This window comes from Protopterus annectens, chromosome 10.part0, assembly GCF_019279795.1.
Source record: "Protopterus annectens isolate FY-2018-M chromosome 10.part0, PAN1.0, whole genome shotgun sequence".
Lineage (NCBI taxonomy): Eukaryota > Metazoa > Chordata > Ceratodontiformes > Protopteridae > Protopterus > Protopterus annectens.
In genome coordinates, this window is record NC_056744.1 from 1,058,013,892 (window position 1) to 1,058,085,980 (window position 72,089).

Sequence of the window (72,089 nt, forward strand, 5' to 3'; positions counted from 1 at the left end):
TGAATAACAGGAATCCAAACTAAACTGCAGTTTCTCAGGGAGAATCAGAGAACTATTGATAGATGAATCTGACCTGCTTGACTCAAGCTGGACAACTAGAACTATAAACAGCAAGTTGTATGTTTTTAAAGACTTTTGAAGTGATATTGCCTGAAGTAGAATAACGATTGGTTTTAATTTCAGAATTAAATATTAGATACCTCAGTGCAACAAAGTGCACTGTTATTTAAAAGCAGTCTTCAGTGATTGCAAAATCACTATAATCATCTAATTATTTAGTCGCTGTGTATAATAATTGCAGACTTCAGTAAGCATGATTCCCCTTGCAACTATCCCATTGACAACACACCCAAAAATCAATCCTGTAGTTAGGGATCTGGGAACCTATGTTGACAATGAACTGTTTTTTAATCATTATGTATCTACTGCTGTACAGAAGTCCTTTTTCAATACACACCTTATATCTAAAATTCTTCTGTTCAGACCTAGGGATGTAATTGTTCCACTGTACTGTACTCAGCAATTATTAGGCTGATTATTGAGCTCAATGCCCCTTTCTGTATGTACCTGTCCAAACACTTGGCACAACTGGGATGACCACAATGCTTTCTAACTAAAAAAATCAAGAGTATGAATAATAAAAACTATGCAGACTATCTCAAAGCCTTGTATCTCTTCTCAGCAGCATACAGGCTACTAAGAGGTGACCTCTGCCTTGAATATAGAGCTTCAACAGACCCTATTTTGTCAGCTGTATTGCACAATCACAAGTCCAGTATTATCATAAATATCCACTCAAGGGGTGTCAATCTGGTTTGCAAAATAAATAGGGCATGTTGGCGGAATAAGTTTGTATCACAGAGAGTACCACTTGTATTGAACTGTCTTCCACTCCACATAAAGCAAAGTACTTATCTCCAACTCTGTTCAGCTGTAATTTGAATAAATGGCTGAGTAGCCACAAATTCACCCCCAGTTTAGCACCCCTGTCCCTCATGGATAGGGGAAATGTGTAAATGTCCCAACTTATTCTTGTTTGGCCTATCTCAGAGTGATTTGTATGCAAATTACAAGGGCAAAAAACTACAATGGGAATGTAATGCTAGGCGTCTTAAGATCCCCACTGCACCAGGCAAAATAATAAGCCATTAATGAATTAATGGTTAAAATTCTAATATGCAATCAAAAATGTGCAGCTCTTATGTTTGTAGTAAAAGATCAAGGCCGCATTTTCTTATGGATGCATTGATTTTGGAGTTAGTGTATGTAAATGGTGTGAATTACCCCACATCAAGGGATACAGATATCCCAACATAAATGATTTTGGATTCCAACTGTTGTAAGAAAATGTGCTCTTTTCTGATCACACTAAGGAATGTCAAACACATTAAAGTTGCACTTTTGGTATGAAGTCCATCTATTTATATATATGTGCATTTACAAAGGAGTCTGTGTCTATTCATCTCATTCAACACTGGTCACACAAGAAGCAATAATAAAAAAAGCAGCAATCACATAACCCATCACAACCACAAAATATCCAGTCAATACCCACTGAAACACCTGCACACGCAGCACTGACTGTTACAAACCTAGGCACACTTTCTTCTATTCCATGCATGCAAATCTCAACAAGATAACATCACAGAATGTACTCATGTTCACATTTACATGGTATTATTTTGCACAGGGACAAATCTCCCAATACACTCTCTATCAGGAAGCTTCCTAATATACATATACTAACGCCATTGTCACACAAAGCAGACTAAAGAGCATATGCCTTTATAGAAAAGCACTGTTACTGCACCAGTGAGTTTCTCTGGCATTATATATCGTTCTACAATAGTTGTACTCAATCAGTCAACTAATTTATTTCCTGTTTAATTGACTACCTGGGGCACTGGAAGTGAGAGTCAACTACTGCATTGTTTGACCATTTGCAATTAACCCATATATTAATATCTATATCTATCTAAATATCTGTATATATCTTTAGATATTTGCCTATATAGCTAAATAGATACACACACACACACACACACACACACACACACACACACACACACACACACACACACACACACACACACACACACATAAATATAAATACACATATGCATGCACACACTTTTCATCTGGGTTAGCCTGACTGAGCAAAACCCATTTACAGAGGGTCCCTGAAAGGCAAGCTCCATAAATAAGTATGTACTTTTAAATTGTGAATTAACAAAAACAGAGAATAAATGAAATAATGCATTCTTATAGTGTGACAGATAATACAGCAGATACATATAGTGTGTTGTAGTGTTGACTAGGTTCATTCATGCAGGCTGTCCTTTCTGTTATGAGATAGAGTAAAAAATAGAAATATGGGGAACTTCTGTGCAGATTTTCTACTCAGTATTTGTTAATGTGCTAATACATCTCAGAAACATAGTTGTAAACAGTAGCCCACTAAAAGTACACTACCAACACTATATACAGTACACAGAAGTATCTTTTTAAGAAATTCAAGAAAAGAAAAGGCAGTGAGTACACAAAAAAGGATATGGGAATAGTAGGAATTCAATGAACAAAATGTGGTAGGAGAGATTAACCAAATCAATCACAGAAAAGCTTTCTGTGGTATTTAATGGCAGTTTATACAACATCACCTTCAAAGCAAGTAAGGTAAGACTTCTAGTAATTCCTGACACTCTACCAAATGGAGCTCTGTCCTATATGGAATGAGTTATATGTGGTAGCTTGCTCCACAGGATGGGTTATAGTTATGATGTATTGATACAAAAAAAGCTGAAGTAAAAACTGTTTTATGACAGAATGCAAAGATGTAACTCCCAGAATAATTCCATATATTAATTCTTTTAAACGTACTTCTTCAATTTTATCCAAAAAACTTCCATGATGTATACAGGGCTGAAACACTGATAAAAAGCAAACTGGAAGGAAAAAGTAGATTGCCCGTTAAACTATTTATCTGATACAGTCAAGGAACTAAAAATCTGTTGAACATTTACTTCTCTGTGTAAAGTTTGTGCAACCATCACCAGTGTATACTTTCTGATAATATAAAGCCATAACACAATGAAAAAAATTAATGATGCAATGTATTAGTGCAGATTATTTTATCCAGATTTGTACTGCCAGAAGTAATAAACTCAGCTATTGACTGCATAGCACTTTTAGAGATAGAACAGACTGCACATGATAGTACATGTTTTCTTTATGTTACATTTGGTTTAACCTTGGAAGAAACTGTAATATCTAACTAATGCCTATTCTGCAGTGTGCTGGTTAAGAAACTTGCAGACTTAATAACTAAATAGAGCAGTACAAACAAACAGCAGTTCCCAAAGGAATGACTGTCTGTAATGAAAGTAATCCTACTTCTTGGTATATAATATAACTATTGAACTGACATCAAAATATTTCAAGGCCAAGTGAAATGCATGAACTTAAACATAACTAAAAGAGCAAAAGCATACATCTATAACTAAACTAATCACAAGGTGAAACTATGGCTAAAAAAGAACCCGCAAACAATTCTTCTTAGCACTTGCGTTCTCTTTAATGTTTCAACAAGAACTTCAGCAGAAAAGTTTGTAAAACACACCACTTAAAGAGACATTCAGATAATCATATGATAAACACAACCAATGCAAACAGTCTAAAAATGGGAAGTGCCCCAAAATCATAATACTATTGGTTACTAGTCTTTCATGCTCTAAAGTGCATGCAGTTAAGTTTGGCTAAGCAATATTACTTGTTAGCAATTGAATTGTAACTAAAATACTATAAAAAATCTCATCTTCAAATCCTTTGTCTTAGTAAAAAGCACTTGATATTAATGATTCATTTAAATCACCCCAAAACTGTTGTAACAGGAAAAGCAAATTGGTTTATAGCTTGAACTTTGCTCCTAGATGTTAGGGCTGTTTTCAGTATTAATTTTATTCTTCTAAAACATTACTTACTAAGTTTTATTCAAATTTGTTCATGTTATATTATCAGTTATTTGTTATTATAATTTCTCAAATATTTATACACTTCCTCCTGCTTAAATTCCTTTATATCACATTCCTGTCCCAGACTGATATTTTCTTGGTGCTGCAACTTTCCTGCTTTTTGCACATTTAGCAAGTCCAAATGACATCCTTCTATCATCTAAGGAAGTTTTGACCAGTTGCAGTTGTGCTTTTAGTTCCTCATTTGATAAACTATCTTCTTCTCTTTCAGCTGTTCTCATTAGGGGTCGCCACAGTGGATCATCTGTTTCAATTTCTCTGCATCTTGCTCAGTCACACAAACCATCTGCATGTCCTCTCTCACCACATCCATAAACCTTATTTTAGGCCTTCCTCTTTTCCTCTTGCCTGGCAGCTCCATCCTTAGCATCCTTTCCCCAATATACCGAGCATCCCGCCTCAGCACATGTCCAAACCAACGCAATCTCACCTCTCTGTCTTTGTCTCCAAACCGTCCAACCTGAGCTGACCCTGTAATATACTGATTCCTAATCCTGTCCATCCTCGTCACACCCAGTGCAAATGTTAACATCTTTAACTCGGCCACCTCCAGCTCTGACTCCTGTCTTTTCATCAATGCCACCATCTCCAACCCATGTAACATAGCTGGTCTCACTACCCTCTTGTAGACCTTCCCTTTCATTCTTACTGGTACCAGCCTGTGACAAATCACTCCTGACACTCTTCTCTACCCACTCCACCCTGCCTGTACTCTCTTCTTCACCTCTCTTCCACACTCACCATTACTCTGAACTGTTGATCCCAAGTATTTAAACTCATCCACCTTCGCCACCTCTACTCCCTGCATCCTCACCATTCCTCTATCCTCCTTCTCATTCACACACATATGTATTCTGTCTTAGTCCTGCTGACATTCATTCCTCTTCTCTCTAGAGCATATCTCCATCTCTCCAGGGTCTCCTCCACCTGTTCCCAACTCTCACTACAGATCACAATGTCATCTGCAAACATCATAGTCCACTGGGACTCCTGTCTGATCTCATCTGTCAACCTGTCCATCACCACTGCAAATAAGAAAGGGTTCAGAGCTGATCCTTGATGTAACCCCACCTCCACCTTAAACGCATCCATCACTCCCACAGCAGACCTCACCGCTGTCAAACTACCCTCGTACATATACTGTACCCCTCTTATATACTTCTCTGCCTCTCCCGACTTCCTTATACAATACCACAACACCTCTCTAGGCACCCTGTCATATGCTTTCTCTAAGTCCACAAAGACACAATGCAACTCCTTCTGACCGTCCCTATATCTTTCCATCAACACTCTCAGAGCAAACATCACATCTGTAGTGCTCTTTCCTGGCATGAAACCATACTGCTGATCACTAATCATCACCTCTCTTCTTAACCTAGCTTCTACTACTCTTTCCCATAACTACATGCTGTGACTGATCAATTGTATCCCTCTGTAGTTACTACAGTTCTGCACATCTCCCTTATTCTTAAATATCGGTACCAAAACACTTTTTCTCCACTCCTTAGGCATCCTCTTACTTTCCAAGATTTCATTAAACAATCTGGTGAAAAACTCCAGTGCCATTTCTCCTAAGTGCCTCCTTGCTTCCACTGGTATGTTATCTGGACCAATAGCCTTTCCATTCTTCATCCTCTTCATAGCTATCCTTACTTCCTCCTTGCTAATCTGTTGCACTTCCTGATTCACTATCCTCACATAATCCAACCTTTTCTCTCATTCTCTTCATTCATCAGCCCCTCAAAATACTCTTTCCATCTGCTCAACACACTCTCCTCACTTGTGAGTATGTTTCCCTCATTATCCTTTATCATCCTTACCTGCTGCACATCTTTCCTAGCTCAGTCCTCTGTCTAGCCAATCTGTACAGGTCCTTTTCTCCCTCCTTAGTGTCCAACCTTTCATACAACTCTCCATATGCCTTATCCTTAGCCTTCGCCACCTCTCTCTTTGCCATGCACCTCATCTCCTTATACCCCTGTCTCCTTTCTTCATCTCTCTGACAATTCGACTTCTTCTTCACCAGCCTCTTACTCTGTATACTCTCCTGTACTTTCTCATTCCACCACCAGGTCTCCTTGTCCTCCTTCCTCTGTCCGGATGTCACACAAAGCACCTTTCTAGCTGTCTCCCTTACCAGTTCTGCTGTAGTTACCCAGCTATTCGGTAACTCTTCACTGCCCCCCAGTGCCTGTCTTAACTCTTCCCTGAACTCCACCTCACAATCACCCTTTTTCATCTTCCACCATTTGATCCTTGACACTGCCCTCACACTCCTCCTCCTCTTCTTGATCACCAATGTCATCCTACAGACCACCATTCTATGCTGCCTGACTACACTTTCCCCGTCCCCACTTTACAGTCTCCAATCTCCTTCAGACTGGCCCTTCTGCATAGGATATAGTCCGCCTGTGTTCATCTTCCTCCACTCTTGTATGTCACCCTATGCTCCTCCCTCTTGTTAAAATACATATTCACCACAGCCATGTCCATCCTTTTCGCAAAATCCACTACCATCTGACCTTTTGCATTCCTCTCCTTAACATCATACCTACCCATCACTTCCTTATCCCCTCTGTTCCCTTCACCAACATGCCCATTGAATTCCGCTCCAATCACCAGTCTCTCCCCTTGGGTACAGTCACCACCACTTCATCCAACTCACTCCAAAATTTTTCTTTCTCATTCATTGCACACCAAACTTGCAGAGCGTATGCACTAACAACATTCATCATTACACCATAAATTTCCAGCTTCATAAACCTTGATCTATCCGACACTCTCTTCACCTCCAAAACACTCTTGGCATACTGTTCCTTTAGGATAACCCCTACCCCACTTCTCCTCCCATCCACACCATGATAGAACAATTTCAACTCATCTCCTATACACCTGGCCTTACTCCACTTCCATCTGGTCTCTTGCACACACAATGTATCAACCTTCCTTTTCTCCATCATATCATCTACCTCTCTCCCTATAACAATCATACTGCCAACATTCAAAGTTCCTACCCTCACTGCTACACTCCTAATCTCCTCTCTTCCTACCTTCGGGCATGCCTTCCCCCTCTTCTTCTACTTCTTCTTTGGCCAACAGTAACCCAATTTCTGCCAGCACCCTGTTGGCTAACAGTACTGGTGGTGGTTGTTGTTAACCAGGGCTAATCTGGTATGGAAATCTGTACTGTCCACATATGTCATTTGGCAAAAGTTTTACACTGAATGCCCTTCCTGACATAACCCTCCCCATTGATTTGGGCTTGAGACCGGCACAAAGAAATGCACTGGCTTGTGCATCCCCAATGGCTATACAGTATTAAATCATCCAAAGCCAAACAAAAATATTGGAAAAATATTTTACAGTCGTTCAATTGCATACTCGTGGAACAAACTTCCATTGTCCCTTCATTCCACTACCAAAAGTGACAAATTCAAAAAGCAACTAAAAATTAATTTCCAACATGCATAGGTATGTACTGTCAGGAAATTACCTAATGAATTTTTCTTCTTCTCTCAATTAACATATCTGCCTGGTATCTACCTAAACCCGCGGTCAAGTGACGTTCGAAAGACATGCATAGGGCATGCCTTTGTTGAAGGTTGGGCATTGAGCTGACACCTCGGCACCATAAAAATCTACTGCCAATCATTAGCGGACCGGAGTTCCACTGTGGCAACCCCTAACCGGGAAAAGCCGAAAGAAGAAGATCTACCTAAACTGTCTACATATATTACTCTCTCTGCAGTTAGCACCTATGCTATTAAATGCATCTTTGTTGTACTATGCCATGATGTTACTCTGAATTTTTTTTTATTTTAGACATTGCTACATTCCTTGTAAATAAATTAATGCTAACAAAATTTCTCAAACATACTGTTACTGCATTCTCAAAATATAGTTTTGCCTTGTATATATTTGTATTGTATATTTCTCTCTCTGTTTTTGTTACGTATCTTACAACTTGAATTGTTAGTTTTTTCTTATTTATTAATTACTTTCCTGGAGCTTTTCTCCTTGGGTCTCCACTAAAAAAGGGCTCTCTGGGCCCAGTCGGACTAACCTGGTTAACAAATGTAAAAATAAAATAAATAAAATATATAAAAAAATCCGCAACAAGAATATGAGGAGTCTTTACACTTTGTTGTTTTCTGGGAATCAAATTGTAACATGACCTAATCTGTTAAGTAGACAGCTTAATGGGTTAAGGGCAAGCCAGATGAGCAGAGTGAAAAAGATATATCCCCCTTTGAATTGTTATCCCTGGGATAATAATTTGTCCTTTATCATGGCATAGCTGAAGAGTAGTTTGCCACTGTTTCATGGTCACTCTAATGTAATCAATCAATGTAGAGTGTTATCTTATATATTTGTAAGCACTCCTTTATCCATGAATGTTGGATACTGTCAAATGCTTTTTTTGTAGTCCATCCATGCCATACTTAGATTCTTCCCCTTTTTACAATTCTTGTTGTAAAATGACAAATGATCCTTCATTCCATATGACTTTCTTTTATTACCCTTTTGAGCTACTGCCATGATTTAGTGTTTTAAATGACTATAAACTCTTGTCGGCATCAGTTCCAGTGTATAGTTTATACATCATCCAAAGACAAGTTATTGGTCTATAGTTTTTAGGACAGCTTGTAAGTTCGCCCTTAAGGAAGAGTATCATTTTTTTCCTCTTGTTAACCAGGTTGATGTCTGTTCAGGATGTGCTTATATATAGTTCTTTCTCAGGAAAAGATGTTAATACTATTAGCCAGAAGTTAGGTACTGCATCTGGGCCTGGGGTTTTCCAATTAGGAGCTTTTCTTAATTTTGTTTCAATTTTTCTGGCCTTTGCTTCATCCCATTTCATATCCTATACATTGAACTTACTGTTTCTTTTACTTCTTCTATCCATTCAGCATCTCCGTTATGTTCCACAGGGTCTTTATAGATATTTCTCCAAAATGTGCCTATTATTATTTTATTATTTTTTTTTTTTTGGGGTGTGGTATTTCTGTTCCTTTTGCCTTGTTTCCCAAATTTCTATAAAACTTTTTTGGGTCTTCATGAATTGACCATTTTTTACTTTTCCTGCATATTTAACTGCATATCTTCTAAAAGTTCTTCTGCCTGTGTTGATATTTTTAGTTTATTATTTCTGATTGTGCACGATAGATCCTCATCTGTTCTGATACCGTACAATGTTTTTATCATGTCTATCTTTCTAAGTATTTTTGCTGATCTATTCCCTCTTCTGCATTCATCTGATAGTGATACTTCTTGTCTTAATTGCTTTACAGTTTTCTCTATTTGATACTTTCATGATGGCATCTGATTTATTCCCTTCCTTTAACTTCTTGCCCTGTGTTTTTGTGATAAGACTTCAGCTGTTATCAATTTATCTGCACAGTAATATATCATATTTACTTCTGTTATATCACATGAATTTCTGTGAAATGTCTTAATAACTGTGCTTATTTGTCTGCGCAAACCTATAATATTTTGGGTCTTTTTGACTTTCTGTATTCTATTTCTTTCATTGATCTTAACATGTCTGTCCATCTGTATTAAATCAAGCGACTCTTCTCTTGAATCGTTTTCTTCTAAACTAAGGGCACATTCTTTGTTCATTTCTTGTGGGCATTCTACAGAAAGTTCCAAAACATCTCCCTATGATATATTCTCTTCAGCTTCGTCCTGTGTCATTCACTGTTCTTTCATATGAGAACTCACTGGCCTACAACTACACAACATTGACTGTATCAAGGTTGCCACTATTTCCTACTCCTTCCCTTGTTGTGCAACTCTAACTGGGCTTCAGTTCTAGTTTCCTACTGAAGGCTGCAAAGTATCTTCATATGGCAGCTAATCAGATATTTTCCATTCCACCGGTTTCTCCTTAATTTGGGGACTCATTGTTTTATCATGCTGTGATGTTGCCAGAGTTGGATTTTCTACACTAAATTCTTTACTTTGCAAGTTATCCATAACTTCACTTTCTATTTCTTTAAATTTTCCATTACTAATCCTCTTTTCTACCTTCCCCATTTATTTCTTATTTTTTATTGCAAAATGTTCCATATCTGGATGCCTTTTCCTGTATTTCTCTTCAAGTATCTTTGGTCCAGCTTTTTTGTATTGATTAGTTTTGCTTTCTCCTTTGCATAACTATTACACCATATTAAATCTCTTTTTCTTTCCTTTGTCCATATTTCTAATTCAGATGTTTCCTGCTCCTCCTGTTTCCCTTTACTTTGGGGATTCATTGTTCCATCGTGCTGTGACATAACCCTTGTTAGACTTTCTACACTAAATCCTTCACTTCACAGGTATTCTATAACTTCAGCTTCTATTTGTTTAACTTCTACTTTATTAATCTTTTGTTCTACATTCTCCCTTTCCAATCTTATTTTTTGTATTGTGAAATTTTATACATCTGGGCGTCTTTGTATTTCTCTTCAAATATCTTTGGAGCTGTTTTTTTTTTTTTTGGGAGGGGGGAGTTGCATTTGATTAGTTTGGCTTTCTCCTTTGCCTAAATGTTGCACCATATCGGATATCACTTTCTTTCACATATCCATGTTTTTTTATACCGTTTAAAAATCTCTAGATGTTCTTTATATTCTCACACTTCCTCGGTTGCTTTTTTTTCCAAACAGCCCAAGGTTTCTTGGTCTGTATTATGTTTTTCATGAGTTTGTTGTATTAATGAATACAAATTTGCATTTGAAGCTTTTGAAAGTTTTTCTTGTACAATGATTTTTCTTTCCTCTATTTTTTCTTTTAATCTATTTGTATATCTTCTATCTGAAAATCTGAGCTTCTTGCATAATAGTAACAATACATAATTTCTTTCTTATCCTCAGTAGCCCATTCTATCTTCTTTATTACTCTTTTTTGGCCCATCAGTTTTGCCACAGAAAGGTGTAGTTATGGATGAGTCACTCTGTGGTTTACCCCTGTGAATGGTTTGCTGTATCCATAACTGTGTGCAGTGTCCAAGTGTTTAGATGCCAGAGAATTAAGAAGTGTGGTAGCTCAGAAAAACTGGATAAGGAAGTTCTGTTTTCAAAATGATATCCAATATCTATGAATTATTAGCAGTTATAAATTATGCGTATATATATATATATATATATCTATTTATCTATATATATATATATATATATATATATATATATATATATATGTGTGTGTGTGTGTGTGTGTGATATATTATATTTTATATATATATATATATATATATATATATATACACACACACACACACACACACACACACACACACACACACACACACACACACACACACACACACACACACACACACACACACACACACACACACACACACACACACACACACACACACACATCCACATCCACATACATGCTGTGTGTATGTGAATATAGCATTGCCACTTTAAGATGAATGCCAATTAAGAAGCATTGTCATTGGAAGAGATGTTATATCCCATAATCATAAGTGTGTACTAGGCTAATGGCCCTGGAGCCTTTACAAGCCTAGACCATAGGATTACCTTGGCATTGCACCACCCGACCTTAGTTTCCAGTGCCTCTGTCGAGTAGAGCCACTGAAGTGATCCCGGGGTGAATTTTTTATTTCCCATTAACTCATCAAGATTCCTCTTGAAAAGGGCCAGTGAGGTGCTCTGTTTGACATGTATGGGAAGTCTATTCCATAGCATGGGCAGTCTCTGGGTTATGAACCTGTCCCTCCAGTATGTTCTATTGATTGTGGTAATTAGGTTGAGGTCTCTGGAGTGTGTGGTGCGGAGGGATTGGGATTTCTTTAGATGAAGCATTTCTAACAGAGGTGGGTCAGACATGGCTTTGTAAGTCAAGCAGAGATCGCCTCTAAGTAGGCGATATGAGACAGAGAAAAGTTGGAGTTGTTTGCGTCTGTCCATATAGGACAAGTGTTTAAGGCCTAGGATCCTCTTTGTGAGGTACTTTTGTGGCCTCTCCAGTTGTTGCAGGTGTCTAGTGAGGTACATGCCAAATGGGGTGTTGTACTCAATGACTGGGCTAATGAGGGAAGAGTAGAGGGAGACAATCACCTCTTTCTTCCTGGATGTAAAACCCCTAGTAATGAGATGTGCCACATAGAAGGACTTTCTGACCACAGTGGCAGTGCAGTGGTCAAAAGAGAGGTTGCTGTCAACCTGTGTTCCCAGATCTCTTATAACACCTTCTATGTTCAGTGGACTACCATCGATGTGGTAATTCATAGGAACTGGGTTTTTCCAAAGGGGTTGACAACACATTTTTTGGCATTGAGCTTAAGGCCATGGTTCTGACACCAGTCGTTGGTCTCAGTGAGGCCTTTCTATAGGATGTCAAGATCACTTGGAGTGTTAATAATGGCTCCCAACTTGCAATCGTCTACGAACTTTGTCAGCTAGAGTCCCTTCAAGTTGACCTGGACTTCTGAGAAGTAGATACCAAATAGGAGAGGGCCCAGGACTAATCCCTGTGACTCCACTCATGACTGGTTGTCAGTCTGACTTGGAGTCAGCTACTTTTACACTGTAGGTTCTATCTGTGAGCCAGTTTTCAACCCACCTAGTGATATAGGAGTCGATGCCTACCTTAGTGAGTTTTTCTATGATTCCTGAGTGGGGAATGTTATCAAAGGCCTTGGTCAGATCAAGGTAGACTGTATGAACCACCTTGCTTTCATCCACAGCTCTGGTGACTGACTCAAAGAAGTCAACCAAGTTGAGCAGACATGATCTACCCTTCACAAAACCAAACTGTGTGGGATCCAGAGGTTGGAGATTCCCTATATCCTTGTTTATTAGGTCCATGATGATGTGTTCCATAGCTTTGCATATCAGACTTGTCAGGCTAATGGGGCAATAGTTCCCAGGGTCTCTAGTTGCTCCTCCTTTGTAGAGAGGGATGACTATAGCAGTGCACCATTTGGTAGGGACAAAGCCTGAGGTGAGGCTATGATTGAACAGAGCACATAGGTGAGGTGCCAGTGCACTTTGTAGTTCATGTAGAACACAGCCAGGGATATTGCCAGGTCCCATAGAAGCTGTATTCTTGGCCTTGGACAGTGCTGTTTTAATCTGTGTAGCAGTAATATTGGGTGCCTGGCAATCTACTGCTATTGTGATTGGTCCTTTGGGGGGGTAAAGTTGGCACTGAATCTGTCGGCCAGTAACTGTCTTTCGGCTTTTCCCAGTTAGGGGTCGCCACAGCGGAACTCCGGTCTGCTAATGATTGGCAGTAGATTTTTACATGCTGGCTTGCTGGGCCTAACGCACAACCTTCAACGAAGGAACGCTCATTCACGCATGTCGAAACACAGAAGATGCTCTAACTGAGAATCGAATGTGCAACGTCTAACTGTGAGGCGACAATGCTACCGCAGCACAATCTGTCGGCCAGTATATTGGCAATATCTGTTGGCTCGGTATAGGAGGTACCATTGTGCAGTAGCTCAGAGCAAATCTGGGTATTGCCATGGAGATTCTTTACATAACTATAGAAGGCCTTGTGGTTGTCTTTACTATCTGCTGCAGTTCTGATTTCATAGCTAGCTTTAGAGGATTTGATGAGGGATCTCAACTTTTTGTTGAGGCTGATAAGGGAGTTTTTCCAGTCTTGGGACTTCACCTTATTCTGCATCAGTTTCCTCCATCTGTTGTAGAGTTTGTTTATGGCAGGGGACCACCAGATTGGCTTCCTTTTTTTAGAGGAGAGCATCTTGGTTCTGTTGGGTATGGTGAGATCCATGCATTTGTGTACATGTTTGTACAGTGCATTGGTGTATGATTCGGCAGTCATGCAACTATTTTCCATTTGCATAGGTTCTGTGAAGTTAGCCACCTCTGTTTTTAGGAGCCCAAAGTTAGCTCTGGAGACATTTTTCATGGTGGTTGCCTTTGCAGGGGGTGCAGAGGGAGGGATGTGGGTTTCCAAGGTGATTAGTTTGTGGTCAGATCTAACCAGGGAGGATTTGACTATTGATGTAGAGCAACGGTTGTCCATGTTAGCAATGACCAGGTCAAGGATGTTGCTGCCTCTAGTGGGGGTAAGAACGAGCTGGTCCAGGGCATCAGAATTAATGAATCCCAGGAAACAGGCAAGTGTATTGGTACATAATTAGATTTCCCAGTTAAAGGAGGGGTAGTTGAAGTTGCACAGTATGAGAGTGTTAGGTTGGACCCTAATATTCTCTAGGGTGCTTAGGAACATGGAGTGAGTGTCTTGGGACATGGTTGGGAACTTATAACAGGCTATGACCTGAATCTCTGTCTTACCTAATGTTAACTGCACCTGAAGTATCTCTGATGCATTATGTTGGGCTACCAGTCTGGAGGTGTGCACATCCTTTATGAATATGGAAACACCACCGCCTTTGGATCTTCAGTCCAAGTTCTGGGGTCGAAAGGTGTAGAATGAGTTATAACCTGGTAGTGGAGGGGTGCTTTCTGCTGCCTTGAACCAGGTCTCTGTTACAGCACAAATGTCAATGTTCTCCATTTTAAGGAGTGCTTCGAGTGAATAAATTTGAGATTTAGACTACTAACATTGAGCAGCATGATCCTCAGATTGCATTTGTTTGTAGCTGTTACGGTGGTAATTTGGTCTTTGGAATACCACCTAAAAAAGGCACTATAGGGGTGGCAAGAACCTTGGCCAGTATTTGGAAGCCCAGGGGTGACAGATGTAGGCCATCTCTGGCAAAGCATCGAGGTCTGTCAATCATGCCATCCCAGTCAGACAGATACTGGATCCCCTTAGAATGACACCAGAAACTTAGCCAATTGTTGAAATCAATCATTGTGCCACTTGCCAGTGTATTCATGATGACTGAAGTGTTGACATCATTCCACATGTGACACTGTTTTGTACACAATAAAATATACCATTTTTGATAAAGATTCTGGTGCATCCTGATGTTATTAACAGTGCCAGTTGCCTTCCTTGGGTAAAGCAGAGGTACACAACATTGCAAATACTTTTAACCATGAAGTTTCAAAAGTCCCAAAGAGTGCCTCTTTTTTCACATAAAAGTAATGGAGGACTGGTTTTCCTCCATATCCTAATGACATATAGTAGCTGAATTGGTGACTCTAAATTGTGTGTTGGTATGTGTTGTATAAGTGTGTCTCTAGTAGAGCAGAAAGATCTGGCAATCTGTTTCCATTATTACATCCATAAAAATCTCTTTGAATGGTGGTGGTTGTCCTGGAGATTTCTATAGGAGTCAAATGCAATGTATGATAAAATGAAGGACTCGGTGTAAATGTGCATTTACCACAAAAAAAGTCTGCACTGAGGTGTGTGCAGCGTGTTATGGGTTGGAGACAAGAGACTAACTTAGATACAAGATAAGAATTACAGATTGATCATCTAAAGAGTGTTTTACTACAACTACCTCCAGGTACATCATTGGTGTATACACTCTTTGTCAATACATTAAAATTGTGCAGGCATTATTAAAATGTACACTGCAGCAAGTTGTAATGTCTATAGGGCAATGGTATTTACTGTGGCCCTCATCTGACTACATATTGTAACATGTTGTACTGTATGTGGAGTATTAGCATTCTCAGAGGCCCTCATGTACACTGTTATCCAGTACATATCCTTCTGGTCCAAAAGTAGAATAATTGTCATCACAGTCATATTGAAAAGGTATAGTAATCCTTCTGTCATGCTCATGGACCAATCAGTTTTCTTCTATCATCTTAGGACAGTGAAGTGGTGTAGTGGTAGCATTGTCACCTCACAGCAAGAAGTTCTCTGGTTTGATTCTCAGCTGGAGTGCTTCTGTGTGAAGTCTGCATGTCCTCTCTGTGTGGGTTTCCTCTGGGTGCTCTGGTTTCCTCCCACATTTCAAAGACCTGTATCTGGAGCATTTCTGCCCGGGCCTCTGCTGAAAACTGGCTTCATTCCAAGTCGAACTTTCCCAGTAAACCAATGTTAAATAAGTAAATAATAGTTATTATGAAAGACAAGCAGTTACACTGCAGAGAATTTAAGGACCACAGATCAGTCAGCTCATACTATTTTTTATTTATTTAATTGCTTGATTTTATTTATGTGATTTCATTAATATACCATTTTAGCACACATGGTTCATCTATGGAGGCCTCCTACATTATCTCTGAACCTCTTAGAGTAAGAAATCTGGACAAAGCCATACATAAAAGTGGGACAAAAGCCCAAAAAATAGGAGCAATTTTTAAATATTGCTCTTACAAACTTAGAATGTTGATAGAATAACAAGTTTTGTATTAGGATGAATTTTCTGAAGGACATGAAGTCTGAAACTCAAATGTCTATCATTGTTTGCTAACTTCAGTCTGTAATGATCTATCACTAATTTGCCAGAAAACTGCAAGTATACGAAAAATGGACCAAAAATATGAGGCCAAAATCTGGACATTCTGTGAAAATCTGCACAGTTGAGAGGTATGGGTCAGTAGCAACAGGGAAGGTTAATATGATTCTTCAGTGGGGACACACTGTACAGAGTCCACTGGAGAATGACTTATGTCTAATTCTGGGAAAATTTACTGTTAAGCAGACAACAATCGAAAGGAATGGGGCAATCATATAAGGTAATTCCATGACATGGCAAGACGTGGTAGAAAGTGAATCCTTAAGTTAATTTGTCTGGGAGAAGTTTGCCACTGACAGAGCACATACTAATTATTTATTATATCATTATATACAACAAAATGAGCAAGATTAAACTGCAAGCACCAGGGATTTGGCTTGACTAACACCTTGATGTCTACCCCGAGGTATGAATTTCTATACAATCTGTTTGAGTGAAGCTAATTCCTGCAAGATAGGCTTACCTTGTTTATAAGCGATCATTTATACAACACTCAGTGAGAACAAAGAACCCAGCCCCCAAAGAACAGATTTTGATGTATGCACCAGAGTTAATGGAAGCAACATGTGTAAATACTTTAAATGTTTAATGTACAAAAAGTATGATCACAAACTACATAAATACATTGATAATTTTATTGAATGACTTCTAATAGAAGCAGTGGCAGTATAACAACTTTGCTATATTATGGGAATTTGGAAATATGAATGTTGTGGTCATTAGAGAGATACAGTTTGCAAATAGTTATGTATACGATATTAGCAGGTTTGATTCACAACTTTTGAGAGAGAGAGAAACAAGATATCTTTGCACATAGGATTTGTTTTTCAGGGGTTATTTTGTTACCTAGAGTGCTACTTAACTATATAGAGTGCAACTTGATCTGTCTCTTCTGATAAGATGCAAGAGGCCTGCTACACATGTAAATAGTGTTTCACTCTCTGCTGGAAATTTAAAATCAGAGAAGAAGCAAGGAAGAAATTTAAATGTCTTTTTTATGTGTCTGTACTTAAAATATATCCATTTAGAGATGTATTTTGCATTGTCTCTTACTGTTTATGCATTTTATTTTCAGTTTTGAGTAAATCTGTATTTTCATTTTTCTGCTTTAAGTAATCTGTTTGGCCTAGTCTTTTGTGGCATCCTGGATTTAAGGGGGTGGTCTATTCTAAGTGACAGGTAGATGAAATAATGCAGGTCTTGGTTAACCATTAGCACTTGGCTTCAGATGTGACTTTTTTTTACTGGTCATTTTGTTTCACAGAGTGATATTTACCTACACTGAAGTGTAGCTTGGCCTTGTCTTCTGATAAGACTCTTGAGGTCTGCATCATATGTAATCAGTGTTTTTCCCACCCACCCAGTTTCTGTTGTTGTTCTAAACATTTGCGCTCCCAGCCTCTATTGTTAATTTGAAAGTTCTTTCCAGGCTGATATCATCTAATCATTCAACTGGGTACTGGAAGATCAACTGGGAAAGCCCTGTCCATACACTCTTAAAGCTTGAGTTAGCTTCTGTTTCATATCATCCCACTCAGTTAGCACAAACTGAAATATTCAGACCCTTTTTTCCATCTTACTTTAAAAAATTGTAACATGTAGGACTAGACTACCAATCAGTGGAGAGCCTCGGAACTGCTCCAAAGAAATCATTGTGGGAATAATGCTTCTGTTTTGCATCTGTAAGAGAAAGAGCAGAGGACCATTATTTCCTGACCTTTCTGGTAATTACCAATCACTGTAAAGTCTAAACATTGCTTCTATGGAGCCAGCGTGGGACTGATGTTCCTTGCTTTGTTTCTGCTGAGAGAAGGAGCAGAAAGGCACTGAGTCTTCTTCTCAGATTAAGCAGAATGTATTAGACTTCACTGAGTAGTCTGTTGCAGTTTTGGTGAGAACCTCTTTGGTACCTCTGTGCAGCTTAGCTTTCTATTATGAGCACCTGCTGTGGTCTCTACCCATGGTTTCTATTAAGGGAAGACAATAGCAAGTGTTTATGCAGTAATCAAATTCAAGCAAGGTTAGCTGTTTATCAGGTGCCAGGATTCACGTTATTATGCATGCACTCAGGTCCTTGCTCTACAAATACACATGTGACGCAGTCATTGTACCCATGGGAGTAAACAACTTGAGACATACCTCCCTGGACTATATGAAGAGATACATGATGGAGTTCTCAGAATATATGACATAGACAGGTATGAACTTAGCCTTGAACAGCATTTTACTATCCCCACAAATGATGCTGCAGTATGAATGAAAGATTATGGATCCATCAATTGGCCTAGCTTCTAGTGTCATTCAAGGGGGGGTGGTCCAATATATATAGCCTAGGAGGAGATCTTTTGCCAGGAATGGCTCACAACCATCTCTCCAGGGCTTTCATACACTGGCTAAAACTTTGTTCACCCATATAATGCCTTTTTAAGCAATGACAGTCTTCAAAACGTCCAACTTAATAAAACAGAATCCAGATAACATAAAGGTGTTGCTGCTCAATGTTAAGAGCCTCGACAAAAAATTCCATTCCCTAGAGGCACTGCTTACCATGGAATGCATCAATATATGATCATCATGGAGACATGACTCAAGACCATTTCTGAGCATCCCATCAATGCAGGCTTTCGACCCCTACTAAACATTAAGGCCCCATTACACTAAATAATGGCACCAATGGAGGTGGTCTTTCTGTATTCATAAATCAAAAAGTTAGTTCAAAGTTTGTGGCACAGGATGATGAGCTGGAGCTCTACCATGTCCAACCTACCTTTAACAACGTTCCTTATTGTATTATTGCTAACTATAGGACACTTGTCTCTGCTTCCCTTGGCCCATACTTCCTGACTAGAATGGAGTTTTTATGCATTACACAAACACCCTCTCCTAGGTGACTTCAACTCCCCATCCATAAACTGGGAGAATTATGCACCCCCAAACATGTATGCCCAGAGATTTCTGGATTTCATGAATACAAATTATCTGGTCCAGTTAGTTTATACCCCAACTAGAGGAGACAAAATCCTGGATTTGGTCCTCACCAATATGGGACAATTCTGTTTCCTACTGTGAAATCCCCACTCTGTGCCAGTAATCAAGGAGCCTGAATCCTTACCACTGGCACTGGAGAGGTATGTTCACTTGGAACACAACTGGATACACCCAGTATTTCCAGATGCAGCTCTCTGCATCAAGCACAATTTTCGTTAGGAGCACAGAGGGAACACACTCAGTCTGGGGTCCGGATTTCTCTATCTGTCTCCTTCCAGGTCCCCAGTAAGACTCCCCACTATCACAGGTATAGACCTGAAACCTCTGCCGAGTGTATAAGCCAAGGTCTTAGCACCCTGTCTGTTAAACCAGTGCTTCATCTCCCTGCTCCAAACAGCTGCCACACGCACAGTTTGAGATTTGTTTTCTACACACACACACACACACACACACACACACACACACACACACACACACACACACCTGGGAAAAGCTGGCACAGATTTACTAGCTATGCTGCCTTCTGCCTAGACTATAAGGTAATTACACCACTACCAGATACTCCAAAGCAAGCTACTCTAAGGCTCTTGCAAGGGTATCCATTTATACTGAATGAAATTAATATTTATATAAATGGTAGTTTGACCAACAGCAAGGCTTTCAGGGATAGTCAGAGTGTTGACACTGAATATATGTATATATAAGTACTCTCAGAGATTAAAATATTCTTTAAAGACCCAGCTATGATGAAAAGATTTCAAAAATATTTAATAATAAATAATAAAAGAACATGAAAATACTAAATATATATTTATAGCAAACACCAGAGCTTCAATCACAAGAAATATTAAAATAACACAGACAAATAGATTCACACAGATAGAGAAAAACAGTACTTAACCAATCTCATTATAATTTCCTGATTGATCTAAAGAATTACCATTCCCTGGTTCACTTACTAGAGAAAGGCAAGATAAAGTAGGTGAGGGGTCTTTCTCTGTCAAGTTCCAAAAGCAGACTGCAATAAGACTTCAGTCTTATCTTGTGTGAACATTGTTTTTACCCTAGATTACAGAATGACATCACATACATTTGGTCATATGACTTCTGGTTCCCATGCTACCCCTAGTGCTAGAATCTGACAGGATGTAGCACATATGTGTCAATAATACACACACATACAGTTTTTTTCAGATCTGTTGCAGCCTCTAGAAGTCATAAAACAATTCCAAACATCCACACTTCCAGAGTACCAGTTATTTCACCCCAAAAACAAAATAGAAAGCTTCCTAGTACAGATTTTTGTCTCTGGCTGCATTGAGAACTGTAAGATACAATCTTTATGGCCTAAGCCAGGAAATTTAATTTCAAACTATTTTCAAAGTTAGGAGGATTGAAATTAATGTCTTCTCTTCCAATATCCTCTGTTAAAACATATACATTTAAGCAGTTACAATAATACATGTATATTTCTTTTTCTGTCCAGCAGGACACAGTGTTGGTACAATTTTAACACAAGCAGCTTTACAAATGCATTTTTCAACACAAGCATCTGTGCAAATCAGTTTGATATACAAATGACAAATAATTCTTTACAAAATTCCAGCTAGCTGTGCTGGCATATGTTATGCATCCACTGCCCTACTTCTCCTGGCATAGCTGGCAATACCTCATATCATTACACCTACCAGTTATAACTTCCTCCCTAGTCAAATCAGACCATAAATAATTCATGTTCATGATAAGACTGAATCTGGAAGCACTTTCAAATACCTCAGTATTCAGGGATTATAAGATAGCTAATCTACTAAAACTGAGTGATGTATTGGCTAAATTCAGCGTCCCATGTAATTTGATGAGCCCACTACATATGTGGAGTCCTTTAGTGCCACATTTTATGTATATGTGAATAGCTGCAAAGATGCACCTGTCCCTCTCTAAAGTAAATACAATGCCAAATTCAAAATAACCCCCCTCCCATGGTGGAACTCAAATACAAACAGGCTCTGCAATAAAAGAAACAAATTCACTGCATGTAATAATAAATTAACTCTCAAGATGTCAAAAAACACTTCTGCTAAACTTAACAAGGAACCCCAGACACCGATCAAATAAACCAAAGCTTTATATGAGGAAAAGTAACCAAGCAAAAGACAACTATAAAGTATTCTTTAACTATGTTAGAAACTTCAGAAACAATGCCCAACACAGCTCAGAGCTAATAGTAAATATCACATACACAGACCATGAGGATATGGTTGATTAACAAGCATCACATTATTAAATGCAATATAATTATAGGGCCCAATAGAAACGTGGAGTATAACAGAAAGGTATAGACAACATGTACACTGTCACCCAGCTGGCTTAAATACAAATTTAAACTTCCTCAATGAATAGGCAAACAATAAAACTAAGCATTAATGAAAGTAAGCCTAAGGCTTTCAGTTTTGGAAGACATAAGTACCACTCTGCATATACCATCAATAATAAATTAATAGAAGAACTAGAGGTGTTTAAAGGTCTTGTCACTGTGGATTCAAGTTTTTTTTTTTTTGCAATACAAATTGATGAGTTGTGAAGAAATTGATGCAAAGCAAAGAGTTTTATGTTGCATAATTTTATGCTGTGCATCCCCAAGTTAATTCTCAATGTTTTTTACAAGTCTAGCAAGTACAATCTTGTAGTCAGTAAATGGAGTTTAGTGGTAGTCTTCGGTCACATTGCAGGAAGTGCAGGTTATTACAAACAGAATGGTTTTGGAAGGCAAGCACTAAGAAAACTGATTACACAAATATGTTATGTTATTTTCAGAGGCTTAAAAAGGGAAATCAATTTTCCTAAGCTGCAAAAGGCTATGTGTGCTGGTGTTTATAAGGACTGTTATGACAACTATATCTCCTCTTTCTTAGTGTTTAATAATATTTATTTATTTATTATTTAACATTTGTTTGCCAGGATAGTCCAACTGGGGATTCACTTCAGAAGCTCGAAATACTGAAATCTTGAATTTCAGTATCTCGAGCCCAAGAAGAATCCACAAAACAACGAAAACTAAAAACTGCAAAATTCAAAACCTCGAATACCGGAGGTTTTGAATTTCGCAGTTTTACTACATACACACACATACCATCCACCACACAAATACACAATCACTCTACTACATGAAAGCAGGGGGGCAAGACTCCCTGCACCCCCCACCCCCCTACTTAAATATTTTCACTACGAGGTCGCACTACATACAAATACACACAAAACACCACCATACAAGCTACTTTCTCTTCGCACACACACATCACAGCAACAAAACACACTGACACACACCACAGCCCCTACCCAAACCCCTTAACACACACACACACACACACACACACACACACACACACACACACACTTACCTGAATACATGATCACAGCGGAACTTTAAAAGCGCAAAATTCAAAACCTCCGGTATTCGATGTTTTGAATTTCATGCTTTCTAAACTTTCGCTATTATGTGGATTCAACTTCTTGGGCTCAAGATACTGAAATTCGAGATTTCAGTATTTTGAGCTTCTGAAGTGAATCCACGACTAGACAACAAGTGTTTGTTTTCAGCGGAGTCCTGCGGAGAAAAGCTCCGCAGAGTTACAGAGAGTAAAAAGTAGCTAACAAAAGTACAGGGTAAAATGCAATTGAAATACAATACAATACAACTGAACATCATAGTAATTAACAAATTTACTAGATATTTACATATGCACAAAATCGCTTAGGTAGACCATAGTGTTAGCAGAACAGTGTACATCAGGGACAGCAAATGAATGATAGCCTAGGATTAGGTGGGTTCAGGGAGGGTCATTACAGTTACATAAATGTTTTCCCTAAAGGTGCGATTTAAGGAATTTTTTTTTGAATGTGGCAGTGTGGTTTAGTAGCCTGAGGTCTGGTGGTAGGATGTTCCATGTTTTTGCAACTTCATTAGGGAATAGAACATTCCCTGAGCTGTTTTTACATGGAATGACTTCAATTAGGGCTTTGTTACTGGATCATAGTTCCCTGTTGGTGCTATAGAAGTTTAGGAGGCCTACTAGGCATGGGTTTTATCTGTGTGGTATTGTATTTGATGGGCTAAGTTGAGCTGGTGGTAATGAAGTAAGTTTGGAAATTCTAGGCAGTGTAGTTTCTGTAAGGATTGACAGTGGTGATATTGTGATTTAGCATTGGTTTCAAAGCTAGCTATTCTGCTGTAACATCTTGAAAGTTTGTTCAGATCTGTTTTATTTAGATTTGTTAACACTGGGGTTGCATAGAGTAGTGTTGATAAGAGATGAGTTCTGGTTATGGCAGCTCTGGATTCAGAGGTTAAGAACTTTTTGCTACGATAGAGGCATCCTAACTTTTTGTGGACTTTGGAGATGGTTAGGGATATGTCTTTATATGTATGCTAGTAACCTTAGATGTGAGATCACTTTTCATAATAATTCCAAATGAGGAGTTATGATGATAAAGAACTTTCTATCACATTATAGTAGCTACGACCATTCTCATATTGAGCTGATTAGTTATTTACTTGAGATGATTTTGGAACATAATGTTTTCACTTTAGATGAACAAATTGTTCATCAGTGTTCTGGCATAGCTATGGGCACTCTGTGTGCCAACAGCTACGCCATCGCAGTTCTAGCATGGTGGGAGACACAATTTGTTATGAAATCAGAATGGTGGGACATATATATTCCCTTCTTTAGAACATTTGTGGATGACCTCTTTTTGATATGGTATGGTACTGAGCAAGGCTTGCATGATTTCTTGGAATATTTACATAGCATACATTTTTGGAGTTTACTATGAAGTCAACCCTGTGTGAGATTGTCTTCCTTGATGTAAGGGTGTTTAAGACTCAGGACAATAAGCTTTCAACTAGTCTGTTTAGAAAGGAATGTTATTGTTCTGCTTATGTACATCGGAATAGTATGCACCCCTCACATATATTTCAAAATGTTATTTAGGGGCAAGCCATGGAGGCATCACAACTCCACATTGATGAAACTGATTTTAAAAATAGTATGCATTTCCTACGCAATGATTTCACAAAGAGGGGGTACAAAACTGAAGAAATAGAGAAGGGTATTAAGGAAGCCACTATGCTAAGAAATGATAGGGCTAAGTCTTTCTTTGCTACACCAATAAAAGATAATGTTAGAACTACTAGGGTTATCAGTACAGTGAGAGTACCCCTCACTTTCAGTAGTGATACAAATGCATTTAGGAACATCATTTCTAAAAATTGGCATATTTTACTTACGGAGCTCTCTATATCTGAGACAGTTGGGGGTGTCCTACTTTTTATTACAAGAATAAGAAGAACCTGAAAAGGCTACGTTGTTACCCTAAAAGACACCAGAACAAGCATTTTGATTTAGGTACCCATAGATGCGGAAAATGTAATTTTTGTTATTTTCTTAGCATTGATGGAATATTTTTTCATCCTGATATGGGGCGGGAGTTCCATTTCTCTGCTTCAGCTGACTGCAATACCATCAATGTGGTGTACCTCACTTTTTGTGAGGTATACTCTTCATTTTATGTTGGTAAAACAAACCGCAAGTTCAAAGAAAGAATCAGAGACCACATTTATTGTATACATAAGGGTAGCATAGTTAATGCCTTAGCAAAGCATGTTAATACATTTGGAGCTAACCACACTTTTAAGTTTATAGCTATAGATATGATGGAGACTGACTAGAATGGGGGTTGTAGAAAATGAGACTGAGCTAAGGGAGATTACATGGATAATCTCACTACAGTTTCATAAAGGCCATGGATTAAATGAACATATCCCGTTAAGCCCCGTTTTAAAATTTAGGGGTCTGAGGAAAAAGTACTTTCTGTAAACCTATATGATTTTATTTTTTATATTTTTCATTTTTTATATATTTTTAAAAGTATTTTTTTTTTGTTTCATGCTTCATAGAACTCAAGTCTCTATATCTTTAAATATGTGATTCCTATGATCAGTTAGTTGTGTAACAGGAAGTGATATAATTCTATTTAAATGTGGATGTTGTATGTTCTCACTTTTGATCTGAAGAAGATATTTTATATAGTGAAAGCCCTCACCAGTTTTACCATTAAATAAGTTCATTTTTGCTTGGTGATGGTTTTACTCTGTCATGTTTCTGTGTGTGTGTGTGTGCGTGTGTGTGTGTGTGTGTGTGTGTGTGTGTGTGTGTGTGTGTGTGTGTGTGTGTGTGTGTGTATGTGTGTGTGTGTGTGTGTGTGCGCTTTTTTATCATTTATTTTTATACTGATGTTTAACCATGAATCCTTTTATTATGTATTCTTTAAATAAAATTGCCATTTGACAGCCAACATATTCATTAAAAAACGATAATTGTTGATATACTTCAATCTTTTTTTTTGCTCTTCATTACACCTTTCCTACATGTTGCAGTCTGTATAACAATAAATAATGTCACATTATTTTCTTATATGTGTTTCCCACTGTAATTCAAAGTTGAACATATATTTCAAGCTCCATTTTTCTACTTTCTTTTTACCATTTGTCCCATTTTTCTTGCTTCAAAAAAAACTCCACTTTTCATCTCTTTCTCTCTCTCTCTAACAACCATCTATCTTCTATCCATTTTATGCTCTTTTGCAAGAATAAAAAAAATAAAAGCGTGCCCATATTCATCATCCATAAACCCCCTCATTTATATTTTTATAAACTACAATTTATCTAACTAGATTAGGCTTCAGCTCCATATTGTTCCAGATCAATCTTATAAAAGTCATGTCTCTTCCTAGGGCATGTGTGTGTGTGTGTGTGTGTGTGTGTGTGTGTGTGTGTGTGTGTGTGTGTGTGTGTGTGTGTGTGTGTGTGTGTGTGTGTGTGTGTGTGTGTGTGTGTGTGTGTGTGTGTGTGTGTGTGTGTGTGTGTGCAAAAATAATTCAGTTTTGGCATATCAAAACTCTTTTTTAACAAGTCTTAACAAGTCTTCAGTTTGTTATACAGATAAACCACGATAATGTAATAAACTGAATTATTTGTCCAAGTCTTGCAAATATATTTTAATTCTCAATTTTTGCATACCTATATTTGTAACAAGCTAGTACACTAATTCAAAGGCCCTTCTCAGCGACTTACTTTCCACCAAAATAAATATTGTAAATTTTCATATTTTTTTTTTCCAAATTCAATACTCGCTACAACATTTTCCAACCTTTATCCATACACAACCCTTCTTCCTCATCTCTGCTTAAAAAAACTTACCTTTTCCTCAGAATTCTGATGCATCTTATAAACTTTGTCTGCATCCTTTCATATGTCATATATTGCACAAGCATCATCTGTATGTGCATACATACATACATACATACTACACCCTATCACTTTGTTTCCTTACTCTATTTAAAAACCTCCAAAATTATTACACATTAAATATGATTAACCACTCATTGTTCTCCTATGTATGCACACCTTTTTTTAAAACTAAAACACTTGTCAATGTACACTTTCAATGAAACTCTCATCTTCACCTCTTACTACACATTCCTAACCTATCTAATAATATAATCAACCATTCCACCCTCTATTAATTGTGCATACATTATAGTAAGGTCCATATTACAAAAAGCCTGCTTTTGATCTACAATTAACAAAATCCCTTTTTAAAACTCTTCATCTACATTATCAAAAACTTTACTTATTTCAAAGTATAGGAAATATCTCAGTCCATTCCTTCACATGCCTGTCTTCTGCTACATTTACTGTGATGATGTGAGGTATTGCCAGCAATGCCAGGAGAAGTAGGGTAGTTGATATGTAACATATGCCAGCATAGCTAGCTGGAGTTTTGTAAAGAACTATATGTCTTTTGTGTATCAAACTGATTTGTAGAGATGCCTGTGTTGAAAATATATTTGTAAAGCTGCTTGTGTTAAAAATATACCAACAGTGGGTCCAGCTGGACAGAAAAGAAATACACCTATATCTTAGACTGTATTGTAACTGTTGAAATGAGTATACTGTTACAGAGGATACTGAAAGAAAACAGGTTAATTTCAGTCCAGCTAACTTTGAAAAATAGTCTGAAATTAAATCACCTGGTTTAGGCCATAAAGATTGTATCTTACAGTTCTGATTGCAGCCAGAGATGAAATGTCTGTGAAAAAAAGGACTAGGAATCCTAATGTATTGTCCTTAGGGATAAAGTAGTTCTACCCAGGAAGATTGGAAGTTTTGAATTGGTTTTATACCTTCCAGATGCTATAACACACCTCAACAAAGCTCTATCTGTGTGTATGGTAACACATATGTGCTAAATTCTAGTTTAGTTTATAGCAAAGGGAGTAGTGTGGGAACCAGAGTCAGATGACCAGATGTATGTGATGTCATTCTGTAATCCAGCATTGAAATGATGTTTAATACTAGATGAGACAGAAATCTCAGGGCAGTCTGTTTTTGAAACCTGACAAAGAAGGAAGGACCACTCACGCACTTCACCTTGCCTTGTTTTAGTAGGTAACCAGGGAATGCTAATTCTTTAGATCAGTCAGGAAAATATAGTGAGATTAGTTAAATACTGTTTTTCCATATCTGTGTAAATCTATCCATCTGTGTTATTTTTAATATTTCCTGTGATTGAAACTGTGGTGTTTATTGTAAATATATGTTTAGTGGTTTCATGTTCTTTTATTATTTATTATTAAATATATTTAAACTTTTCATTGTAGGTGGTCTTTTAAAGAATATTTTAACCTCTGAGAGTACTTATATTCAGTTGATGACACTGTGGCCACTCCTAAAAGCCTTGCTGCATTGGTTAAACACTACCAATTGTATTAGTAATAATTTTACTCAGTATAATTCAGTACCCTAGTAAGAGGCTTAGAGTAGCTGGCTTTGAAGTGCTCTGGTGGCAGTACCTACCTTATAGTCTGGGAAGAAGGAGGCATAGCTGGTAATCTTGTGCCAACCTTTCCCAGGTGTGTGTGTGTGTGTGTGTGTGTGTGTGTGTGTGTGTGTGTGTGTGTGTGTGTGTGTGTGTGTGTGTGTGTGTGTGTGTGTGTGTGTGTGTGTGTGTGTGTGTGTGTGTGTGTGTGTGTGTGTGAAAATCAAATCTCAAAGCGTGTATGTATCAGATACTTGGAGCAGGGAAACAGAGCACTGGTTTCATAGAGAGGGTGGTGACGATCTTGGCTTGGAACACATGTCTGAGGACTCAACTCTACAGCTGTGTCAGTGAGGGAGTCTTATTGGGGACCTGGAGAAAGAGAGGGAAATGCAGTGGCCAGACTGAGTGTGATCGCTGTGTGTTGTTAAGGGAAATTGTGCTTGGTGCAGAGAGCTGCATCTGGAAATACTGTGTGTAAATGAATGTCCATCACCAGTGTCAGTGGTGACGATTCAGGCTCCTTGATTACTGGTCCAGGGCATGGATGTCACAGTACATACACTGCTTTCCCCATGCACTACTTTATAATTGTCATTAATATCTTACAGTTCACATTTAACAAGTAAAGAGTCTTCAGTTTCTTAATATTTATACATCTCCCTTCTTCTACCTATGTGAGATAATTTCTTCTTCAACAAAATACAATTTCTTTTCCTAAAAAGCATCACTTCCACAACCTAGTAAAAGTGTCACTGCCTCTTTTTATTTCAAATCTCTAACTGTTACATATATATATATATATATATATATATATATATATATATATATATGTGTATACTATCCCCAGTAACTAGAAACCACCTATTTTCACATTCTGTCATTTCTTTATACCTTTCACTACTTCCACACTTGTAACCATTTTCATGCTGTCTTCTCCTTCTCTCTCTCCCTCTACTAATCCATGAACCATATATGACCCAACAAATTCTTTCAAATGATTTAGAACTAATTTTATTACTTCTCTGTCATTATATTCCACCTGTTTTACTTTAATATACACACACATTTAATTTCAGTAATTTCTCTCATTTTTACCTTTTCAGTAGGATATTTATTTCCTCATCTCTTTATCATACAAACAACATACTTTTAACCCCTCTTTATGTTTTTTATTATAATTGTATACACTGTGGTCAACTTTAGAACTCTAATTCATTTACTGTCATGTGTCATCTTTTGCCTTGCAAGAAATGCATACATCTATACACACATACATACATTTCAAGCACGGGCAATAATACCCTTCTAGCCTGCCAACAAAGTCTGTAAAATTTTCCTCTTTCATAAATGCACTGCATTCCACATTACACTCATTCTACCTTCCTTCAGCAAATGAAATTTTATATCTTGCCTCAGAAGTTGCCACCATTCTATTTTCTTTCTCCTCAGATGCCTACATGGGAAGATCTCCTGGTGCTCAGATGAAAGGCATTTTTTTTTCGTGTGAGAGAAGGCACAAAGTTTACTGAAATGTGTCCCCAGGGAGACAATAAAGCAAACATGTAGATTAGGAAACTGTAGACATTAATATAGAATGTGTAGTTACAGTTTTACAATGGATAGGCATGCAGCAACAGAGCTGGATGATATCTTAACAGGAGAACATTAACTATCTAAGATATGATGGAAATGAGATCCAAGTCTAAGAAGCAAGAGAAAGTGTAAAATGCAGAATTGTTCATCTTAAACCCAAAGCTGCATTATTTATCTAGTAACAGCCATATATTATTAGAGTTCATAGAAAAAAATCATCAAAAAGTATGACTGATGTAGTTTATTACACTGAATTTACCACAATTGTCCCACATGACATTGATATAGGGTGGCCACAGTGGTGCAGCGGTTAGCGTTGCTGCCTTACAGCAAGAGGTTCTCTGGTTCAATTCTTGGCTGGGGTGCCTTCTCTGCGGAGTCTGCATGTCCTCCCTGTGGTTGCGTGGGTTTCCTCCATGTTCTCTGGTTTCATCCCAAAGACATGCTGTAGGTGGATTGGGCACTCCAAATTGGCCCTAGGTGTGTGCACGCATGTGCCTTCTGTGGAAGGTTGGGTGCTGGCTGGCACCTTGGCACTGTAAAACTCTACTGCCAATCATGAGCAGACGGGTGATCCACTGTTGCGACCCCCAACTGGGAAAAAGTCAGAAGAAGTCCCACATGACATTGATATACGAGGAAAATTGTAACTGATCAGTAGATTTATCTTATTATAGAGGAGTCTGTATTGAAACACCAAATGTGATTAATGTGATATTTCAATATATCAACCAATAAACTTAAACTCTAAAAATAAAGAAATTCAAATAAAATAAAATAATAAGATCAGCACTACAATATAGATAAAATAACAATACAGTAACACGAATAATGATCAGTACATATTATATATAAGACCTGTATGTGTGCAGTGCTAACTGGAGCAGAGTACAATGTACTGGTACATGGCCAAAACATACAAGTGATAACAAGGTGTTGACCTTATACTTGCACACTCTGCATAAAAGACAATCCCCGGGATTCATAAAGCTCGGCGCAAGGCCGGCGTTAGGCTTGCACCGACCGTGTGGCATGAAGATGGCACAGTAGCACCCAATGCAAACTAATGAAGGCGTGCTGCTGCCACAGCCACGTGCATAGGAAAGAAGCGCAAGTGCATAGGGTGTGTCGAAGTGCCACATGGAGGCGTGGAAATGTCAGCTGTCGACGTGCAACCTAAAATGCTTGCATATAACAATTTGCAAGCAATAGTAATCACATCTGTCGGTGTCCATGGATACTGAAATGTATGCAAAGCATGCAAGACAGTTCCTGCGAACACAAAATGAAGAAGCAAGCACAAATGCACGGTAGGGAATAACGGGTCCCTATCCCTCGAACAAATGACATTGAAAACTATGTGCCCGTAGTCCGACGCAGTGTAGATAGTTATACCAAGTGGAAGTGAAATGCATCATGTTAGCGTGCCACCAATAGGTACGTCCAGCCCAATGGTCAGGGTCACCAGCTGACCCATATTGTGAGGGAGAGTACACAGCTCGGCAGATGTGTCCATAACAAATCCACGATAAATGTTAATATCTAGCGACCGTATGACAGACTTATATCCCACAATGCATGTAATAGTCACATACAATAGGTATGTCCATATTTAACATACCATATGTGACAGGAAATAGAATAAGCATGTAAACGAAACAGAAGGAGCATATAAACTGCTACAACAATAAGGCAACATGTAGGCTTAAAGGAACAGTATTATCCATAGCGTTGACTATGGGTACGTGTTGTCCAGTACATTCGGATATGTGTCCGGAATATATCCCATCCTGGACATAAGAAAAGGTGGCATCCTACCAATGATCAGAACAGTCGGCCAAAATCCGCACATCTGCAGTCCAAGCCGTACTTGTCAGGATGTGTCACAGCTGAACGGGTATTACCCGGGTGTACCAACCATGTCATGAAAGTTAAGTATGGGCGTGTACCTATGTGCATGATGTATAGCATGTGGAAGGTGAAACATGCCAGGGTAGTCCACACAACCATACAGGTACCTGACATATGTAGTGTATGCAATGTGTTACCTTGACTGTGTCATGGGCCATCAACCAAAGCAGTGATGGATGGAGTGTCAGGAATATGTGTGTGGGGGGGGATGGGTAATGGTATAATCCTCAAAGGTGAGACTGTGTCGTATGCAGAATAGGTGAACTGGAGGTGCATGAGGGAGCAGCGGGTGAAGTAGAAAGAAACACAAAGAACATGTATACACATCTGCAATACAACCAGATAGGCCATACTGTAGAACACAATCCCACAAACATATGAATATTAAAATGTGCGATACAAATGTACAGAAATGTCACCGGCACATACACACAGATTGGTCCTGATGGAACTGGCCAAATCAAATGCAACACACCTGGATGCATAATGGAATACCCAGCATCCCCTCCACAGCACATAACCCGCCCCCATACCTGAACGTCCACCAAATCCAGCCATACTTGGCCTACTAGTTTGGTGCAGCCACATCTACACATAGTGACCACTACTCATATGTAGTAGGCAGTGTCACTCTAGGCAGTTTCAGGATTGCAAACTATGTATCCCTTGCATGTAAAACCCCCAGCACATTTTCGTAACACCAGAAGAATGGTCGGTATCGGTCTTGTTAAATTTTTGGATATCCCTCATGGGATAAGTAACCTGTGTAAACATTAGAATGGGTAGCAAGACATGATGTCCAGTTCTGTAGACATCTGGACACAAGTTGGAATGTGCAGTAGTGGTGCACGAGATTGTCCAGCCCTAGATGGTCATGCAGAACCTACTACCCAGGATCAAACACCTGCCCGTGACGCACGTGTTCCGACACGAATAATTGAGAGAATATATTGCACACGTTTGCATAGTGGCACATGGAAATAGGGTGATGAAGGCACTGACATAAACAGGATACCCCCCGATCCACTGTGTGAGGGACAGTTACTGTGTGGGTAGGCGTGTCCTGACCAACAATGATACAATGCCAAATGTCCTGTGATTGTAGGAAATAACTATGTACCATACTGCATGTAACAGTTGCCTAAAGTGGTCACGTCAGGATAGAAAATACGTAATTCGTACAAGAAACAGACTAACAACTAAAGTGCTAAAGGTATAGGCTCACAGCTAGGAAACTAATGAATGTTCTAAACCTGCACTGACTGTGGGTTGGCCTAAACAATCTGGTGTCCCCAGAATATATCCCAACCTGTACATATGACAATGTGTCAACCCTACCAATGGTCAGAGCATTCACAGAATAACTGGCCAGACTTTTAATCACTCACAAAGCCAGTGACTTTTGGAGGAAAGGTGTTGAATGAGAATGACTGCTTACAACAATGAAGAGTAACAGATGCATTTAAATGCAGAAAATTAGTAGTAATACGAATCTGTCACCACGTTCCAAATTAATAGTACTAATATGGTAGAAGTGTCCGTGATTGTCCCTGATTTGTCATAGCCTTGTCCCTGTCACTGTAGAAACTAGCCCCCGAGTATCACAGAGGTCCGTACACATATGTACACCAACCAACTGTCACATCTGTTGACAGGACTATTGCATACCTGTAGTGAATTTATAACTGATGCCCAGAATAATATTAATTGTATCTATAAATGAATGAAATAGTCAAATGTGAAGGGAAACATGTGAAAACCCCCAACCACCCACCCAGTATTATGTAGTGGAACCACTCCCTGCCCTATATTATGTAGCGCCAACCTAATAATGTGGTCAGAGGTGCCCAAACACGTGCGTCTGAAAACACAGGTAGAATTTTAAAATCTGGACTTACTCTGTCCATGTGCTATGTCTCATATTTGAACAGCACCAGGGCAGTTCTAATCACCAGTTGGACAAGCCAAAACCCAGACCAGCACATGAGCACCCTGACAATAAAACATGCGTATGTGCATGGACTATAAGCGTAGGAGTTCTGAATATCCTTGGAGTGAGTAGACATGCAGCACAGGTCCAGAGCAGTAGGAAACAGGGAATGTCGGAAGTGTAGCACTGCGGTTTTCCCAGCAGGAGAATGGATGCTTGCTGTGTAAGGGAAGTGGTGAGGTGTATGTCAGAGTAGCTATGAACTATGGGTATACATATAAATGAGGCAGAACAACAATAGTGTAGTGGTTAGAGCATCCGCCTAACGTAAAGGCTTTCCCGGTTCAAGTACGACTATAGCACATATTAATTGTGTAATGAATGCCTCTTTGCTGTAAAGCCAACATTTATACATGTAAAGGTGACCGCGTGTCTCACATGGGGCCGTTAACCGGATTCCATCAATCAAAGTGGTACTTTCATAAGGAATAAGGCACATGTAATCCCAAAGAAGTGGCAGTAAACATATGTAACTCAGAATAAGTAGATGCAAGTGCACCTGCGCGGGTGTACGCAGCTTGTAGCATAGCAAATGTATGTTGTCTTGTACAGCTGTAACTTTTATATATATAGATAGATAGATAGATAGATAGATAGATAGATAGATAGATAGATAGATAGATGTGTGTATAGATAAATATCCACAGACATAACAGAAATATGCAATTATATATCTATGTATATATCTATATATATCTATCTATATATATATATATATATATATATATATAATGAACGCCGAAAGACGAAAGCAAACATAAGGGTTATAGGTCGAATGACACTGTATCACATCACACTTATCAGCGGCACCCCAGACATGAAAAAGTTCACCGGAGTGAAGTGTCATAATGACTAAGGCAATAGTATGCTGTTGAAGCAGAGATAAAACCCAATACACATGTGTAAGTGTCTATGCCCGGGAAATGTATAGGTTAACGGACACACAGATGTATATATAGATAAAAACATATATATATATATATATATATATATATATATATATATATATATATATATATATATATCTATATATGGATCTACCTGAGATGGTCGACAAGCCATTTGATCGACACTCATTTGGTCGACAGTTCATTTGGACAAGCAGTTTTATGTGGGCTTCGCCCCACACCCCCTAACTATATATATCAACCCAGGGTCGCACAACATTGGGGAGGGGGCAAATCTGCCTGTCGACCAAATGAACTGTCGACCAAATGAGTGTCGATCAAATGGCTTGTCGACCATCTCAGGTAGACCCACATATATATATATATATATATATATATATATATATATATATATATATAGATTTATATACACATATACATTTATACAGATATATATATATATATATATATATATATATATATATATATATATATATACATATACACACACACACACAAAGATATAGTACAGATATATATATAGATAGATATATATATATATATACACAAACAACAGGTATTGATATATACACATACACACAAAACAAATATATATGTCATTGTAGATATACACATGTACATAACTAGGTTACTTTACAGCAATTAGGGGTAACATATATACAGCCTGGGAATATGTGACTGGGAGGTCCAATAAATAAACGTTGTACCCCCCACACCGCCCAGCTGGGCCGGTCAGACATACAGACAGGCAAAAAAGATTACTACTCTGCTGCTGTCCAAAACACCGGCAGGAAAGTAGCAGTGAGAGAGATCTGCAAGGTCTACACTTTAAACATGGATAACGGTGTCCCTTGTGAGACCACAAAAAGTCAGTGTATGTGTCAACCTGTTGTCATCGATGCGAGCAGGATATAGGTGTACGTGGAACAGTAGGTTGTGCAAGTGTGATAATACATGGGTTGACAAAACGTACGACATGTGTCCCGAGATGGGGAGAGTGGGCAATGTGTAGGGGTGTGCTCATACCCCAGCTGCGCTCACAGTAAGTATATGTCATGAGTGCTGTAGAGGGGTGAGAGGTAGGTGGACCATGGGTATGCAATAATGGGCTTAAGTGTACAGGTGCTGGTTGGCAGAGATGTAGTAGGCCCGCCCAGTGGAAGTCATTAATATTCCTATGTGGGCATAGCAGACACCTATACGTCCCAAACCTGAAGAGCACATCTACCGGATAGTCTGTAAACCATCGGGGGAATACGTAGAGACCAAATCAGTGCCGTGTACCCGATTAGCATGGAAATCCATAGTTATGAATCAGAATGTAACAAAGTCCAAATAAACACTTCCAGAACTAGTGATATTAGGTGGACAGGTGGCGGAATACAGGTAATGACAGATGACAACATGTACGAGTCATAAACGACATGTACCTCGATAAACGTGAATGAATACATATGCTCTGTGACTGTCAATGTGTCTGGTTAATAGAACCAATCATCTAAATGTGTCCCACAGGGTATTATGCAGTGTTTCTGATACAGTGTTCATTCTCCCCCATTGGTATGTGAGGTCTGCTAGTGACGGAAAGTGCATAATTTGATGACCACCTCAGGTAGATGATAGCATAATAGATGAGGTTCCATACACGTACGCCTTTGAGTGACACACCCGTCTGGGCAGTTGTGTCCTGCAAAATGAATGTTATGGCACATGGCCTGTGAGTTCGGGAAAGGAGGCCATATATTGTGTGTACTGGTGTCAGAAATTAATTTGTTGTATCAGAAATAGGTACATGTAATAGGAAACAGTATTAGCAATAATAATGCTACAAGAATAACCTTAACGTATGCAAACCGTGGAAGTAGTCAGTTTACAACTGGCTGTGGGTATGTGTTGCCTTGACACATGTGATAGCTCTACATATAGGATCTATAGGGCCGCCACCATTCTGAATGGCCAAAGTGGGACCTGCTCTGTAGAAATGTCAGACGTACCAGGGCAGAGCATACCTACAGCCATGCATAGTACAGCAATATACATATTAGCACAAATCAAAGCGTAGTCTAGCAGCTGTAAAGTTGCTTATGCTACTACATATAACATATCGACGTGTCAGGTATACAAGACCTGTAACAAGCAACCACTACAGACACGTAGAATATGAGAATTTCCCCTAATCAGGACAGTTGCAATGGCCAGAGTATCATCACATGACATATGCCTAATGAGGAACTGTCCCATGCAACGTGGGAAAGGTGTTATTCCTACAGTCTCCCGTCGTGCAATCTGAAAGGTGGAAAATGTACAGTAGGTATGCGGTAGCATGACTCGCCGGACAGCTGTGTTAACAAAATCATATTCACGTGTCAACATTGCAGAGTATTGGTTCCCATGTATCAGGCAGATGGGAGCAGATTGTATGAGGAACACGCATAAAATATAATTACGTCACTGGACAGGCCGCCGAGTCCGTAAAGTCGAAAGCCTGCTGTCGCCAAATAGTTAGACATACCTGATACTGTAGTCATGTAGTCCGATGTAATACGCATCACAAGGGAACGCACACACCCAGCGTGAGTGACAAATGTAAGCAGAAATTTTGGTAAGCGAGCGGCTGTAAGCGTGTTTGTCTACCAGTATGCCAGTAGTGCACTGTCAAAGAAATGTGGAGTCTAAAAGGGTAAAAGGTGCTGTAACCAGAGATCAGCAGTGCTTAACACTGTGCAAACCCACGCACAACTGCTCCCACCTGCTGGAATATGCCTTACCCAGTCTGTATCCAAAGGTGTCGGTCTGTCCGCAAACAAAGAACCGCCCTATTCACGTGTTGGTAGCAGTACCCTGCGCACATAGCTCATGTGAATTAACAATAGACCATGGCATATGTACAGACAATAGACCACACACACACCATGCAGCACAGTCATCCAACAGTATAGCAATGTACTGGCAAATATGTCAGGACCACTGGTGTATGCATGCCTGGCCGTCCTGTGTGTCAGTGTGTGAGCATTCCCAGTATGACTGATAAGCATGTTGTCGACCGACATTACCGTCATACCATCATGTGTGTGAGCATGCCAAGTATGGACAACTGTATCGCATGTGTCACATGTCCAGATAGTCAGTACTGTGTTGCCGACCCCTCCGTTCTACACAGACAGGTGTCATGCTGTGTCTGCAGGGTAGCTAATGGTCATGTGGTGTTGACAGTTGCTACATGTCTGCATAGCGTGGGGGGACATCCAACCGCATCCATAGTCCTACACAGCACCGTGGGTGGCGCACATGACTCTCACATGTGTAGGTTGGATGGGGGGCACAGCTGATAGTTGTACACATCTGCCGCTACTGTGCTGGTATGCCAGGTACTCTGTGTCAGTGTGTGGACCTACCTAAATTGCCGGTTGGAGGGATACCAGTGTACGTCAGATCCCAGCATTAAATGCCAGCACAGTGGTGTTGGACGTCCTAGCTTTCACAACCTAAATCAAACTGCCTGGCCTGCTGTAGTCTGTGTGTGTCTTTGGGGGTTGGGGTCATTCATTGGGCATATCCATAGGCCATTGTATATCATTTGTCTGTATTGGTCCACACCTGTCCAGCTGCATGGAACGTGTGTGGGCTGTATGGACACACATGATGTTCAGCCCATAATATGCAGTGCGTTAGGACACCCTGTGTACTACTGGCTACCATTGTGACCCCCGTATGTGCTGCAGATGTCATGGTGCCACTATGGACGTGTACTGTTTGCTGCCCTAACAGTCGGCCACCAAAGTCTCTTGTATGCTCACATACATACCATAGCAATGGGTAAATACACATTCTAATACAACTGCCAATTTTTAGGTTGATAGACATACCCTGGGGTGTTCTGGACCTGAGGACGGTGCTGGAGGGCTGCCTATGTCAGATGGGTGCACACAGTGCACCTCCTATACATGGCCGAGCACAGGTAGTGTCATGTTTGGCATCCATTGTACTGTGTGCAGGTCAGGGAGGGGACATCCGTGGGTACCTGCTGTGTCAGTGCATATGCCTTGTGTTGCCTCTTTGCCAAGGGCAGGTCATACTGTGCACAGCCTTTCGCCGACTGGGACCTGCTCAGGTAGTTCCTTCGCCAAGTCACACTGTGCCTGTACAGGCCTTGGCAGTGGTGTTGGGCCGTGTGGCCCTGCCCCATGCTGTTCCTGCAGCAACTGTTACTGCAGGATCAGAATGTGTACCATAGTAAATACCATAACAAATTGTGTGCATGTAGCTAGTGAATACTGCAGGGCTCCACCGGATGTGTCTGGATACCAGAACCGTGAACCGAGCATCCCAAACACATGCTCAATTACATGTCTTGCCTGTGCATCCACCTCATTATGGTGTGAGTGTTCAGGTGTGTGTGCATTGCTGCTGGGTGTCATCAGCCACGACACCAGTGATTACCCAGCATCCCCCACTAGGACACTGTAGGGGATGTCCATATTGGCAAAGGTATGGTACAGCTGTGTCAGAAGCCATATATCGGAATCATCATAGCTTCCAGGGCAGACAGCACACACATTCAATCTAATGCCCTGGCCATCGCATATGGCCTAGCTGTTGGAGGTATGCCCCTGTAGTGACTGTAGGCCCTACCCCGCTCACCGGGTGGTGCTTTGATGTGTATGTGTGTGCAGGCTATAGCACCCAGTACCCCAGGGTAGTCATCCATGTGGTTGAAGTGAGGCATATTGCTGCTCTACTAATCACGTGTGTTGAGGACATGTGCGTGCTCACTAGCATGTGTTGATATGGCATCTGTGAACTATTGCAATACTCTGGATGCAGATGCCTGCGAGATCCCCATGATATCCCCAGTTGTGCTGTGTGAGGTACCTGTGGCTAGTATACCCAGGCCAACACATACTGTGGTATCCACTGTGATGGGTTTCCCTCGGCCTGTTTGATGTGTCAGGTGTGGCAGGCACAGGTCAACAAGCCACTGTAGGAGGTCTCTGTCCACCCCATAGAGCTCCACCATTCCCAGCTCATGTAGCCCCTGGTAAGTCACCCTGGGTCTATAAAGTCTTATGTCACCCCAGTAAGGGATGTTCAGCAGCATACACATCCTCACTGCCCTCAGCTTCCTGCACATGTTGGTCTATGTTGCCTGCTGCAGCCCTTCTCATTTGGTTGGACTGTGTCGTGAAATGTCCCCGCAGGTATATACCAGTGGCGTAGAGTGCAAAAGAAACCTGTGTGTATGATGCTTGCTCACATTACCGTACTGTTCAGGTGCGGGCTGGCCATGTCATCTGCTGATTGTGCTGATCACCACCTGTTTGTGCAGCCTGTACACCCTGACTACTCCACCACTGCTGTTGTCCCTCCCAATGTCACCAGGCAGGTATAAACACATCCCTAGCTTAGGCGTGCTAAGGCAGGAGCACTCAAGAGGCACAGTTCTGCAATGTACATACAGTATGCCTGACCCCCCCTCCCATGCTGTCAACTATATTCGAGCCCTGCACCCGGCTAACTACACACGTACACTCCAGGTATCTGCATCACACCCTGGGGATAAATGGGATACACTATTGTCAACCTCATCTGCATAGTATAGTCTTCTAATGAATAGTTATATGACCCATACCGAACCTCCAAATTAATAACCACTGCTTAGTGTCGCTCAGATCCGTACACAACTGGTAACAGGTGCCTTACTATCACCATATTCGATGTCCCATGGTCTTCCCAGCAACAAAATAACTGATGTCTACATGACTACAACCCAGGACCCTGCACACAACAGATGATGTGCATTACCACTACGCCATGGCAGATATACATACATCCCAGGTTATCACGTACAGATCATCCGGCACAAACATTCAATAGTGCTGATGTCCCAGACATATATGTTTATATCTATGTCTATCTCTCTATATCTACATATATCATATATATTATTTGTATACATATATACATAGATATACATACACACATATACATGTACACACATATGTAGATATTGCATTCATATCACAACAGCGGACCACATGACAGCAAAGCATTAGACAGGCATGAAAAGGAAACTACATGTGCCACCTGCATCATGTAGTGTTGTTACTAACAAGGCATGTGTGTTCTGTTGCATCACATGGGTCAGACAGTATTAAGGGTAAGAGTAGGGCTGCTGACATTTACTCACCAGACCTATTGGCGAATGTATGTGTTGACAACCCAGTGTCTTGGCAGAATATGTGGGCTGTGGACACTATATAGGTCAGCAACAAAACACAATGAACACATCCCACAGCTAGCCACCCACAGATACCAACACATAGGGTATAACTGCCAAACACACACACCTGCCATGCCTTGGAATTGAGCACCTACCTGTCTAGTCCAACACACTACAGCATTACACAGTAACAGAATGCGCTACCGAGTTTCAGCATCACCTCACTCCCAGAGACATACTTCTAGGTGGATGACATCATCAGCAAAGGCAAAGACGCTGATAGGGAATGTATGGAGAGGGAGTCGTCTAAAAGCATTACTCTGTCCCCAGGCAGCAGGAAACACACACACACACGGCAGGGCTGGGAGTCAAACATACACCTAACTACCTTAGCGCACTACAGCATTACGCAGTTACAGAATGCGCTACCGAGATTACTGGTACACAGCACTCCCAGAGGCATACTTCTAGGTGGATGACATCATCAGCAAAGGCAAAGACGCTGATAGGGAATGTATGGAGAGGGAGCCGTCTAAAAGCATTACTCTGTCCCTAGGGAGCTGGAAACAGACACACACTTGGCAGTGGCCGGGAGTCGAACATACACCTAACTACCTTATCACACTACAGCATTACGCAGTTACAGAATGCGCTACTGAGACTACTGGAACAAAGCACTCCCAGAGGCATACTTCTAGGTGGATGACATCATCAGCAAAGGCAAAGATGCCGATAGGGAATGTATGGAGAAGTAGCCGTCTAAAAGCATTACTCTGTCACCAGGCAGCTGGAAACACACACACTTGGCAGGGCCGGGAGTCAAACATACACCTAACTACCTTATTACACTACAGCATTATGCAGTTACAGAACATGCTACCGAGATTACTGGAACACAGCATTCCCAGAGGCATACTTTTAGGTGGATGACATCATCAGCAAAGGCAAAGACGCAGATAGGGAATGTATGGAGAGTGAGCAGTCTAAAAGCATATTACTGTCCCAAGGTAGACGTAGACAAACACACAGCAGTGGTGTGAGTGGGACAACTGCCTATCTAAGGAGCACTATTACAACACTACATGGATATGAGACGAGCCACAGACAGTACACCCTTCAAGACAGTCCCAGTGTGTTCAATGTAGGAATCCATCCTGACATGGAGTATGGACATCTGTTGCCTGGATGACCACTATTGCTATACAGGATTTCAATGGTCATGCCCATACACAGAGGCACATAACCAATACAAGGTGTCACTGGGCATGCTCACACACTTAGTAGCACACGTCTGTTTGGAATGTACTGTGTTTCCATCTACACAACAGCGTACTGGGCATGCTCACACACTTAGTAGTAGCGAAGGGCTGTCTTGTATGCACACGGATTCTAAACACGGAAGGGCACAGTTTGGAATGTACTGTGTCCATCTACACAACGGCGTACTGGGCATGCTCACACACTTAGTAGTAGCACAGAGCTGTCTTGTATGCACACGGATTCTAAACACGGAAGGGCACAGTGTGTCGATAGTGAACATTGTTAGCACGAACGCTGGACTACACACATCTGACACCGGTCATCAGTGCTAGCTGTGTAGCGTTCGTGATCACAGCTGACAATCCAGATCCAACAATGGGGAATACAGACATCTCTGCAGTGAGGAACACCTGGCATATGGCAAAGTTGTGCACAATAGCACTACCACCGTATACCTCAGATACAGACATGTGGGCCATAAGACCGTGATGGACCGCTCCAGATGTTACTGCCCCCATGTACATGAAGGCCACTCACGTGTACTGACCAGTACACACTCAAGAGCCATCACAGATGTCTCAGGTGCAGATCAGAGTGGTAAATGCCGCATTCTACTATGTAGCCCTCAGACATCACCATGTCCTTGGACCAGCAACACACATCCATACATTACTACACCACCATGTTACTCATGACCAGTGAACTGTACATAGGTCTACAGCAACTGTGCAGACTACACATGTACTGACAGGGTTCCATCATGTGGTATGCAATGCAGTGATACCACAGTTCATAACCAGGTCAGCACTACACATAACAGGGGCCCTGGGTGTTACACAGCTGTAACACATGACTGTCGCTGTACACCAGAAAACACTCATGTTTGGATATGACATACATGTAATCGCAGTGGATATGTACATGGCCCACACACACACACACACACAACACATATCTACATAGTATAGCTTTTGCTGTCCTCTGTGCAGACAAGTGGCTACAGCAATCACACGCATGCACATGGAAGGTAGGTCCATGGCTGTTGAATGCTAACAGTACATAAGGTAGCAATGTTGACTGAGGTAACATTCCCTCTGTACTAGTTACCCATGACAACCAACATATCATACAACAGTCCATGTGTCATGTATGTCATCACACATGTTCACCAATTGCAATGCATGCAAACATGGCTACATGACAGGAATGTAGGGCCAACACACATGTACATGTAGTGGTGTGCATGCAGCTATGATGCATGTGCAGTAGCTGATGTATGTCATTCATCTGTGTTTAACTACAACATGCAGTTGCAATGCAGCCCCATCATTGACACCTGTATATGGTGAAATACTGACAGTACGGTAGGATGTACATCAGGTATGGATGGATGTGTGTACATAAAGTGGTGGTCCACCTTTGCAGATGGATGTTTGCTGAAGACATCTCACAGGTGTGTCACAAGCCATCCTACCATTACATGTGCAAACAGTACGCTATGTTACTGTTACTTGAAGGTGAAGACATACAACCTACACAGCGGTCAAGGTGTTACTGACTGTACATCACTTGACACCTGTAACACTTACGTCCTCCCGTGTGCATATAGCAGCACAATTGCCGAAGGTAGCGTTGGTACACATAATGCGGCCAATACAGCTGCATGTCTGTCAGATGTATCATCATATAGCAGGTGTATGATTCACAGTACTGCCATGTGTGTTTGCTTGTGTGACCATATATGCCATGTATGGTGGGGAATACATCCCAGTTGTTACACACCCCTGTACACTGTTGTAGAGATCTGTACATACTGCAGTGTAGAAAGCAAGACGTAAGCAGGGGTGGTGTATGTATCACACACATGTCAGCTATCTGTATGTGAATGACATTTGTGGACTCCACAGTGTATGTGTGTGTGTGTGTGTGTGTGTATGTATGTATGTATGGCTGTCTGGTGCATGGATTGAGGGTGTATGCTACCATACAGAACAGACAGGATCCATAACCCCTCATGGTGATGCAGTCTACTACCCTGTTGATGCCATTGGTCTCAGCCTTACTGGCTACCTGTACATGTTCATTATCTGTGTCGCGTCATGTGGGTGCACAGTACTGTGAAGGTGATTACCACATAGGCAGAGGTCATCACCTCAACACTATCAAGTGTGCATTATAGTGTTGTTGACCCCGTGAGTGTGGTCATGTTACTGTGTTTTTCTGTGTATGTCTGTGTGTGTTCTCATCCTGTAATGTGACAGTGTATTACTGCTACACAGTGAGGCCTCATGCTATCAACTGGCCTCTAACGTTGACATCAGCCAGACCGCTGTGTAAACCCCCGCACCATGTCACCATACCTATAATGTGACCCGGTATGGATGTCACATCTCTAGCCACTATAGCCTATTAAACAGCTCACATGCTTCTGGATCAGTAGATGTGTGGACATCTGTGGAATGGTAGCCTTTCTAACAGTGAAGTTGAGGCTATGCATAGCATGCTGGTATTGCCATACATGCCTGTGAGTACTCCACATTTACACATGGGAAACTGCAAACACTTCTACTTATTGGCACATGCAAGTAGACCTTAAGGAGGGAAGCAGGGCATCATTACCAACATGCTGTTACTGTTGTTACCAAGACACATACTGTGAACATACAACAATGCACTCTAGCTGCAAACACTGTAACATAATGGCACATGCAATTAGACCTTAAGGAGGGAAGCAGGGCATCATGCTGTTACTGTTGTTACCAAGACACATACTGTGAACATATAACAATGCATTCTAAACCTGTACTACATGGTATGTCTGGTGTGTGTCAACAGTACACAACAAATGTAATATACACTTCTCACTATTCTGCTCACCCTGTGCATCAGACCATATGAGCATGTCCCTGCACCGATGGTGTGGATGACAGGGATGCGGCACAGGCATCATCATATGCACAGGGTGATAATGTTTTTGCCAGGGGCATAGGCTGCACCAGTGGATGACATCATGTGTGTGGGTTAGGACCGGTGATCTGATTGGACATGTGTGATCGTTATGCATGTGGGTGTTGCAGTGCCCTACAGATGTTTCTGCTGTGTGCGTGTATGTGTGCACACAGTTCTGCCATGTGTCCAGCCTACACAGGGGTATTATTGACCACTCCAGATTGTACAGACCAGGATGGACAGCTCACTGTGTCCAGCCACGGCCATGTGACCTGTGCCTGCCAGGGGTTGCATGGGCACTACCAGGCAGAGGTACAGATTGGCTACTGTTCGATGACACATGTCTACTGGAACCGTGTTCCCCACTGGGAACATCCAGGGCCACGTCCACGTGGCCTTCTGTGTCCTGGTGTGGACAGCACAGCACCAGCTGTACTGCTACTGCTACCGGCACTGTGGGAGCGGGCATGTGAGGTGGCTCATTCACGCTGACCTGCACCAGGTGGTGTAGCTGGCCTACGTTCATGTGGCCTACACCTCACTCCTACCAGATGTTCCAGCACAGACAGCTCACACTCACGGATTGCCATGCCACGGTCAAGGATTCCAACCATGTCACCCAATTGCCTGTCCAGAACATCAGTGATCTGCTGTTGAGCATTTGCCAGTGTCTGGATGTTGTTGTTTAAAGAATGGATAGCAGCTGTCTGAAGCCTCTGCCCTTCTGTGTTCTGCCATTCAGCATGTGCCTGTGCTGCCATTACAGTCTGGAACATGCGTCTGGTGACACCAGCTGCTGCGCTCTGTCCTGCAGGTGCATGTCTGCCAGAGGTCCTCCTACAAGCAGCACTGGCCACATGCCTGTGTGGCACATCTGCAGTCATTACACTGACACCATGGTGTGGAGACACACCTTCTCTAGCCACCACATGTTCCTGTTCCAAGCTAACACACGCTGACTCTCCTTCCTCTATGGCCACTGGTGATGGGGTATGTGTTGGCATGAGAACTGTGTGCGGGGAAGAGGGGGACATAGCTGGGATGGCAACCATTGGCACAGATTCAGCCCCTGACAACCCTGCCTGTACCTCATGCATATGTTCATCACTGCTAGTATCTGTGGGGACACTAACATCAGATGGACCTCAGGAGGGTATCGCACCTACATCACCTGTGAATGCAAAGAAAGACTCTACATTACAATAGACACACACAGACACACACAGACACACAGACACACAGGCACACAGACACACCATGCATGTGATTTGACAGACGGCATGCAGCATGCATGTGATACAGCAGACGGCATGCAGCTCAGACATTAATAGTGGTAGTTAGCATACCTCCCTGGGTTGCACACAACAGCAAGCAGGTGTCATATCAGAAGCCATGCAGTTCACACAATCATGGAAGTAAGCATGCATCCCTGTGATACACCATGTGGACCAGCACAAATTAACAGTACACATGGCTGATGTGACCTTGACATTGACATGTAGTAAGACATGTAATCTGCTGACGTGTGCATTGACATGCATACATGTCTGACACAATGGTGTCCTGACACATGTACAGCAGTGCAATGGGTATTACATTGCAGTGTTGTCTGTATGCTCTACAGATAGAAAGCACTTTTAGCAGATGTGCATGAGCATTGAAGGGTAGTATGAAGTGTCTACATTGCTATACAGTGTGAAGTGCAGACACTGTGCCATTGCATGGCATCATGAGGCACCTATATTGCTATACAGTGTGTAATATGCACACAGTGCATAGCCATGACTGAGTGCATACGCATGACATAACTACTGTGGATTGTGACCCACGTTGCTGAGGTGTATACACACTAAACCATGCTGTGTCATGTGACAGGTCACTGGAAGACCTACGGATGACACCTCTGCACAACTACTAACATGTCTTAGCTGCCTGGCAACCGTGTCCAAACATGGCAGACTTGTCAATACACCATGTCCCACATGACATTTATGTACCACACACACGAGGTGCACGGCTCACAGTGATGTCCAACAGCAGCAAGGGAAATGTACGGTATCTGTAGCCTGATGTGGTGTGTATGTCTGTGGAAGCTGTACAGGTGACTACTGTCATGCTATGACACAGTCATGATGTTCAACACATCTTATATGGTCGAATTAAGTGACACCTCCACAAGCTGTGCACAGGCTTTTAGGATGTCCAGTGTTCCACATCAACTATATAACCATTCAACAAAGGCTATAGTTGGACCATGTGTGGACAATGTGCAACAGGGTGTATACACATCACATTTACTGTGTGGCTACATGTCTATGGCCATCCTCCATGGTCATGTGTGAACATGTGTTGGCCAAATGTTTGTGATGGCCACCTATCTCACATGTCTGTGTTGTCCCATATGACATACACCCATAGATGTCAGATACGTCACTGTCCACAGGGTTATGCAGACAAAGGGTTGTATGTTTGGTATGTGGGGTATGTATTATGGGATAGTGAGAAAATATTGCAGCTGAAACACTACATGTCTGGGACTTCTCAGATGGCACATCACAATGTGTGCACCCATTGCAGGGGCATATTACACAATGGTGAATTCTGTGGGCTGCCCATATCCCAGCTCACTGTGTGGTACTGTTTGCGTACCACACATGTGTTGTTCCAATGTATAGTACATATGCCTACATTGAACAACACCTCCACTGTTGTATGCACAGCTGTCCACACATCTAGCAATGACAGATAATGTGGTTTCATGTCGGTGTTTCATTTAGTTTGTATATATTGCACATGGGTAGCCAGTGTGCTTGATGACAGATGTGACCTGTATATCGTGACTGGACCATACATTATGTGTACATGTGTTAACTGGCCACATTGCGAATAGATATATGCATTAACATGCCTGATACTGATAACTGTCTCACCTGCAATGGACTGATGTCTGTGCGGCACGCCAGAGGTACCTGTATAGGGGTTACACAGCAGTTTGAACATCATCCATGACTGTATGACAGCTACAGGGTGCACTGTGCATGTTAACACATTCGCCTGTACAATAGCATATAGTATGCACATGTGTGCATACACAGGGTAGCAAACTATAGTATGCGGCATGTGTGTAAACATACCTTGCATATGATGTTACATTACATATTGTACAGTGACACATGCAACTAAATGGGATATAATAGTCATATGTGCAGTAGTGACTTACCAGGCAACTCCAGGCTCAGTGGTTGGGAGACACCCACCTCCATGATGGCAGCTAGTGTTTGTAGATGCTGTTCTGAGGGTGTCCCCAGGCTGGCCAGTAGCTCCTCAGTGTGTGTGAGTGGGGGCTGGGTTGGTGGCCCACCACCTGTTCCACCTTGTTCCCTGGTGATTGCATTGGCATGCTGTTTTGCATGTCATATCAGGTCCATGCAGTGTCTGCGCACCTGCTGGTAGGTGTGGTTATGCCCACCCACATCATTAACCCTCCTGCGTAGTTCCTGCCACAGGTTGTCACACTGCTGGGCATGCTGTGGCACATGGCTGAACAACACCTCATAGTTATCATGGAGGTACGGGATGAGGGCATCATCCTCCAGGCAGCTATACACTGGCAGGCATGAATGAGGCATTATATGGAAGACATAATGATGGAGACAGGTCACAGTATCACCGAGATGTACAGAGATACAGCTGCACATACATTTGTATTTAATCTAGTACATATGAACAGTTATCTTTGCAAATCATCATGACACTGACATGACTGACATGTTTCTGTCACACACATGTAACACCCGTTGTGCATTGGATATCATCACCATATATGTGTGTCACCTCATTACATTGCTCATACTTGATGTGAATGCTGTCTTGATGTGGGCATGTCTGTTTGCCTGTACTGGTGTTCTTACCTATCAGCACATGCCTGGATGTGTCCACAGTAATGCTGTTGACCTTGATGCTGTGTATATGTCACATATCAACACATACACTGCCTTAACGGACATGAGCAGTGACAATGCACACATGCGCACAGAAACCTTTACATGCATGTGTTTTGCCATATACATCTACATGGCACTGTACAGCAGTTCAACATCCTGCCACATATCACCTGTGTTGCACATGTGATACACATGGGACAATGGCTAGCTGGACGTTATTCGCAGGGATGGTTATCAACCATAGCATGTATGGGCAAGGTTTTCTAGCTGTATCCAACAGCCATTTTGCCACCACCAGGTGCATCAGTGCCACATTACTGATCCAGACAGTTAATGATACATCTACCATGCGGTCATCGCACCATGTTTGACAGAGATGACATGTGCAGCTTTGATGGACAGGGTTGGATGGTATGGCAGGAGTATGTAACATGTATGGCACAGGGATCTGTCCAGCATGTGGCGATCATTGTAGTAGGATGGTGGATGTCCATGACGTATGTCTTTCAGATGAGGATATGTACGTGTAGCATGTCCAACATCACAGTGTAGCACATGTCTTTATGCAAGGTAGCCAGCATGCTGCATAGTGGAGGTGAGGATTGTGAAGGCTGGTATCGCCCATCCACGCATGGCCAATACCCCTTAAAGGTGATATGTGATCCGATATTAGTCACCAGAGTGCTGAGTATGCCTGTCCAATGATCTCCATGCTCATGGATGGCACCCTGTCATGACATGGGTGCCTCGTATGACTACCTAATAGGCCTGGAGACGTCACCAGCTCAGGGAGGTGAACTGCACAGCACCATCCCTTACACACAGTGTCCATAATGTTGACCACTGACTAGGTGGTAGTTAATGGGTACAGGGTTATTCACCTAGCAGTGACAATGCTATTATCAGCTGTCAGATTGTGCACATATGTCATGCACCTCACCCACAAAGCCCATTCTGTATGTTGTCCACAACACTGAGACAACTATTGCTCCTAGGTCATGGCCATTCACAAACTTACATATGCAGATGCCTCCCATTTGTCTGTGTGGTATGGGCTACAATGAAGGGGGAGTACAAAACATTAACCCTGTTTTACTGTAGCTGCCACTGGTGTGATATGCACATGTCACTCAGACACCTTTTGTAGTGTTGCTTCTGTCAACAGGCCACTGGTAGACCACTCCTGTGACATACGAAGGTACATCTAGTATACTCAGTGTAGCTAGAACACAGTATGGGTGGTCCTATGACCTGTCACAGGTATGCTATGCAGTGTGAAATCATCTGTACTGTCATCTACATCTGTACTGCTAACATCTACGTTGATAAAGGTTCATAGACTTGCAGGCCGTACTCAGCAGGGTAATAGTGCAGTGCCTCCAATTATGACTGGCGTCTCCGCTTGTGGGTTGCAGTGGGTTTATATTATCCAACACCCTATCTGTATTGCATATTCATGCTCAGCACTTGTTCAGAACATGTAAGCACTTCATGAGCTACTAATTACTATAGCACCCATTCCAACTTATTTCTTACAAGTACACTGTCTGTCCTTACATTTCCAGCTTGCTTACAGTACAACAGCTGTTGTACACACGTAACTCACATATCTTGTGAGACATGGTTGAATATACAGGCATGTCCAAGTGTCACTTACCAGTGTTATTGCCTGTCTGTATGATGAATATGGCAAACATGAGGCAATAGAGCAATTGTCTCATACACACAGTCAATGCTCACCTCCCAACATATGACACTACAGCCTGTGGGAGATGCGATGTAGCCATGCTGGGGGTAATGCTCTCACCAACCCAGACTGAACCTGACATTCATGTGGGGATGTTTAACATTTGCAACACACCCCACTCATCACATAGTCTCACTAGATCTCCACGACCACAGGCCACACATAGTATGACTACAACATTTGCAGAACCTCTCCATACTCTCTGTGTAGGCAACAGAGGCAGCCCCCATCACCAAACACAGCACCAATTACTTATAGCCCACAGACTCATGTGTGCCCATCAACTACAGCCAATAGGGTGTCATAACATACCCAACACACTGGTCATAGGTGACTCTGTAGGCGGTCACACTGATGTCCCACTCAGCAAGCTACACAAGGCGATAGTCGCTTACATCTGGCTGTCGGGTAACAGGATCCACAACATAACCTATGCTCCCATGCCACACCTCACCAGGTACGATTTGACTGTTATTCTCCATGTTAATGTGACTGCCCTGAGATGTAACTTCCTGGACTACATGTACAGGGACATGCAATAGCTCTCCGGTCTTGTAGCCCAGAAGGTATCGCCCAAGCCCTGAGAAGCATTCTGCATTCATCCAGACTGATACCACTGTACAATGACTGAATGTTTCACTTCAACAGTTGCCTATGCTTCTGCTGTCATTCCACAGGCATCCAGTATCTGTCTGCTTTGAATGACATGGTCAACAAAACACGATGCTTTGGCACAGATGACATGTACCTGTCAGTCCTGGGAGTACAGATAACATGTAAGGCTCTTGCTGCTCCTATACTGCCTGTTTTGGACAGTTTCCAATAACATTCACCACCAGAACAGGAACAGGCAAGCAAAACCTGGGGTACTGTTACTCAATGCTTGACATCTTCATCTCTAACGCACTCAGGCGAGGCACTCCTTATAATGGACCACTTCGATATTTCTGCAGTGACTGGGACCTGCCTCTAGGCTCCGGAGAGTACACCTGCAATGACAGGTTACACGCAGACCACACCTTTCAGTCATGTAACCAGGACCGGAACACCCACGGCGGAGGTGTGTCCATATTTCACAAGGATGTACACACCTCCAGGCTGGTTCCTTAGCACAATGCATCAGAGGTGATCCACGTGCAACTAACTGTGGCCAGAACTGCTATACACATTGTAACTTGCTACGGATTCAACAACATACCCCACGGTTACCGGCCCTCATTTCTTGGTGTACTAGACAGTAGGGTTCAGACAGGTACTACTGATGTGAGACTGACACTACCCCACACTTAACTGGGATACCTACTCATGTACCGACATATTAGGCCAACGCTTTCTGGGATTCATAACCTCCACTCGGCTGGATCAACCCATACACACCACCACCAAGACCAACAATATCCTAGACATGGACATTACCAACATGTGACTGGTGTTCCACACCTGGGGTTATCCCCTAGTTGGTAGTTTCCGAACATATGCTAATCACCCTTGATATCCACATCCCGGCACCACACCCTTCACGGAATACACAGTACAAGATTTCTACAACGCCTACTTCAGATGTCTTATGACAGTGGTAGTAAACATCATGACACCCGTGCAGATGGACAATGCACTTACAAACGCTGAAACATACACCGGTGCACTTCATTAGCACTTACACGACTGCATGGATCATGCTATCCCAAACAGAGCCATGATGGTACCCACCAGATAATGGATGCCACTCTGGGGGTCCAGTTCCATGCACATAATGTACAACAGAAGGTGGAGGCTGTTGCAAAGTGGAGTACAATCCCATGGGTGGGGTAGCTCACTGAATCTGGGATCCCTTATCACATCCTCCAAAGCTAGCTACGTAAACATTACTGTGACACATTCCAAGGATAAAGCATTATGGAGGTATGTCAGTACTCAATGGCAATACCCACATCTGCTCTGACATACGATGGTTAGGCAGGAACATTACAGACCAACTGCTATTGGCAACATCCTGGCAAATAGGTTCAATGCTAACTTTACACCCTCTCACTCCCTACAGGGCCAAAATCCATACAGGAACAATGCAGAGTCCCTGCAGTCACAACTACACAGTTCCAACCTGCACTCTCTAAGGCCTGGAACACAGACTCCATGTGACCATCCAACATCCCAGGCTGTGATTTACACAAACCTCAGAATGACATGGCTCCCCACTTGGACACCAGAATCAGTAATAGCCTTGTATCAGACATTATGGTCCCTGAATGGCACACAGCAACAGTTATCACACTCCACACAGATGGTACCACAATGAACCACAGGGACTATTGCCCTATACGCCTGACTAGACTGTTCTGCAAGGCTATGGGGCACATCATCATGGAAGTCATTCACAGAGACATTGGCGGCCTCCAGACCTTTGATGCCACCCGGGTTGGATTTGTTAGGGCCAGACCATGGCTCCTACACCGGGTGGACTCCTTTGATACAGTTACCAGGGTAGTTGATGATGGTAAGAGGGTCCACACAGCCTACATTGTCCTCTCATTGGCTTTCAGCACCGTTCTCCATTCTGGTATTGACAACATACACATACACCTGCACATCGACCCCTATGTCTCAGGATGTTATGCAAAGTAGCTCACGGACAGGATCCACACAATAAGGGTAGCATACCTTGGTACCTACTGTAATTCAGTTACACTTGGCGTACCACAGTCCTCGGTCATAGGGCCCCTCATGTTCGGTATATGCTTCCCTGAGTTACAGACTAGCACAGAGGAACTTTCCCTGAATAGGTTTCCAGACGTCTGCAAACAAGGAGCCATGATTGATTCACCAGCTGATACAGACACCCTCCATATGGGTGTCACTGTGATGGATACCTGATATCAATTACATAGCCTCAAGCTGCATAACACAAGGTGCATAGACATCCCCTTTGGATTACACCAATCACCTACTGACTATCACATAGGTGGCAGTCCCCTACATACATGTGACATTATACGGGATCTTAGTACACACATATATAGCACCCACTCCTTTGCTAACCATATTGCCAATGTGGCATGGATATCCTGCTACGTGGCCACCCTTATCTGTAATGGGTTTGTAGCTGGAACAAAGGCACCCATTGTACCTCTATACTCCTGAATTATGACACACGTTCAAGGGTACAACACCCCTTTTGGGGTATACCTTACAGAACAGCAACGGCTTTACATACCACAGCATTAACACACCATGAGGATTATTGACCTCCGATGGATGACGTATGCGGCACAACTACGGACACCACGACTGTAAACATTTGCATACTGCATAAGCAGGGGTGACCTCTGCTGAACATACAGGGCCCATGTCCACAACAATATTTATGTATATACTCCACATAAGCAACATAAGCAAAGGTCACTGAGAGCAACATGCTCATGGATATGTGCACAAACGCAATGATGAGTGGGACGTGCTTGAGGGATACATTCCTGAACCAGACACTCACCATGCTTTGGAACATGATTCTTATGTACATCAAGCAGGGACACTCACTAGCACTCTTCATGAGATACCTCGATAGGTGGATGGGAGACACACATGTATGCCAGGGATCACTGCAGTGGCTGTACTGTACACAAGTGCAGGTAACACATGGCTCTGCTGTTCACAGACAGGACACTACCCTAGGGAGGTGCCACCAGTGAAAACACTGTTGTTGGGCTTACACATGGACTTGGCCAGACAGCATAGTACCTCACTATGAACCTGTGAAGCTATTACATGTCCTTTGTGCATGGATAATTGAGTAGCTCTTCCATTTCAGTTAGCTATCATGCTGTTACAGTGTCCCGTGACTGCAAGCCATATGTATACTGTTATTGTGTATTGTACATGCCAATAGATGATACCTTTTGTTTGCATGATATAACAGTTATGCTGTGTAAAATATCTGACATATCTACCTACAATACTGTACATTACACATATTTTAAACATTATCCCATAATGCAAAGCATACTTGCACAGCAGGACCACCTTAGGCATGTTATTCTCGTTATATGCCCATACATATGCCTACTGTGACAGTATATCAACATATACTATCCCCTGCTATGGCACGTACTTGTTGGACAAACCCTACCACTGACGGCGGCTGGTGTGGAATTGTGTTTAAAGCCCTCATGTAGCATCCCTTGTGGTGTATGAGATGTTTACCTTGTGGCCCACAGCAGGACACACAATTTCTACAAGTGTTACTATGCTCAACAAGACATCACTACATAATACCTTTTCCCACTTTATGCATTGCGTGCACTTTAATTACTACAAAACAGGCTGTACATACACTGACATACTGAGTGTTCTACATACCTTGTTTCTGAGTCTTCGTAAATATCTCTCTTACACCTTTACTGTTTAAACAGTTCTATGGTATCAGCATAAGGTTTGAATGTATGGCAAGGCATCCTTATATACGTCAATACCTGTAACATGTGGTATCCTGCCGCCAATTGGTGTTCCTGAGTAAATTATTACATGCACATCAGCTGTGCAGCTACTCCATTCGCCAATTACACGGCAACAGTGGGGTATAATTGAATTCTCCACTTGGGCGTTGCCCTTTTGCCCTACCTTTGGGGAGACAGCCTGTATGTGTTTTGTTGTGAGGAATTGCAACTGCTATTTGGAGAGACACAGATATTTTGAATTCATGTCCCCCGTGGATTGTGTGTGATGGCTAGAGTATGTGGTTCTACATGTGAGTGTACCTGTCATCTCAACCGTCTGATAAGGGACTACTGCAAACAAAACCTGTAACATCACCGTCTGTTCCATTATACAACAGCTACGATTTCACATGGCGCCATTACAAATGTGTCTCTCACAAAGTATGTTAACGGTTCTGCAGATGTAATTGAGTGAGTGGATGTTTATGATGTTATTACAGTCTGTATTGCAATTGTTTCGGGTGTGGGGAAGATGGAGGTGGGTGTACATAGCATATACATGTTTGTGGGGACTGCATTTCTGTATATTCCATATATGTGTGTGGGCTCCTTCCCTAATTGAAGACCTATCATTTAGTAGACTGAGAAACTATGGTTGTTACGGGCTTATACATTGAGCCATTGTTAATTGGTTTTTATAAAGCATGCAGGTGAGGTTGATACTTCAATACCTCCGGAAATACATCAATATGTAAGGGAATGTTACTAAATGACAGCTGTCTCATGTATTTCTGTCACAGATATTTGCACTCCTTGCAGTTGTGTTGGTGACTGAACCTCTTTGGCATGGGTTGCCACCTTTTCAAATGGCCATAGTGGGACATTTGCAGGACACACATCGGTGTTTACAGGCCGACACATACCCACGGTCAGTACACAGGATAGAACATGCTTTTATCCTGAATACATACTTATTCTTGAAGCACTTTAGCTACTTATCATGTTTCATGTAACATTTACATATTTTAGATACAGGCATAACTATTTAATGCAACTATTACATAATATATGGGACATAATTATGTCCTACAATCTCGGACATTTGCCCTTTTTAATATTTTCTGTCAGGACACAACTGCCCAGGGAGGGGCTGTCCCTCTTAAAGTGGGACAGGTGGTAACTTATGCCCCTGGCCAGCTATGACCACACCTACCATAATAATCTACCTCCGAGTTAGCACTAACAGACACATGATGCAAACACACACACACACATTACAGTCCCACAGAAACACACACGGCACCCTCAACACACACATTACACAGACTACAGCAATCACAAACACAGTTGAACACAGTACCTACCTGGACCGCAGTACTGGCAGCGATAACTAAATGTCCCTTAACATCGTGATAATATTACTCTCGGTTCTAGTGTTCCAGTACTGTGGTCTTTCGGTCTTTCAGCCTCGTGATTCGCGTAATGGGTATGTGACACATTCGATAGTTGGCAGTATCCTATTTATTTGTACCTCCATGGTTGTGTACATGTCGTTGACCTATCTATATATTTGCAGATATAGGTGAATACATATATATCAACTGATATCTCTCTATCACCCTTTCTATCTCTATTATATATATATATATATATATATATATATATATATATATAGAGAGAGAGAGAGAGTGAGAGGGAAAACAAACCTTTTGTTGTGTACATGTCGGTGTATACTGTTTCCTGGATTCCGCACGTTTGTGTTTTAACCTCTCACAATACACACCTGCCGTTGGTTCATCTCGGGTAGCTTAGTGTTAGGTGATTGTGTACATGATTGTGTGTTCTACTCCTGGCAGTGGTCATTTTACCCTTCAGAGCAGGCACTATTAGTACAGGGGTGAATAATGCTAGTTTCACCTGTTCTGGACATCGTTGACAGTGATCTGCGCGATATTCAGAAAAGCTTAGCCCTGTTTCGCACATATCCATATAGTCATGTTTAAACAATGCGTACCAGCACTTGCCAACGCATAATCCCACTGACATGTGCTAAACCTGATCTGCTGACCTGCATCCAACATCCATTATTCATGCCTTCGGGATTACGTAACGTCCCTTGCAGGATGTGGGACCGGGAACATGCACGACAGTCAGTGCATTTACCACTTGGGCATCTGGGATTTGCACACGTGTTATGGTGTTTTGTACTTGGACTGTACTACAGCTGTTACTCCATACTGCAATCAAATGTGTAACTCCATTAGTTTACATATGGATGAGACCTATTAATGGTATGTCCAAGTGATGTTTAATGGATGTGCTCCAGCACTGGTAATGTATGTCACAGTGAGCCACACACTATAATGTGCTACACCTTCACACAACCATAGGTGGAGCATGCTAGGGTGACAGATACCTGTCATGAGTACTCCCCATGCTTTGCCACTACATCCCTGATTACATTATATGGAGCCCCTCATTAACACACCAGGTAAGCCATGCAGAGTGTGTGGGGAACAGTGATTACACACACGGATCCCACAATTGACTCTGCTCCACTGAGGGACAGTTGGTTAATCGATGTGGTGGCGACAGCAGACACTGTTTGCCTCAGTTGATGAATGGCCTCTGACAATCGGGCATGTACCTACCGATGTACCTAGGAACCTATACATACAGTATCAACATATGCTGTTAGGTGCGTGTACTGTTCAGGTGTTGACATTCCTTGTTCCAATAGCTGTTGTGTGTGCAATGGTTGAGGGCTGCCTATGTAGGATTCACACAGTAGGCCACCTATACATTATAATTTGCAAGTGGTCATGTGTGTGTGCCATCCAGTTTACTGTTTGTGTAGGTGGAGAGGTGTGTCAGTCCGTAGGGGCCTATACTGTCAGTGTATGTGCTATATGTTCCCTCTTTGCCAAGGCATGGGCATATTGGGCATGCCCCCATCTGCCTACTGGGGCTGGCACAGGATGTTCGTGGTCTGAATCCCTCTGTGCCTGTGATGGCCTTGGCAATTGCGGTGGGCTGTGCAGGCCTTCACCATTATGACCCTGCTGCAGCTGTTTCTGCAGGATCATATTATGTAGCATGGCACATACTATGAAGATGTGGGCACACGTGCCTGGAGAGTACTGCAAGGCCCCACCAGATATGTCCAAGCAACGGAACCGAGATTTCAGCATCCCAAACACACTCTCTATGATGATTCTGGTTTGTGCATGTGCCTCATTATGGCGTTCTTGCATGGGTGTGTGTGCATTTCTGATGGGAATCATCATCCACAGCTCCAGTGCATAGCCAGCATCCCCCACAATGTGGCCATGTGGGATGTCCCCCCTGACAAATACCTGATACAGCTGTGAGGCATGCCAGATGTGGGAGTCATGGTAGCTTCCAGGGCTGCCAGCACACACATCTATAATAATGCCCTGGGCATTGCACATGACCTGGCAGTTGATGGAGTGGTATCCCTTGCAGTTTATGTAGCGCCTACCATGCTCACCGGGTGGTGACTTGATATGTATGTGTGTGCAGTCTATCGCACCCAGTACCTCCGGGTAGTGTGCCACCTGGTGGAAGAGATGCATATTGCTGGCCAACTCCTCTTGAGTTCGAGGGAAGTATATATGCTCAATGGCATGTGGTAACATAGCATCCAGGAACTGGTGTAGTATCCTGGATGCTGATGCCTGTGAGATCCCCGTTATATCTCCAGATGGCCTTTGAAAGGTACCTGTGGCTAGTATTCACAAGCTTACACATACCTTCGTGTCCACTGGGATGGGTTCCCCTCTGTTGTTTCTGGATCTCAGGCGTGGCTGGCACAGCTACACTATTTGCTGTAAGATATCCCTGTCCACCCTGTAATGCTCTACTATCTCCAGATCATGTAACCCCTGGTAGGTTAACCTTGGTCTGAACACTCTTCTCCTCCTCCGAGACCTGCGGTGGTTGTCAGCATCATCCTCCATAACACCTTCAGTCTCTAACACATGGTGATGAATCACAGCTATGGCAGCTCCCAACATGTACATTGTAAAAGTTCCCCATCTGTTTACACCGATGGTGCAGTGTTTGGGAATACACAGGTGTGTGTGAGGTGCCTTTGCACTATATACTATTGTGCTGTGAACACTGATGATGTCATAGGGTGTGTATGTACCATCGAAGCTACAAGGTATCTTATGTGTTTTACCACAGGTACTGCTATTGTGGTGCCTTTGGTGTTGAATTACATTTGGCTGCCGTGGATTACCTCTTGCCCTTCCCTTAACATTTCTTAACATTTCCCCTCCCATTTTCTGGCATGCATCCAGCAGCCTGCTTTCATTTGTACTTTCCAAAACCTGGCTTACCTTACGACATGTGTTCTATGGCCGATGTACTGCAGGTTTGCTTTGCTCTGCTATGACAGTTCTCTTTTCTTTGCAATCTGACACCTCCCCTATCCTGTTCTGCAGGTTGCTGCGAGCAGACTTGTTAGCTGCCGTCGATTGCCCACTGTGAGTTAATAGGTGTTAATTGATCAGTTGTACTCCAATTACCCTACTGCGGCATTTCCTTATTTTCTTCCCCTAACCTTCCTGTTTGAGCTATGGTGCACGGCACGTGTGTCCGCTTACCGGATTTCGCCCATGTTTTCATCTGTGTACACATGCGCTTTTGGGCACCATATGTGCTCTCAGACTAGTAGCAACTTAAAAGGAAAACTCGACCCTGCAGTGTTGTTAACCTCATCCTCAAGTTTTTTTTTCCTTATAACATAGATGTTGATTGTTGATTAGAAAGCATTGCATACCATTTATTTTTGTTTACACTGCTACCTGTTTCTCTACCACATAGCATGAATGTGTGAAACATTTTCTGTATTAAAATATCAGGATGCTTTTTTTCTTTATTATCTCTGAAATGACAAGTTTCAGCCATTCGTGTTAGAATGCAAATGTCTAATTTCACAACCTGTAGGTGAGTGAAAAAGGAAAAATATGGGAGTACTACTACAACAGACACAAATACAGTTACATGGTGATGGTTAAATAACACAAAAAGTCACCTTCTGATTGCAGATACCTTGACAATGAAAGGAAGGAGTGCATGGCTAGGCACATAGCACAGGTTCACTTTCCAGAATCTAAATTTTAGGTTGCATAACGTCATTTCACAGATGGCCCCAACACACAGAGTTGTGGCCTCACTGTAAACGTACTGACAGTATTGTTTTTGTCTTATGTAAAAAAAACAGACAAACAGTACAATTATGTCACACTCAAGAATTATGGTTAGAATGTTACTAATCAAGGGTAAATCAATACAATAAAGAAGTATGGAATAACAGTCCCAAAGGTAAGTCCCAACAGGTTAGTTGAGTAGATAAATGCAAAAATATCCCTCCAAACCAAATAGAAGACAGCTGTAGCAAGTGATAATAGCCAGACAACTCCAATCTGAATGTAAAAGCTTTTAATAACGTAGCGTAAGCGCTTTCATAACATCAGTTACTTCCTCGGATGCATAAAACAATGCATAAACATCACATATATATATATATATATATATATATATATATATATATACATCAAAGACATGTAATGAAATCAATCATATCCCACATATTTACCTCCATTTTTTAAAAATCTATGAACCAATTAATTTAAAAGGACAGCAATTGGAACAACAAATATGCATGTAAAAACTCCATACATTAAAATACATTGTTAAGTTGTTCTATCATACTATATAAAGAGCATGTATTAGTTTATATATATATATATATATATATATATATATATATATATATATATATATATATATATATATCCCGTATAATTCATCTTAGTAAGACATAATAATTGATCTTTAATTCTCCTTCCCTTTAACACAGGTTTCAAGGGACCATATCATTCAGTCCAGAGCCCCTATGGGCTCCCATACATAGAATCCATTTTAACTCTTGTGTTTCAGTTTTGTTAGTTATATCACCTATTCTAGGACTCTCCTGTATAACATGCAAGGCCTGAAATTTAAATTGATGGCTCCCTTCTTCAGTCAATACATGTTTAGCTATAGCACTATACTCACGTTTCATTCTTGTACAGTAATCGTGATCCCTAATTCTCTCCCTTAGCCTGCAATTTGTTTTACCTAAATATAACTTAAAGCAAGTGGTACAATGGGCAATGTATACCAGGTTTTTTGTATTACAATCAGCTTTACACCTTAGGTGCCACAAATATCCAGTATCAGGTGTCTGAAATATCTAGATTCATCTATAAATGAAAAATAACTACACTTCCCACATGCCAGAGTTCCAAAAAAAAAAACATTTCCCTCTGGTGGAGATACCCTCGGGTAACATAACTGCTGCTTCAAATCTAGATCCTTCTTAAACATATACCTAGGTTTTGTGCCAACTATCTTAACAGTTTCATCATCAGTTAGCAGAATATGCCAGTTCTTATTAATCACTTGCTTTATGGTCTGTAAACCCTGCGCATAAGGTAGTACAATTGGAACAGTATTAACACCAGCCACTGTCCTATTACTCCTAACCCCTCCTCCTAATATATAGGATCTACCTCTCCCTCCTCTATCTCTTTTCACACGTGCACAAGCACGTTTGACTTCATTGCTAGAGTAACCTTGAGTGGTAAATGCCATTTCTAAATACTCAAGTCCACGTTCAAAATCCTGCTGTAGTGATGACAATCTAGAAACCCTGAGGGCTTGTCCCTCAACAATGTTCGGGAACATATGTGGGGGATGCATACTACTCCTCTGCAAAAAAGAGGGTTGATAGCAGTCCTTCCTGTGTACACTAGTTTGTACCTCACCATTAGTTCTTGTGATAGTTACATCTAAAAAATTAATCACATCAGAAGAACATTGATATGTGAATTTCAGGAAACCACTGCTACTATTAAGTTTGTGCACAAATTCATGCAAAGATTGCCCAACTCCAACAAATGAAAAGGTCATCCAGAACCTGCAAAAACCTCACATTGCTATCTTTGATGTACCTCCCACTGAGTATTATGGTGAAATCATGATTTGTATTACATTGCGATTTTATGACATTTGTGTATATTTTCCTTGTGTTCCCGTTTGCGCACACATGCCCTGTGGTTGTACTTTGCGTTACTGTGGACATGACATTAAATGTTGTTTTTTAGGTGTTGTGCATAGTTTCTTATGCCATTGGCTGTATATTTAGCCATTGGCATATGTTAACTTTGTAATACATGAGTCTGGTCCACTTTCATATCACCAATGTTCTGTTTGGAAAAATGTAAACCTTTTTTCTTGGTTTACATTTCTGTGGGCTTACGCTACGCCTGCACCACTTCATGAATCACTATGTACCTTCATTTGCATGGTGCAGTACTGCGCATGGGGTTATTAGCATACTTGTGCCGAGGGCTGCGCAGATCTGGCGTACGCTGGTAGTGCACGTGGAATTGGATCATACCTGAATCGCTCGGTGGCCATATTTGGCGTTATACCGCCTATGCTATGCCTGCGCCTGGCGCAAGCTTCATGAATCCCGGGGAATGTTACATTCTTAAAGAGTGTGATGTGTAGTGTTAGGTATGTATACTATATAATATATTCTAAACACAGCCACATAGTGTAGCAGAGAATAATAGCTAAGACAGACGCAACTACATGTGTATTAAAATAAACTGTTATATGACATCATACATAGCACAAAAATTGTAAACATAATATAATACAGAATACACAATATGGAATATTCCAGTAACACTGCACATACCCAACTGACAAGATTTTTGCAGGATGTCTAGATTTTTGCATCATCATTTTGGTCTGTTCTTCATATATTTTGTGCTTTTCTAGCAGATCATTTAGGAAAGAAGTCACTAATTGATGACATACATTTGAGTTTCAGACTTTTTGTTCTTTAGAAAATGCATGCTAACACAAAACCTGTTATTCTAGCAGCTTTTTAAATTTATAGACGCAATATTTAAAACCTGCCCCTAATTTTAGGACTTTGCCCCCCCCCCCCTCATTATTTTTGGCTTTGTCCAGATTTCTTGCACTTAAAGGTTGAGAGGTATGTGTACAACACAATTTCAGAATGGGCATCCATATCATGATTACCTTTATAGTGTTCACGGCAAAAGAATAGAAGGGATAATGCATAACATGAGACAATGTTCCAAGCAGACATAACAGACTATTAGCAACTTAAAAGGAAAACTCGACCCTGCAGTGTTGTTAACCTTATCCTCGAGTTTTTTTTCCTTATAACATAGATGTTGATTGTTGATCAGAAAGCATTGCATACCATTGATTTTTGTTTACATTGCTACCTGTTTCTCTACCACATAGCATGAATGTGTGAAAAATGTTCTGTATTAAAATATCAGGATGCTTTTTTTCTTTATTATCTCTGAAATGACAAGTTTCAACCATTCGTGTTAGAATGCAAATGGCTAATTTCACAACCTGTAGGTGAGTGAGAAAGGAAAAATATGGGAGTACTACTACAACAGACACAAATACAGTTACATGGTGATGGTTAAATAACACAAAAAGTCACCTTCTGATTGCAAACACCTTGACAATGAAAGGAAGGAGTGCATGGCTAGGCACATAGCACAGGTTAACTTTCCAGAATCTAAATTTTAGGTTGCATAACGTCATTTCACAGATGGCCCCAACACACAGAGTTGTGGCCTCACTGTAAACGTACTGACAGTATTGTTTTTGTCTTATGTAAAAAAAAACAGACAAACAGTACAATTATGTCACACTCAAGAATTATGGTTAGAATGTTACTAATCAAGGGTAAATCAATACAATAAAGAAGTATGGAATAACAGTCCCAAAGGTAAGTCCCAACAGGTTAGGTGAGTAGATAAATGCAAAAATATCCCTCCAAACCAAATAGAAGACAGCTGTAGCAAGTGATAATAGCCAGACAACTCCAATCTGAATGTAAAAGCTTTTAATAACGTAGCGTAAGTGCTTTCATAACATCAGTTACTTCCTCCATACTATATAAAGAGCATGTATTAGTTTTTATATATATATATATATATATATATATATATATATATATATATATATATATATATATCCCATATAATTCATCTTAGTAAGACATAATAATTGATCTTTAATTCTCCTTCCCTTTAACACAGGTTTCAAGGGACCATATCATTCAGTCCAGAGCCCCTATGGGCTCCCATACATAGAATCCATTTTAACTCTTGTGTTTCAGTTTTGTTAGTTATATCACCTATTCTAGGACTCTCCTGTATAACATGCAAGGCCTGAAATTTAAATTGATGGCTCCCTTCTTCAGTCAATACATGTTTAGCTATAGCACTATACTCACGTTTCATCCTTGTACAGTAATCGTGATCCCTAATTCTCTCCCTTAGCCTGCGATTTGTTTTACCTAAATATAACTTAAAGCAAGTGGTACAATGGGCAATGTATACCAGGTTTTTTGTATTATAATCAGCTTTACACCTTAGGTGCCACAAATATCCAGTATCAGGTGTCTGAAATATCTAGATTCATCTATAAATGAACAATAACTACACTTCCCACATGCCAGAGTTCCAAAAAAAAAAACATTTCCCTCTGGTGGAGATACCCTCGGGTAACATAACTGCTGCTTCAAATTTAGATCCTTCTTAAACATATACCTAGGTTTTGTGCCAACTATCTTAACAGTTTCATCATCAGTTAGCAGAATATGCCAGTTCTTATTAATCACTTGCTTTATGGTCTGTAAACCCTGCGCATAAGGTAGTACAATTGGAACAGTATTAACACCAGCCACTGTCCTATTACTCCTAACCCCTCCTCTATCTCTTTTCACACGTGCAGAGGCACGTTTGACTTCATTGCTAGAGTAACCTTGAGTGGTAAATGCCATTTCTAAATACTCAAGTCCACGTTCAAAATCCTGCTGTAGTGATGACAGTCTAGAAACCCTGAGGGCTTGTCCCTCAACAATGTTCGGGAACATATGTGGGGGATGCATACTAGTCCTCTGCAAAAAAAAGGGTTGATAGCAGTCCTTCCTGTGTACACTAGTTTGTACCTCACCATTATTTCTTGTGATAGTTACATCTAAAAAATTAATCACATCAGAAGAACACTGATATGTGAATTTCAGGAAACCACTGCTACTATTAAGTTTGTGCACAAATTCATGCAAAGATTCGCGGTCACCCTTCCAACAAATGAAAAGGTCATCCAAGAACCTGCAAAAAAACCTCACATTGCTATCTTTGATGTACCTCTCCTCCCATTCTTTCATCACAATATTCACATATACATTAGCACAGCTGGTCACCATCACAACACCTGACCTTTGCCAGTAGTATTTATTGTCAAACAAAAAATTATATTCCAACACCATCTCCATCAACATACATATAAAATCAGCTCTCAATTCATTATATGTCCCATTTTTCATTATGCAGGCCTTGACCATCTCTAATCCTTCACTATTGGGGATACAAGTGAACAAGGATACTACGTCCATTTGACAACATTAATAGAACAATGATGATCCTGAGGGAGCCAGAATGTAAGAAAATACCATTGTTGTTGGTGGGTCTTGGGTATTCAACAAAGTAAGCTGAGATTTTACGAGTGGGGCAATGGAAGTATGTGCATTCCCTGATATAATAATAAGGGTAATTAGGAGGATATGTGAGGGATTCGAGGCAAAATTAAAGTGAGAGGGTTCCTGCCTGACAAGTTGTGAATGAACAGGGGAACCAGGCAGTGGTGTTCTCTTTCTCCTTTGTTATGTGCTGTATGTTTAGAGCATTTGACAAAAGAAAATAAGGGACTCAGAAATTCAAGGATATAACTGGTATGGTAATCATGTAAAGTTATCTTTATTTGCAGACAATATTATTTTGTACCCGATAAAACCAGATAATGGCATTTCAGTGCTGTGGAACACTTTGAGACAAATTCAAGTTTTTTTGAGATATAAAACAGATTAAAATAAAGGAAAGGATAAAGTTGTAAACTATGTACCCACACATGAATTGATTCAGAAATACCTATATTAATGGGAACATGATATAATGAAGTATTTAGGAAAATGAATTAGAAAGGATTCTGTTATAGCATCTAGGGATATGTAGGAAGAGACTAAACACAAGATAATACAAAAACTGAGAAAGAGGGAGCTCTTGTTTATGGACTTGGATAGCAAGATACAAGCAGTGAAAATGTTTCAGTCCTTTTAGTTTTATACACGGGTCAGTCATGTTTTTATCAAGCAGAGAGGAAGTTATGGAAGAAATTAATATAGTTGAAGGAATTTATCTGGGAGGGGAAGAGGACAAGAGTCAAGTAGATAAGTTGATCCTTTCAACAGAACAAAGTGGTCTAGAATTATCTGATGGGAAGGGATATTTTAGAGTTACACAGTTAAGGCTCATATACATAACTCAAGCAGAAAGTTATAATTCAAAGTAGAAAAAGATGATAATGAATGGGGGACATTCAAAAAATAAGGAGAGAGTGAAATTTTGGATGCAGATCCTTAAGGAGAATAACAACAGCCATAGAGAATGTTATATTCATAAAGTAGCAGAAAGTATTCTAAGAACTAGGCCAACACAAAAATAGAAAAAGGAAATTTTGCCAATAAGGATAAATGCAATTAGAGGTACAGAAAATAGGCAAGAGGGGACTGGAATTTACTAGAGAAACATGAAAAAGTAACCAAGGTATTGGGAGCAAGTAATTAGACAGGGAGGAATAACAGAATGAGAAAAGGCCAAGAAGACATTTGGACTGCAGGCTAGAGACTGCCTTCCCTAGCAGGGATTGATATCAGAACATAGGCAAAGAGAAAGAGATGGTGGAATCCTAAGTGAAAGACATGCTCTGGTAGAGTTTTTATTTGAATCCAGAACAGAAGCTGCTGTTAAAAATGGATAATTAGTACGGCATATACAATATTGTATAATAACTATATGATTCTACCAGAAGAGTTTAGAAAAGATTGGGAAGGAGATTGGATAAGCAAATCACAAGGAAACAATGGGACATATATAAATATAAATATGCAACAAAGTCTAGAAGATTTAGGATTTTTGCTTGGAAGTGTTTGTATGGCTATTTTTATACTCCAAGCAGTCTCCAAACAATTTTTTCCTCAGGTAGATGCCAAATGTTGGAGATGATGAAGAAGAAAAAGATAATTGGGTACATATGGTTTGGGAGTTTAATGAGTTGGCAGACGTAAACCCCCCCTACAGAGTACTTTGTCAGAAATACTGGGTGAACAAATGGGTATAAGTAAGGAAGTGATTTTTTTGAGCTGGGATACAAGATATGAATTACCCAGACCTAGTAAGGCCTTGCAAAGTTAAATTCTGGTGGCTACCAGTAAAGCAATTATTAGAAAGTAGAAATCAAACTGCATTTGCAGTATTGAATATTGTAACTGAGATAAAAGGACGGCAAGTGGGACCTTTATAAAAGGGAAGGAGCAAATTACATAAAAAATGGAAACTGGGGGAACAATACATGCAGATTAATGTTTGAACCAGGAGTGAGGTTTAAGGGAAGGCAGGGATTGTGCAATTTAAGTAATGTTGGATTGATGATAGAAGAATTGTGCAATTTAAGAAATGTTGGATTGATGATAGTTATACAAATGAATATCTGTAATGTAGAATGTTTGTAACTGGGAACATGTTAATATGGTTTGTTTTCTTTTATATACATGTGTGTTTACCTATGTATTTAAGTGATAATTCAATAAATGGGTTAAATGTGTTAAAAAAAAACTCTAGGCTTCCTGTTCTTTCAGACTGAATGTTCTTGGGGATGTGAGCTTTCATTTTATGCCATGCTTCCTACATCTGATTAAGCTGCATAGCATGGTGTGGAGTCATACATAATGTGAATGATTTGTGCAGCATCACCTGGAGTCATTTTATCTTCCATGTGTGCACAATGAAGGTTTGGTGCAGTGGTCACAATCATTGTGATCTGTAGATGCCATCATTGAATAAATGTGGATATAAATGTTTTTACTATAAAAGACATTCTAACAAAAAAATCAGGTGGATGTGTTATGATAGGGATTAAAGATAGTTATGAGACCTGCGATTATTACATGTTCACTGATAACACCAATACTATAGACTGTGTAACTGTAACAATAAAGACAACCCTGGAACATATAACAATTGTTGGAGTGTATAGACCACCAAAGTCAAGTGCAGATGACCTAGAAAAATTCATGCATTTCTTACATGAAACACAGGAGGAAAGAATAATATTAGCTGGGGGCTTAAATTTACCAGAAACAGACTGGAATAATATTGATTCAACAACATTAGTAAGGAAATTATTCAGAGTATATTCAGGAGCAACAGTTGCTTCAGATTGTGAAAAACCTACCAGGGGTCAGAACATACTATATATTGTTTGTGTTCCCAAAGAAATTACTGTAACTAAGTTTTACCACCATTGATGTGCAGTGATCACGGGGTTATTAATGTTCATTTGTTGCTAGATAATTCTGCCAAACTGAAATCTAAACCAATGCACAGAAGGTTAATTACAGAGTATATGGAAGCAAAACAGTCACTATGTAAAACTAACTGGAGTGAGGTGTTCAGTAGGAAAACTGCAGATGGAATGTGGAAAGTTTTGAAAGAGAAATTGAGTGCAAAAAGTCAAAAAACTGTTTAACATCAGGATCTAAGCATACAACATCAGGGGGATATATTTACATAAGAATAAGATATCTCGTTAAGGTTAGAGACAAAAAAATATAAGAAATGGAAGAGAAGTCGAACTACAACTTTGAAAACTAAAATAAACAAAGCTGGACAAATGGATTAAGCATTAGTATGAGACAAGTTCAAGAAAAAATTGAAGAAAATTTATATAAAGATATTGAGCATAATAGGAAACCTTTTTATAGATATATAAGATGTGGAAGGAGTAAAAGCATACAAATTGATAAACTGTGTGCAAAGTCTAAAATTTATTCTCAGACACAAGAGATTATAGATATATTTACAAAATCTTATGCAAAGCAGTTTGGCTCCACAAAAGGGGTAATAAGTTCTCCTAGTGACATCCAGGTAACCCCAGATACTGGAATCAAATTAGATTATACCGAAAAAGAACTGTGCAAACTAGATCCAAACAAAGTGCAGGGAGGAGACAGAATTAGTAACAATGACCTGAGAACACTTCAGCAAGAACTTACACTACCATTATATCTGTTATTCACTAGGTCATATAAATATTGGGAGATTCCTAGATTGGAGACATGTGCATATTAAACCTGTCTTTAAGGGAAAGAGGAGTAGAGAAACCCAGACTCATATAGACCCTTAAGTCTACTTTCATGTTGTGGAAAATTAATGGAGAAGGTAATATTGGATACGTTATTGTCAGAACTGGATATGATGAGACTGGAAACCATATATCAGCATGTATATGTTGAAAACAGATCTATTACCACCTGTAACATGATGTTCTGTAACAATATAATAACAGCTATGAATGAAAAATTGTGCTATGATGTAATTTATATAGACTTAACTTCAGCATTTGACAGGATCATACACAAAACACTAATCAATAAATTAGTACAACTAGGTATTGATGTACTCTTGATAAGATGGATAGCTGCATGGCTTACAAATAGGACATGGCAAGTATCATACAGCAACTGGACAGGTGAAATCCTTGTTTACAGTCAGGGTGCCCACAGGGCTCTGTCCTAGGCCCTTACTTGTTTAGATTGTATCTTTCAGACCTAACTTTTTCATCTGAGGTGTTCTACAGTCTATACGCAGATGACTGAAATTGGGTAAACTGATTACAAGTGTTACAGATAAGGCATATCTGCAAAATAACTTGACCAAATTGGCCATTTAGGCAAAGGAGAATAATATGTTGATAAATACATCAAAAACTAAGCATATGAGATTTGGGAGACATAAACTGAAAGGTGAATAGTTAATACAGTGATTGAAACTGTAGACTCAGTTAAGGACCTGGGTATATGGGTAGATTCAGCTATGAATTTTTCTGATCATATCAACCAATTGGTTAACGATAGTTATAGAACTACAAGTTGTATAAAAATGTATAATGTCTAGGAAATTAAAAATAATGAAGTCATTGTTTGTTTGTTACATTAGACCCAAACTTGAGTATGGAATAACAATATGGAAACCCAATAAGAAGACAAGCATGAGTAAACTGAAAAGAGTAAGTATAGCAGAAATATACCAAGGGCACCCATGGATGTGAAAATCTAGGTTATTATGAAAGACTAAAATATCTGAACTTGTACAGTGTCTCTTATAGATATCTAAGAGGAGATCCTATTCAGGTATATAGGGCATTTAGGGACAACTACCTCTGGGAATGTTTGGGGTTATCAAAAAGCACTAGAGAATCATCAGATAACCTATGTAGAAGATTCTATAGGAATGAGAAGTGCAATAATTGGTTCTATGACAGAGTAGCTGATGCATGGAACAAACTACCAAATTACATTAAAGCAAGCACTAGTTTAGATATTTTTAAGAATGGCCTGGACACTTATTATGGGAACAAGTGCTTTGGTATATTGGCAAGCTAGAAAGGCATTTATGCCTGTGCTTAAAATATTTGTATGTATGTATGTATGTATGTTTGTATCTGTGCAAAGAGTAGATAAACTGTTCAGTGCAGAAATCCTCACCTGGATAATTTAAGTGTTAAGTGCTTTAATCTGTTAAATGGACTGTGTTGAAATAAATTACATTATGATTTGCAGCTATTTTTTATTTATTTATTTTGCATTTTTTAACCAGATGAGTGGACTGGTGCAAGGACCCTTTTCAGCCATGATCCAGGTCATAAGCCAAGACATAAAGACAAAAGAAAAATACACATAATATGCAACAGACGAATGCAATCGTAATACATCATAGGTACTTTACAAGTGAAGTCATCTCACTGCAAATGAAGCATGCACTTTAAATGACAGTGTGCAATAGAGATAAAGAAATATAATTGCTCTACTGGTTAAAATTTGTAGTTTTTGCAAATAGTATTTTGACAAATAGTGCTTCAATTGCAGATTGATAATCTGATAAGTAAAAGATGTGACTATTTAACAGTAAATTGATAGTACAATAAGTAAAAGATGTAAATGAGGTGCCTGTTTATAGTGAATGTGAATAACAGGATCAGCCTGGATCCTTTTTACAATTACATGTTTATTTCATTAAATACTTTTTTTTAATTTTTGAAGCCCTTCAAGTCATGTAGTGATCTAATGGATTTGGGCAGTCCATTTCAGCATGCTGGTGCAATTTTGAAAAAAGCACATTCAGTTGTGATAAATTTGAATAGGGGTCTTACTAAATGCAAAAATTCATTTGATCTAAGTTAGTGGGTTTGTTCTCTAATGCATATTATTACTTATTTTTTTTTGTGGACTGTAGCTTTCAAACAATGGCTTGAAAATGAGAGGGGCTGGCAGGAAGATGGATCATGAGACTACAGGTAGCCATCTGCTATTAAGTAATATTGTGTAATATGGTACAGTGGCTTGAATCAAGATGTTTTGAGCTGAGTGCATGGTAGTGATAAAAGGGTATATTCCAGTCTGGGGACCAGTACACTGACTGATACCACATGCATAGCTTTGTGGGATAGTAAATTTAATAGGAGACTTTTAGTTGGGTCAAAATTTTGTCGAATAGTGATTGAAAGTTAAGAGACTGATCCAGGGTGACCTCTAGGTATTTTTGGGTAATAGTAATTGGCAGAGTGGAGCCAGTGAGATCCATTATAGTTATAGGAAAGAGTTGCTGA